General features: G+C 57.2%; 2 protein-coding genes across 2 annotated transcripts in view; one reads left to right on the top strand and one right to left on the bottom strand.

The window, feature by feature from the left end:
- Positions 1–18,066: 18,066 nt before the first annotated feature.
- On the top strand, positions 18,067–44,335 carry SCN3B (sodium voltage-gated channel beta subunit 3). Its single transcript, XM_079763245.1, has 6 exons — positions 18,067–18,315; positions 18,558–18,700; positions 25,762–25,922; positions 28,914–29,139; positions 33,830–33,968; positions 42,272–44,335. The coding sequence occupies exons 2-6, from the start codon at positions 18,646–18,648 to the stop codon at positions 42,333–42,335; spliced, it is 645 nt and encodes a 214-aa protein (XP_079619371.1). The 5' UTR covers positions 18,067–18,315; positions 18,558–18,645; the 3' UTR covers positions 42,336–44,335.
- A 6,266-nt stretch (positions 44,336–50,601) lies between these two features.
- The window catches only part of GRAMD1B (GRAM domain containing 1B), a 100,683-nt gene continuing 95,293 nt past the window's right edge, over positions 50,602–55,991 (bottom strand). The window contains exons 16-18 of the mRNA XM_079762942.1: positions 54,453–54,560; positions 54,075–54,192; positions 50,602–51,941 (exon numbers count right to left, since the gene is read on the bottom strand). Of these exons, the coding sequence (XP_079619068.1) occupies positions 51,852–51,941; positions 54,075–54,192; positions 54,453–54,560 (316 nt within the window). The 3' untranslated portion in view covers positions 50,602–51,851. The remainder of the gene's footprint in view (positions 51,942–54,074; positions 54,193–54,452; positions 54,561–55,991) is intronic.

Genomic DNA, 55,991 nt, shown 5'->3' with positions numbered 1-55,991 from the left:
TGGACAGGTGAGGCCTGGGAAACACTCAGCTTGGGCCCACGTATGCATGGCGGGGTGCAGCCTGCAGAAGGCTCTCAAAGGGACCCTTCCCCCACCCAGGGATGAAGACTGGCGAGAGAAACGCCACCCCTTAAAGGAAGGGATGTCCTGCCGGGCAGATGGTGTCAAGGGCTGAGGGGGAACATTCTCAGCTCGAGACAGGAAGCTCCTCCGTTTCCAGGGAGGCCGACACAGACGGGACGGAGCCCCGATGTTGCGCTTGGCTGGCGTGTGCTCAGATCCAGGCCGCGGCTGTGCTTTATCTCACCTGTCACCACCGCTCCCTCCCGCCATGAGACCAGGCCCCAGTGCCAGCTGTGTCCTTGGGAAGGAAGGGGATGTTGATGGAGGGCGAGGAGGCAGCCTGGGACCCTGAAGACTCCACGCTGCCAACTGCAGGAAATGACTTGACAAGGGCAGGCCGCTGGCTGTCGGCTGATGTGCCTGTGCTCTCCGTCTGCTGATCACGGGCTGAGCCCTGAGGCACCGGGAGGCTGGTCACCGCCGGCAGGTCCGCCGGCATCGAAACTGTCTGCCTTCCTTCTCGCCACCTCGCTGGGAATTTTGCTGGAGGAACAGGCACATGTCCCTCCTGAGTCCTTTGTTCCCAGCAGCGTCAGGGGCCTCTTAAGGCCGGACAGAGCTGCTGAGGTGCCAGTGGCCGAGAGGGACTGAGCCGCCCGCTTCCTCCCGGCCCGGCGAGCCCAGGCTGGTGCGCGGGTGGGCAGTGGGGTGGGCAGCGCACAGGTGGGCAGTGGGGGTGGGCAGTGCGCAGGTGGGCAGTGCGGGGGTGGGCAGCGGGGGTGGGCAGTGCGGGGGTGGGCAGCGGGGGTGGGCAGTGCGCAGGTGGGCGGTGGGGTGGGCAGCGGGGGTGGGCAGTGCGCAGGTGGGCAGCGGGGTGGGCAGCGGGGTGGGCAGTGCGCAGGTGGGCGGTGGGGTGGGCAGCGGGGGTGGGCAGTGCGCAGGTGGGCAGCGGGGGTGGGCAGCGGGGGTGGGCAGTGCGCAGGTGGGCAGCGGGGTGGGCAGCGGGGGTGGGCAGTGCGCAGGTGGGCAGCGGGGTGGGCAGTGCGCAGGTGGGCAGCGGGGTGGGCAGTGCGCAGGTGGGCAGCGCGCAGGTGGGCAGCGGGGTGGGCAGCGGGGTGGGCAGCGGGGGTGGGCAGCGGGGTGGGCAGTGCGCAGGTGGGCAGCGGGGTGGGCAGTGCGCAGGTGGGCAGCGGGGTGGGCAGCGGGGGTGGGCAGCGGGGTGGGCAGTGCGCAGGTGGGCAGTGGGGGTGGGCAGCGGGGGTGGGCAGCGGGGTGGGCAGCGGGAGCAGTGGAAGCGGCAGCCTTTCCGGAGCCGGCGCCGAGCTGCCCCGCAGAGCTGCCCGCGGAGGGCTTTGCTCCAAGAGCTGCAGCAACTGGCTCTGTGCGCCCAGCTCCACCGGCTCCCCCGTCTCCCCGGAAGGAGCAGGACCCGGAGTAAAACAGTCCCCACCGAGCTCCCAGCCGCGGGAAACAGCCCACAAAGGGCGAGAGAAGCTCTTCGAGCAAACACAGCCCCCGAAGGGGAAGCTCTTCGGAACAAGGCACGTGCCTGTCACCAAACCCCGTCCCCAGCCCTTGCTGGGAGGGACTGTCACAGGTCAGATGGTAACCCAGGTTCCCAGGTCCCCTCTGCAGCTCCCCCCCACCCCCCCAGCAAACGTTCCCTGAGAGACAGCCCCGGCGCAGGGCAGACTTGGCATCTTGAGGGTGTGCCCCGTGCCACCCACCTGGGAAAACAGGAATCTGCTTTCCTCTCCCGCAGCGCCCGACGGTCATCCTGGAACCCGGGCAAGGGCAGACGGCACCCATGCCCGCTTGTCCAGGTCACCCCCTTGTCTTGAACCAGGCGGACAAGTTGGCAAACTCCACAGATAAAACACATGACCCTCCCTCTGAAGCCCCGCGTCACCTGCCTGCACACCCCTGTCGGCCCTCACGCATGACTGCCCAGCGCCGGCCAAGCAGGGTGGGAGAAGAATGCAGGCTTTTACTGAAGCTGGTACCTTGTTGATGAGAGGTTTTTGTTTTTGCTTAATTGTGATTTTTAAAAAGACTGAAAAAAAATAAAAAACAAAATAAATAAATAAAAAGACTGTTGGAAAATATTACCTCGATGACTGGCGTTGGGGCGCTCCCACACATTCTGCACCCAAGAAAGCGCCTGGCCGGCTCACCCAGCTCAGGTCCAGCTCTCGGGACGCCAGAGATGAGCTGGTAGGGGGCATCCCATCGGGCGAACCCGCCATACTGATGGTGCCGGCCAGCTTCATGCCCGCCCCCGAGCTCCACAGACTTCATCTCCACGCCCCACAGCAACCCCGACGGAGCACTTGGAGGTGAGGAAACTGAGGCCCACAGGAACCCACTTGTCTCCAGGAGTCAGCGCCAAAACGTGGGCCAGGATGTGGCCTTGTGACTCCCAGCCCCGTGCTCCTGTCCGCCCCGCCGCCGCCTGACAGTCATTTTAATCACGGCCGGGGCCGCGAGAACAGTGTCGGGCACTAATAGATTCTGCTGTCGCATTTCTCAACCTACTTCCCTTCACTGATATATCAAGGCTATTGTTAATGCGCATTTCTCACCGAGCAATTCCCAGCCCGAACTTGTAACACATCCCAATGACAAACGTCCCCGTTCTGAGTCCCCTCAGCAGCAATGTCACCCTCGCCTCCTCCCCAGCACCTTCCTCCTGCAGCCCATGCAGGCGTGTGGTTGCTGGTCCCAGTTTTCACTACTGAACCTTTAAGAATCCAGATGCATTTCAAGTTTAATTGCATGAAATTCTTGGTGTAATAAATTCTGCGTGAATGCTCCATAAGTCAGTGCCTGGGGGAGGGGGGGGGTTGTGGCCCACCCCTCCCTTCAGACCGGCCCGGGAATCTCCCTGGCAATACGGGACCCAGGCGGGTCTGATCTTCATCGAGGGGACCGCATTCACCTTTGCAGCCCAGCTGGGGTGCAGCTTTCATCCGCCTCGGCCTGTTGCTTTTCTTCTCTGGGAGCCCCTCACGGAAGACGGTGCTTGAGCCCAGGCAGAGGCAGGGAATGGGCAGGTTGGGGACACCCAGGAACTTTGGGGGTGTCCTGAGACGGCACGGGATCTCATCATGCTACTAGAATGATGCACAATTTAAAATGTATGGATTATACCTGGAATTTTCCATTTACTATTTTTGGGCCATGGGTAACAAACCATGGAAAGCAAAACTGCGGATACAGGGGGGGTGGGGGGGTGGGCGCTGCTACAATATCTACCTGACAGGACCACTGGAGAGTTTAATGAGGTGACACCTAAAAGGACTGAGCACCCCGGCATGTGTGAGCTGCCGTTATTGTCATCATTATACTATCGGAATTCAAGTTCTGGCCTGACACTTCTCTGCTGAGTCACCCTGAGTGAACTGTCTCACCACTCAGCCCCAATCCTCGCCTTTGGTAACGGGATGATTCCGGCTTCCAGGGTTCAGGGAATACGTCCAGAGGCCTGGCACAGGTAGCAGCTAAAAAAAAAAAAAGTAGCTATTAATGTTGAATCACATTTTATCCTTTCCAAAGCGCTTTCTAACAGCTCAGGCCCGGCGAAGCCCGGGGGCCGCTGAGCAGCGTCGCTGGTGTGGTTAGACTTGCTGAGGGCAGGGCGACAGGTGGCCTCCCGGGGGTCTGGTCCCGTCAGACAGGGGACTGGCTCTAGAACACCAGGCCCAAGTGAAAGGGAGGGGATGGTCACAGAGCAATGACGGCCGGAAGGGATTTCAGAGATCAGTGCCTCATTTTACAGGTGAGGGAACTGAGGCCGAGAGAGGAGGATCTGGTAAGTAAATATTAATAATGGCCCCAATTTGACCACTGCTTGTGTCCAGGCATGTTGCTAAGCAGCTTACACGCCACAGTAGTTCATTTTCCTCTTTCACGAGCCCATGGAGGCGGTACTATTATCATCGTCCCTAACTCACAGATGAGGAGGCTGAGGCCCAGAGAAGCCAAAGGACTTTCTCAGGTCCCACACCGCTAGGAGGGGAGCTAGGTTTTAAATCGGGCTCTACGCCTCCAAACCGTGTGACCAGCATTTACTCAACACTTAGCTATACGCTTAACTGCACCCCAATGCGGGGTTTTATGTCTTCTTAGTTCTCAGGACCCTATGCAGTATGTGTGGCTACTCTCCCCATTTCACAGGTGAAGAAACTGAGGTTCGGAGGGGTGAAGCCACTTGCTCAGAATCACGCGGTGCCCTCTGGGACGGTGACGATGCTGCTGCTTATAATAATGTAAATAACAAACAGCCGACATTTATTGAACTCTACGTACAGAGCTCTTTACACTATCACCATGGCGACATGAGGGCAGCCTCCAGGGGCACTTAGCATTGATCCCACAGCAGCCCCCCCCCCCCCCCCGGTGGGTATTAGAATCTTTGTTTCAGATACAGAAACGGTTGTTCAGGGAGACGGCACCTTGGCCAGTGTCACACAGCAGGTAAGAGGCCAAACTAGGATTTGAACTTGGATCTGTCTGCCTCCAGCACGCTCAGCTCTCCACAGTGACGCGGACTGCTCGAGGTCTCCCGTGGGCAGCCGCAGAGCCAGGACAAGGACCCCAGTCCTCAGGTGGGGGGCATGTTGGGACAGTGGTGATGAGGACGTGACAGACCATTAGGTGGGGCAGGGGAGGAGAAGAGAGTATCATGGACTACAAGCGGCCTCTCGGAGGAAGGGGGGAAGCGGGCACCAGCTGAGGGGACACAGGGGTGTAGGCAGCCTGGGGAACCGGTTAAACGGCAGGAAGGCATCCAGCGGACCCAGGGGTGGGAGTGGCTGGGGGCCCCCCTCCCCACACCGGATGCTCCCGAGGCCCGAATCCTGGGCGAGCAGGTGCCTCTACTCACGATCACCTTGGAAGGGTCGAGCAGACATCCGAGACATATGTTGCTGAGGGTCTTCTATTCTTGTTTATAAAATTTATGGCTTCCCCTCGATTCCACACTGTCAAACCGGGAAGGATTGGCCCCAGAGTCTCTCCGCATGACTGCCTCAGACGTGCGTACATCTGTTAACTCTGTGGGAGCTGTAGCGGGAAATGAGGTTGACGATAACTCACAAGCTCGCTGTCCCGCACCGGTGTGGGCGCCAGGCCTCGGGAACAGATGCCTGCGTGGGGAGGTTAGGGTCCGGCCGTGGCCGCGCCAGGCGGCATCGGTGTCCTGCCCCCGCCTGCAAACGGCCTGCCAGGGCCTCGGGCCGGGGAGGGGGAGAGGAGGGCTTGATTCTGATGGCCCCGGGTCCCGCCGCAGGACCTGTCCGCTGTGGGGGACTGGACACAGGTACGACTTTCAGGAAGGCAACGTGGCAATGCTGACGAAAGTCCTAGAATGTGCACCCAGGGCCCACAATTCCACGCTGAGAATGTCTTGGAGGAAACAGGTCAGGGGAGCCATTAGGATTTTTTTTTCCAGTTCAGTGCTGCTCCTTGCAGTGGACATTGGGAAGCTAACGCCCACAATAGGGAGCTAATTGTTCAGTATTTGAAATATCTAACAATAAGGGATTATACGAAATGTCATAAAGCTATTAAATGATGGCGAATACAGATTGACTCCTATGGAAAATGGTTCACAATATACAAAGTAAAAAAACAAACACCAAGTTATAAAATGGTACACACTGGATCCAAATCCTACAAAAAATGTACGTGTGAGTGTGTGCACCACAGAAATGTGCAGCAGCTGTTCTGTGTGTTAATAGTGTCTCTGCGTCATGGGGTTCGGGGTGTTTAGCTTTCATTTTTGTTTGGATTTTCCTTTTTTTTTTTTTTAACAACAAGTTTGGGCTGCATTGACAAAGGCTCACGTACGTAATCAACACGCGTGGCACAGAGAAGGACCCGGCGGGCCGGCAGTGCCCTCGGCGTCCCGGGGGCTGTCTCTTGCTTCAACCGTGTTTGGACCGACCAGACCCAGGGACACCCCTTCTTCCAGCCTCTGAGCACCCTCCGACCTCTTCCCGTCATCTGCTTCGGAACCACCTCGCCATCTTCAGCTCCGAGACCAGCCAACACTGTTTTGCTGTGTTTTCACCTTAATTCCTTACTGCGGAACAGCCAGAGCTCCAGACCCAGCGGACTCGTTCCTCCGGAGGGAGGTCGTCACCCGGGGCCGGCCCCCTCGGCGGCCTCCACACCGGCCTCGCTCCGGGCTTCTGCTGGGACCGCAGCCGTGGGGCTCCTCCCCCCCCCCCCCCCCCCCAGAGGAGCGGGCGACACCAGGGCCCATGGAAGCTGCCGGCCTCGGAGAGGAACCGGAACAGGCCCTGCTGGAGCTGCCGCCCTGGGTCCCACGCAGGCGCTCAGCCCTGTGCTTCCTGCAGACGCGCTTCTGGGTGAGGAGCTGAAGCGCATCCAGAAGGGCCGCCCCGGCTCACTGCAGGCGAGGGCCTTAGCGCCTAAAGGGGCCCGGCCCGTGGCTGAGCTTCCACCACAACCAGGAGGTCATGGTTCGATTCCCAGCTGCGGCCATGGCTCTCATCACTGATGTTTCTAGCTCCCGCTCCCTCTCCCTCTCCCTCTCCCTCTCCCTCTCCCTCTCCCTCTCCCTCTCCCTCTCCCTCTCCCTCTCCCTCTCCCTCTCCCTCTCCCTCTCCCTCTCCCTCTCCCTCTCCCTCTCCCTCCTGTCTGAAATAAATAAACATATTTTTGTAAGAAATGCTGCAGGGCCTTATTGGCAAAGTGGGTGCAGTGTTGGCTGCCCCCGGCGGCCGTAGGGGGCGATGGCGGGTGAGCAGCGCGCACAGCGACTGGACAAGCGCAGACCAGCTGGGGCTTTGCTCAGGTTTGGCCCCTTTGCCAGCAAGTCCTCCCAGGCTCTCCTGCCGCCGGGCGGAGGCTCTGGATAGACCGGGTGCGCCTCTCTGCCCTCCGCGTGCTGACTCTGGGCCTTGGACAAGGGCTTCCCGGCCGGACTGCAGCTTTCCCAGCTGGGAAGCGGGTCCCTAACTGTCACCAGGCCCGGGGGGCGGGGGGGGGGGGAGGAGGCGGTCAGTATGCGAGCGAGCATCTCGTTGAGTATCCCCCCCCCCCCCCCCCGCCCTGCACACAGTGAGCTCTCGAGGGGCAGGCGGCTTGCACCTTCTTCCCGCCCGGCGCGGCCGGAGCAGAGGCGGCCTGGCGTCTGCTGGGTGGACAGACGGACGGAGCCTCCCCTCCCTGGCAGTCGGCTTCCCGGGCCAGCTCCTGCTGGGACACCTGCCAGCTGCCGGGCCCATTGGGCACCATCCGGCTGCGGCGGACCCACAGGGCCTCACAGTGATGGTCCCTTCCCTGGACAGGCCCTGGGAGGGCCTCAGCCGGCCGGGGAGTTAGTGGCAGTCCCCGTGGGAAGGATGGTCCGGGCTGGGCCTGCCTACGCTCCGGCCGGACTGGCTGCTGGGAACAGGCCCCCCGCGCCAGGCCCGCAGCATCGGTGAGGACTTGCCGAGGACCCAGGCACTTGTCTCTGTGAGCCCTGGCGAACCGAGGTGACACTCCGCATGACAGCACGGGCCCGCTGTAAAGCTAAAAGGGAGAGTAGGATTGGGGTGTGTGTGTTGGGGGCGGGGGGGGGGGGGTACCTGAGCCAAAGGTGACCTGCTCTGCTTTCTCATCCTCCCGTCCTGTCGGAGCTCCCAGGGGAGGGAGGCTGCAGGGGTTTCCGCATCAGTAATAACAGCACCTGTCCCATCGCCCAGAGCTCCGGGCCGAGGGGGACGCGGGCTGCGGGTCAGACAGACCAGGTACCACGCCCAGCCCGGCCCTCACTGGCTGCCAGGGCTTCGGCCACTCTCCCTGCCTCCCTCTCACCCGAGCAGTGGGCGTGAGGCACTCGTTAAAGCACCTCCGTGGTGATGGGACCAGGAGTGCCTGGGGTCAGAGAAGCGGGTGCCCTCGGTTAGGGAGAGAGGGGCCGAAGGCCGTGCTCTTTCCCGTCCACCTGGAGGTGGGAGGGAGGCCTGGGGCAGAGGGAGCAGCGGATCCAGGTGTGGAGTGGAGGTGGGACTAGGACACATCAGCCACGGGCAGGATGGGGCGCCGGCCTAAATGTAAAGCCAGGAGCCGCCGCGCCCTGGCCTGCGCTCAGCCCTCGCACAGTGGTGGATTTAAGCCGCCGGGGACCCCGGGTACTGGGGGGGAGGGAGCGGGGGTAGCTGGTTCATCCTGCAGACAAGGACACAGAGGCTCAGAGAGGTGGATTCACTCCCACGAGAGACCACAGGGCTCGAAGTGCCTGCCCGGGATTAGGCCTGGGTCTGTGTGACTCCCACTCTGAGCTCTGTTAGCTTTGTGGCCATGGGGAGGGTGTGTGCTTTGTGGCCATGGGGAGGGTGTGTGCTTTGTGGCCACGGGGAGGGTGTGTGCTTTGTGGCCATGGGGAGGGTGTGTGCTTTGTGGCCATGGGGAGGGTGTGTGCTTTGTGGCCATGGGGAGGGTGTGTGCTGGGTGTCTGCTTGGTGGGAAGGGCTGGCAGTCATTTGGGTACCAATACAGACCAAGGGGGCGGCTGCAGGAGGGCCCCAGGGGAGGTGGGGACAGAGAGACGGCGCAGAGACATGGTGCCGGTCCTCTGCACAGGGCTGCCCGCTCTGGGCACCTCACCGACATCGGGTGGCGAGTGTGGCTCCAGCTGTCAGACAGGCCTGCCAGGCTTTGCCACGTCTCTCCTGGGGCCCTGGGGCAGCAGGCCCGTGCCCGGCTCTGACCTCAGGCCCCGGCCAGCGGAGGCAGCGAGGACGTGCGGAGGAGGGGACGAGGCCCCAAGCCGGAGTGGGGAAATCGGGCGGGTTCCAGATGGGTTCTGCCGAGTGTGGAGCGGGCTTGTTGGCCAGGATGGGACCAGGCTGTGCCCTGCACGTCCGACCCACACTCAACGGACGAGCCGAGTGTTTCCCGACGGAGCTGCAGAATTTCGCTCCCCACACGCGTGCAGCGTCTGGGTTCTTTCCTACGAGCACCTCGCTCCGCACAGGTCTGTCGGACCTGCATTCGGGTGGTTCCTCGGGGAGGTGGGAAGGGGGAGAGGGCCCGGGTACAGGGGGCACAGGAGGTGACGTTTGCTTTAATGGCCCATGGTCCGCCGCTATGAACTCTGGGCAGGGGGAGGCTCAGCCGCCTGTCATCCTGGGGTCTCCCGTGCTCCCACCCGGCTGCTCCCCCGAGCTGCCAGGCACGTGTGGGAAAGCGCCCCTCTCCTGCAGATAAAGCCCCATGGGCCGAGGCCCACATTTCACACCGCCTTCGATCACGTTTAAATCTACACGTTACCTGTGAACACAGAAGAGCCCACACCTTTTCCTTTCATTGTTTACTTACTCACCTGTGTGTTTTTAAAACCCACAAACGTGGGGGCAGCAGAGATGACGTTCACGCTGTGAGCCCCAGCGGGGTCTGCAGCCCCTGCCGGCCGGAGGCAGGCGCTCACTGCTCCCCGTCTCCCCTCCGCCCAGCCCAGGCGCGCCCCGAAAGTCCTCCTCACAGCCTGCATTGCGTGGCACCTTTGGATTTAGTTTCTAAATGTCCACATCTATGGCCTCATGCCCTTTGGTGAGGTGGTCAGGGAACGTGGCTGTTAGGAGAGTTAAGAAATGCGAGGTTGCACGGACCCGTGTGGATAGGATGTGACATGTCAGGTCGCGGCTGTGACAACTCTGACACACGAATCGTGTTCGCTGTCCTCCTGCGGACCACGCCCACGCCCGCCCTCAGACCCTTCTGCCGGACGGTGCACAGGGCGTGAGAGAGCCACCAGCAACTCCAGCCTCGTGGGACGATGTCTGCTTTCCAAGGAGCCACAAGGTACAGGAAAAGCCTCAGTCCCTTGTCCGTGGGTTTACTTTTCTTAAGAAAGGGAAGGAAACGTGGGCGTTCACCCTGACTGGTTTTATGTCTTCAGGTAATCCCTCAGTGTAAGTCATATGTGGGTCCTGGATTAATCAGAATTTATTTTTATCTCTAACCTTCTAGTTGAAGCTTAGAGCACTGTTCTTTGCCCGCTGGGTGAGGTTGCCATAGCAACCCCTTCTGGGGCCGCTGCTCGCTCCTCTCTTTCTAACGTGACTGCAAACAGGGACTGAAGTGGGCCAGCCCTCCTGCAGAGAAGAGAGGACTCGCACGCGCCCACCTCCTCTCCCCCGTGGGTCCCTGGGCCCTGCGATGGGCAGGGCCTCCCAGCAGCTCGGTCCCAGCTCCCTAAAGGGGATGTCTTGGCCGCTGCACCCTGGCCTTGCTCAGCCTCCTGGGAGGACAGCGGCCGGGTTAGAGAGGGAGCAGGCACACGGCGCTGGCATTCTTCCCAAGCCCGTGTTCAGAGGCGCCCCAGCGGGCGCTGAAAACGAGCGCTGGAGGGGGATTCACTCTCCGGAAGCAGCAAATCCTTCGGAGGGGGCGTCTCAGTGTCTCATCAGCTCGCTGAACTCCGAGAAGGCCACTATCTGATATCGGCCCCCTCCCTCTCCACGTAAACGTCACAAGTGTGGAATGCTGTGTTAAGTGCTAAGCAGGGTATTCGTTTATAAAAATGCTAATATATTAGGGGTTTACTGACAGGTGTGAAACATTTACCGGATCAAAGCTGCCTACCGGGTCCCTGATGACACGTTTATTTGCTCCCGGAAAGAAGGCTCATCTGAAGCAGCAGCTGCAGCAGAACCCCCACTGATCAGGTTTCCCTGGTCCGCGATCACCCCTGCCGCCCGCCCGGCCTCCGGGCAGGTTAAAAAGTCAACCATCCTCACTGGCTGTGGGAGCCACCCCCAGGCATTCAAGCTGAAACATCAAATGCATCCTCTCTGGTTAGTAACCAGGTCAATACTCACCCGATCGGCCAGTCTCACATGTACTCATCAGGTTTGGGTTTTGTGTTTCCTTCCAATAAAAGTTGTCAAAATCCTGTGACTTTGGGTTGGGTCACACCCTGGTGCCTGCCAGAACGCGTGTTTAAATTTCTAAACACAGAGATCAGCAGCACGAGCGGGTTAAAGCGAGTGTCCGGGGGTCGGGTCTCCCCTGCAGTCTCTCCTTCGCACGGGGAGTCCGTCCGTGAGTCTGTCCGTTTCTCCGACGGGGGAGGGAAGGCTGCTTCTGAGCTTTCTTCCGTCTCATCAGACCTGCCCACCTGCTCCCTCACCTGACCCGCAGGGTCCCTGGTCTTCCCTACCGAGGCCTGACTTTACCGAGAGGGCTCTGCCAAGCTGTGACTTCAACTTGTTTTGTGATTAGCCTTTGAAGAATTGAATTTTACACGTGACTTTCAGAGACCTCAACTTTTAGGCTACAGGAGGCAAAGGTTAGCTCAGGGAAGCTGCAGGAGCTCTCTGGTTTTTGTCTGTCCTGGAGCTGAAAATGTAAGCCCTGGTCTGATTTCCTTTTCCCAAGCTCTCCAGTGGACTTGGAGGAAACCAAACACCATTGCAGTCCTTTACTGACATTCACTAGGTGTACCGGTTAATAATGCGGATTTTTTTCAATAGATGGAGTTATGCATATGTTGATGTGTATGCTATTTTGTTGTATTGACAGCAAGCTTCAAAACTTCATATGTCAAATTTGCTGAAGGTGTTAACATCATAGATATTTTTATGCTTTAAAATGTCAAATTTCATGCCATAAAAAGAGCATTTGCGGGAAGTTTTAATTCATTACTTTATATTTTGGAAAAAAATTATCGTATACTTCGGGAAGCTTCTGGTGAACATGCTCCATCTCAAGATACTTGTGAACGCTGGTTCAAACGCTTTAAAAGTGATGATTTTGATGTGAAAGACAAAGAACGTTCAGGTCAACCGAAAAAGTTGGAAGACCAACAATTACAAGCATTATTGGATGAAGATGCGTGTCAAACTCAAACACAACTTGCAGAAAGATTAAACGTTGCTCAGCAAACAATTTCCAATCGTTTACAAGCAATGGGAAAGATTTTAAAGGAAGGAAAATGGGTGCCACATCAATTGAACGAAAAACAAATGGAAAACCGAAAAGTCATCAGTAAAATGTTGCTTCAACAGCATGAAAGAAAGTCATTTTTGCATTGAATTGTGACTGGTGATGAAAGTGGATTTATTTTGAGAATCCCAAATGCACAAAATCATGGGTTGATCCAGGTCAACCATCAACATCGACTACAAGGCCAAATCGCTTCGGAAAGAAGACAATGCTCTGCGTTAGGTGGGATCAGGAAGGTGTGGTGTATTATGAGCTTCTAAAACTGGGTGAAACCGTTAATACTGATCGCTACTGACAACAAATAATCAATTTGAACCACGCTTTGATCGTGAAATGACCAGAATGTTCCAGAAGACACAGCAAAGTAATTTTGCTTCATGATGACGCACCATCACACACTTCAAAACCAGTTAAAGACAGGTTAAAAGATCTTGCCTGGGAAGTATTAACCCACCAGCTGTATTCACCAGACCTTGCTCCTTCAGATTACCACTTGTTCCGATCGATGGCACATGCACTTTCTGAGCAGCACTTCAAAACGTACGAAGAAGTGGAAAATGGGGTCTCTGAATGGTCTGCCTCAAAACAAGAAGTTCTATTGGGATGGTACCCACAAGTTACCTGAAAGATGGGGGAAATGTGTAGCTAGCGATGGACATCACTTTGAATAAAGCACTTTTGATGTTTCTCTTGAAATTATTGTGTTTTCTTTGATTACAAAATCTGCCATTATTAACCGGTACACCTAGTATATGTTCTATAGTGACATCTTGGTCATCAAGAACCTCATCTCTATAACCCCTCACTCCAGGTAACTACAGGTGATAATGAAATCATTGTTTTGCTATTATATGTCCTTGACTGTTAGTAGCCTATTTTCCAGTGGCAACATAATTGATGGCTTTAACCTTTTGCACTCGGATGTCGAGTGTGACTTGACACGGTTAGCATCCGTAGCAGGAATCGAGAAAAAAGCAAGCGAGTGCAAAGGGTTAAATGTAGCCAGATCTGAGAAGCAGCTCACATTTTCATCCTTCAGGGTCTCTTCCTTTGGGTCTACATTTGGTCCCAATAAAGCATCAGTCAGAGAAGGAGAACCTCTGTGAGTGTTATGGATATAAGATATTTATTATTATAAGACTAGAGGCCTGGTGCATGAAATTTGTGCACTTGGGGCGGGGGGTGGGTGTCCTTCAGCCCGGATTGTGAGAAGGCGCAGGCCAGGCTGAGGGACCCCAGAGGTTGGGCAGCCAGGGAGGGACCGAAGGAGGGCTCCAGGGTATGTCAGGCCCATCTCGCTCATTCCTGATCAGCCGGACCCCAGCAGCAAGCTAACCAACCTGTCGGAGCATCTGCCCCCTGGTGGTCAGTGCATGTCATAGTGAGCAGTTGAGCAGCCTTAGCATATCATTAGCATATTACACTTTGATTGGTTAAATGGCTGACCTGGACGACCGAACACTTACTGGTAGTTTATTAGGCTTTTATTATATAGGATTAGACCTCTTTTAGACCTTACACTTTGTATAAGGAGCTAAGCAAATGAAGGTATAGAAGAGGAAGTTAGAGAATGGTGGCGGGTAGTGGGTAGTATCGCATCCGTCTTCCTAAAATGCCTCAGGGTGGACAGGTCAGGGCCGCAGGGGACTCTGAGATGCAATCACCATGCTGAGCTGCTAAGTGGGACACAGGCGGAGGGCCTGTGGAGAGGCCTGCGGGAAGCGGTTGCCGTGAGCCGGCAGTGCCCGGGCGGGTGCGTGGCCAGCCTGGCTGCGGCTGGGAACCAGGGCCAGATGTCTGGATGGCAGGCTGGACACCGAGCTGAGAAGATCAAGAACAACCTGGGACCCGCAAGACACCTGTCTGTCTGACTGTCACAAACTTCTGAGGGTAACGGCTGCTGCTGCACTTTGACCTTCCGAACCTCACGCAAGTTCTCCTTTGGGTAGACTCTCAGCGAGAACCACAGGGAGCAGGACACCCTGAGAAACACGGTTCTCGGTTGGCGAAGCTCACACGGTGCACCCCAGCACAGTCCCCCAGGAGGGCGCCGGCGGCAGCACCTGACATGAAGGACAACCCGGAGGAGAATGTGAAGCCCAGCCTGCCGAGGGCAGGAGCAGAGCTGTGCGGGCAGCCGCTGCAGCGGTCAGCTTCTCCCTGCGGGTATGGCGCCGGGAAAAGCCGGGAGGTGAGAAGGAGAGAACTTCCCTTCGCTCTTTCCCTTTGACAGACTATTAAAACACATTGCAGACGGATCACGAGAATCCTCGCTTCATATTACACAGTATTTTACAAAGTATCATACTTTAAAAAGAGATTAGTGCCCTAACCGGTTTGGCTCAGTGGATAGAGCGTCGGTCTGCGGACTGAAAGGTCCCAGGTTCAATTCCGGTCAAGGGCATGTACCTTGGCTGCGGGCACATCCCCAGTAGGAGGTGTGCAGGAGGCAGCTGATCGATGTTTCTCTTTCATCGATGTTTCTAACTATCCCTCTCCCTTCCTCTCTGTAAAAAAATCAATAAAATATATTTAAAGAAAGACATTAGCTTGTAAGAACATGTAATAAATAACTTCAAAATGCAATGGGTATTTAATTTTAAAGCGTGCCTTTAACATTTATGTAAAACGTTTTTTTGTACTCGTTCAATAGAAACTTACCTGGCCACTGGGTAAAGCTCGCAATAAAACCACGGGTCCGCACTGTGTGAAGATGGGTGCTGCCCTGCTCCACCTGTTAAATGCGTACTAATCACAAAGCAAGGTGCATGGAAAGTTACAACTTAGCCAACCCTCCAAAGAGTCTACTCTCGGGGGATACATTTACTCTACATTGTCATTCTGACAGTTGGTTATAAAATTCCATAGTTCTTCTTATTGTAAAGATGTTTAGTATTAAGAGATTTTCTTGCCCTGGCTGGTTTGGCTCAGTGGATAGAGTGGCAGCCTGCAGACTGAAGGGTCCCGGGTTCGATTCTGGTCAGCACACATGCCCAGACTGTGGGCTCGATCCCCAGTAGGGGGCGTGCAGGAGGCTGCTGATTAATGATTCTCATCATTGATGTTTCTATCTGCCCCTTTCCCTTCCTCTCGGAAATCAATAAAAATATATATATTTTTTACATACTTTATTGAAGTGCTGTCCTAAAGCTTCCTTTCTGAGTTGGCTTCAGTAAATCTTCCTGGAATTATGGAAGTTGGTCAATGAACTAAATTATCTGTCATTGTCCCTTCCTTCCCTCATTCTATAATTCTAAGTACACCCTGAAACTCTTTTATTGATATTAATATTATTTCCTAATACGTGCATACAGGGCGATTTTAGGTGATATCTGGAAAGACAGACAGGGCTGTAACAATCAGAGTGCATAAGGAACTGTGAAATTTGTCAGGTACTTTCAATGTTTTCATAGTTGAGTCTGAATGATCCAGTGAAGGGAGCGGGCAGAGGCCAGATCACCACGTGGGTAGGTGTGGAAACGTGGCCTTTAAACAGCTTGCTGTTCCCAGAGGCCTTTCAGCCCATCACTGCTGGTGTGGCCCGGTGGCTGGGTCAGGCGCCTGCCCCCCGAGGGACAGAGGCTCCCGCACCCGGGCGTCCCCGCTGGGAAGTGGGATGAACCCACACACTGTGAGGGAGCGCTGAAAAGAGCATGTGCTTTGGTTGAAAAAAGAGAAAGACCTGGGCTGATAGCTTTGTGGGTTGATGGCTTTGTGGCGATGGGCAGCTTCTTAATTTCTCCGAGCTTCACTTTTAAAAACTGGGATGATTTTGCAAGTTTGTAACAATTACATTCTGTAACGACATAGTTGCATTAGCACAATGCCAGGCACACGGCAGGCCGTCACCCTCTCTGGCACTGATGTCTCTGTTCGTTATCACCCTTCGCCTGACTCTCAAGTCTTTTCCTCCGAGTTAACTTTTAAGTCTTTGCTTATATGACCTTCCCTGAGCACCTACTCATTCTAAGGTCTCCTCTCATCACTTTCCTACCCCTTTTATTCCACTAGCAAATGTTTTGAAAGTGTAATCAAGCCAATCCCCTCCTTTGGTTTTGCACCAACACTTCTTAACTTTTTCCATTACGGAATGCCCCATCTCTTCCCTCTACTGAAACTCCTCTTACAGTTAATAATGTGGATAGAGCGCCGGCCTGCAGACTGAGGGGTCCCAGGTTCGATTCTGGTCAAGGGCACATGCCCGAGTTGCAGGTTCGATCCCCAGTGGGAGGCGTGCAGGAGGCAGCCAATCAATGATTCCCTCTCATCATTGATGTTTCTATCTCTCACTCCCTCTCCCTTCCTCTCTGAAATTAATAAAAATATTAAAAAAATACTCAGGGGTTTTAATTGACCATAATCTCCTTGTGAGTGAGATGTGGCGGTAAACACACTAGAAGAGACATACCTTCTGAAGCAAATGTACCATAACTCCCCTGGGTTTATGCTGGTCACCACATGGACAGCGGTCAGCTCCTGTCCTGGATGTCATGTTGAGAATTATGCTGACAAATGGAAAATCTCCCGGGGAAAATGATCTGGGTGGGTAAGGTGGGAAACCACTAGGAAGTACTGGGAAGAAACTTACAAAGTTCAGCCCTAAACAAAAAAGCCTGGGGTGGAGGTGGGGAAGATAGCTCTTTTAAGGAAAACAGATTGAGGACCACTTAATGGAGTTTGTGAAGAGACGGGTGCACAGAATTGAACTGAATATAAAGAAGAACTTCCTTAAACAACAGAGGGACTGACTTAAAAGCAGAAAGCGCTCATCGCTGAGCAAGGTCCAGCTTGTTCATTAGGAATGTTTCGGGGGGATCCCTGAATTGGAAAAAAATGGCTGAACTAAATCCACTTGAACTTCTCATCCAAGTCTAGCACATTGCGCTTCAAGGGCTGATCTTGAAAACAACACAGCCGTGGCCTGCTGGCCGGCCCGGCCGCGGATTCTCTCTTGGGCACATGCTGCCGGCTGGGACAGTTCCTGCCCCGGCTCGCTGACAGGCAGCTGTTGCTCGCCCTCTTTTTTTGGAACATCAGCGCTAAGCTTCCGCGTTTGGACAGGGAGAGGAGGGGAGGAGAAGGGAGAGGTTCTTGAATGAACCTTCCTCTTCAGTTCCAGGCATTCCTAACCCGCTGCGTCAGCTGGGGTTTAGAACTGAAGGGGAGGCTCACGTTCTCCTCCCACAGGCAGAGGCGCCGGGACAGCTGCGAGGACAAGGGCGTGGCTCACAGTCGGAAGAAGCCAAACCACAGTCTATCCACTTTTTAAACTGAATGAATGAATGAATGGATGGATGAATGAATGAATGAAAAGTGACGAGGCACGGGGAGTTGCCCAGCCTCATAACCTCTCTCACCGACACTGGACGCCGCACCAGGTGGGAGGGGACCGGGACAGGTGGCTCCTCTCCACCCACCCCTAAGCGGCATTACCTCGCTGCGCCCAGTGCCCCGGGGCCTGTGAATCCGGCTGCACAAAGGGTAGAAGGGAAGGACCAGGGGGGTGGGTGGGGTCGGAGGGAGGAGCAGGGAGCGGTGTGAGGGGTACTGGCGGGTGACGTCATTGCCCGAGAGAGAGCTGGCCCGCCCCTCCGGGCGCCGCGGGCAGACGTCTGTGGGGCAGGAGTGGGGTTGCCTGTAGGGTGTGATCGGGGAGGAGGGGCGGCGCTGGGGGAGGTGTGGGGTGTGAACGGGAGACCGGGGACGGCCGGCCGGCGGAGCAGCCGGGGCTGGACGTGTTTGCGCCGCTCTGGCTCCGCCCTCCTCGGCGCAGCCTCTGCCCGGGGAGGGGCACGCCTGCGTGGGGGTGGGGAGTGTGTGCACCACGGGGTGGGTCCTCGGTGGCGGTGGGGTGGAGAGCCGCCTGCGCATGTCAGGACTGACAGCGCACACGGTCAGGGGGCCCTGGAGAAGGGTAGCTGGTCACCCGCCGCCCGGGGTCCGGGCCCGGCAAGATCCAGGGCGAGCTTCGGAAGGGGCCACCTCCCCTCACCCCCACCCCATCTCTGAGGTCGCCGGCGAACAGCAGCTGCCACCTGCCCCCTGTCCTCCCAGGCCTCCCCGGAGAGCAAGGGCGGGTGTGGGGGGGCACGGAAGAGGGACGAATTTTGCAGCTCAGACGGCCTGGCGGCTGCGGGTGCGGGGCACGCCCAGCTGGAGAAGCGGGTCCGGGCGGATGAAGCTGGAGACCCCGGTCTTGGTGGATCCTGTTCCGAGCGCAGCTGCTCCGAAGGGAGGTGAGAGGTGGCTCGGCACGGCCCCCTCGGACAGCCCGGCCGCCTAGACCAGGTGCGAACCCGCACGCCCCGCGGCCGGAATCCCAGGTCCGGGCGCGCGGGAGGCGCTGTCCGTGGTGCTGGGCGCGCTCCCAGCCACGCGCTCGGCCGGCGCGCGGGGCGGGACCCTCAGCCCGGAGAGGAGGCGGCCGCGCGGGCAGGTCCAGCGGAAACCGCGGCCCGCTCGGTCCCGCGGGGCCTCCCGTCACGGACGCCTGGCCCTCGTTCAGCCAGAACGTCGCCCTCTTGGGGCAGTTCGTCCCACAGGGTTTCCTCGAAAGTATCTGCGCGGGCGCCGTGGTTGAGGGAAGCGCGGTGTGGCCCGGAGCGACCACCTACGAAGATGCCTGCCCCCGGAGGAGCGCTCCCCCTGGCTGCCTTCGCGCTCGCCTTCTGGGGTGAGTACCAGCGCCCCGCCGTGCGGAGTGCGCTGACCGTAATAACGCCAACAGCAAAAGGAGCCCCGTGGGCTCCCCTCGGGGTGTCTGCCATCGTGGGTCCAGGAGGGTTGCAGGGGAGCTGGGCTGAGATTGGATAAACGCCTCCCACCCCCTGTTGCTTTATTCCTGAACCAGCCTCGGTGGTTCCTCCACCGCCTCCCATTTGCTATCATTGCAAGGCATGCTTTCCCCATAAACATTTCAGTGCAGTTAATGCTTCTCAGTGAGGAGTGACTTGGAAACCTTATTGCGTCTTCGAGTGAATTTCTACACATTAAAAATAGCTGGGCGCATGCATTTGGAGACAGAACATACTTTCGTTGTTGACCCATCTGATAAATCTTACCAGGAATGGGAGGAAAACAGGCTCCGTCATTTGCGAGAGGTGTTAGGTAGATTGGCACCTGAGAACTGCATCTTTTTTTTTTTTTCATGAACAGGGGAGCTAAGGTGCTGTGGTGTGTGGGGAGCGGGGGTTTTGCCTTCAAAGGTTCATACACTCTTCGCTTGTCGCTGGGACTTTCTCCTTCCAATCAGGGAGCTTGCCCTACAGCGGTGAGGCTGAGCAGCGATGTCACAGAGGACTCGGGGTGGGGGCCTGTGTGTGGGCAGAGGGAGTTAGCGAGGCTACATGATAATACCTGAACATGTAGTTGAGAGCATGCTTTACTGCGCATCAGTGTGAGCCTCGGTGGGTGAATGTGTGCGCCAGTGTGTGTCTGAGCCTCTTCGTATGGATATCTGAATGGCTTGGTGAGGACGGAGCGGGTGCACATGTGTGTCCGTGTGAGGTAGTTGTATAGTTCTGGGTACCTCTGCCTTGGTTCTCTAATTAGATCCTGAGGGGAAAAGAGATGTTTTTTAGATGATATATTGTTTGTACATGATCTTAGTTACCTTCTTCATGCCATAATAACCAGTGTAATTAGAAGGGATTGTGCCCATCTGCCTTAGTGAAACTACGCACTTGGAGCTCTAGCCAGTTTGGCTCAGTGGATAGAGGGTCGGCTTGTGGACTGAATGGTCCTGGGTTCAATTCCGGTCCAGGGCACATGCCCGGGTTGTGGGCTCGATCTCTAGTGGGGGGCGTGCAGGAGGCAGCCAATCAATGATTCTTTCTCATCATTGATGTTTCTATCTCTTGCTCCCTCTCCCTTTCTCTCTGAAATCAATAAAAATATATTTTAAAAGATATGAACACAAAGAATCTTTCCATTCTTTTACATTCTGCATATTTTGGAAAATGTTCCCTTATTTTTTAAATAATGTATATAATTACAACAACAACAACCCTACACTTGTCTGGGGCTTTATAGTTTACAAAGCACCATTACTTTTAAAAAAATATCTTTTTATTGATTCCAGAGATGAAGGGAGAGAGAAAGAGAGAGAGAGATCAATGATGAGAGAGAATCATTGATTGGCTGCTTCCTGCGAGATGGAGCCTGCAACCCGGGCATGTGCCCTGACCTGGAATCGAACCATGACCTCCTGGTGCATAGGTCGATGCTCAACCGCTGAGCCACGGCAGCCGGGCTACCATTACGGTTTAGTCCATTCCTTCTTTTGGCCCCATATCAACCCTAAGGGGTGGTGTCACTTCTAATTTGGAGACGAGGAAAGGAGCTCGGGGGGAAGACTTGCTAGGGAATCTGGCCTCCAGATTTGAGGCTTCCAAGTGCTTGGCCTAGCGCTTCTGTGAACACGTGGCTGCCGTGCAGGGTGCCGGGGGGACATCCAGCCTGCGTCTGTTCTCCGAGACACCTTCCTTCTTCCCTCCCCATGCCATGGCATTGCCTTTTTAAAAAATGTATTGACTTTTAGAGAGAGAAAGGAAGAGAGAGAGAGAGAGAGAGAGAGAGAGAGAGAGAGAGAGAAGAGAGAGAGGGGAACATCGACTTGTTGTTCCACTTATTTATGCATTCATTGGTGGATTCTTGTAAGTGCCCTGACTGGGGATCGAACCCACAATCTTGGCAGATTGGGACGCTGCTCTAACTAACTGAGCTACCTGGCCAGGGCACCATTGCCTTTTGCAGAGCTTCACTCATCCTCAGCTTCTGGTGCCCTCTGTACACTTCCTCTGCAGGTCTACTGTCCAGATGTCCTCTCTTCCCCAGTAGCCCTTCTTGCATGCTCTCCTTTACAGGCTCTGCTAAGTGACTGGCCAAGCTGATAGACCAAGTCATTACAGGGCACGCATATCTGCAAGTAACTCCGCTTAGTAAGCTTTTGGGGAAGTACTTCCATTCCAGCCAAAGCATTTATTATCTTACTAGAGGCCCGATGCACTAAATTGTGCAAGAGTAGGCCTTCCTTCCCCCGGCTGCCGGCACAGGCTTCCCTCTGGCACCCGGGACCCGGGCTTCCCTCGCAGCCCCGGCTTCATCCGGAAGGTCGTCCGGTCCAATTAGCATATTACGCTTTTATTATTATAGATTGCGAAGGAAAGCAGTCTAGACCAAGCTCCGGAGGAGCAATATAGCGATGCCCAAAGAAGAGAAAGATTTGGGGGTATTAGAGGAGTTTGCTCAATATACATTACTACCCACCTCATAATACATTGATGCTATTCCTTAATTAAATATGATCATCATTAATATGTCAGATTCTTCCTTCTCATACGTTATCACCATGAAAATTAAGAAGGAGGCCACAGGTGAAATGATTTATGCAGAGTATCCCAGGAGTTACTGCCTACAGTCAGCGACATGGCTGTGCGTCTGCCGTTCCTCCGCTGTTCCACGCGCAGCCTGTTCGTGATACTGAGAGGGTTTCAGAAGCAGCGGTGCTCTGGCGACCCGCGGGCTGGGGAACCAGACTTCCCCCGAGGGGAGGACAGCCGGTCACCGTGCGTAGGGCAAGCAGAGGGGAGAGGACGTGGAGGCCACTTGCAGGGCACTGTCCGGGCCCTCGGGCGTGTCTCCCTGCCTTCAGCTGGACTTTGACTGGAGAAGGGGATCAACGGGCCTGCTCTCTGAAGACACCTGGGTTATTGTCATCTCAGGGGCAGCGTAGGAGAACGAGGCTGCCACCCCACATTCACCAGCCCGACGGCATATAGTCTGCCCTCCCTCCTCCAACTGTAAACGAATGAACGGGGCTCCTGTCTAAGGCCGTCTGATCTACTTTTTCGTTGGAGCACATCACCTCTCACCTATTCCAGGATAGTCATCCCCTTCTCACCCCACAGGACAGCTCAGCCTGATCACTCTGTCAGTGCTTGCCTGTTACCTTTGCTCCACCCTTGTGCTTCCTCGCCTCTTTAGTTTATTCTCAGCATAGCGGTCATGTCGTGCAGTTTCATGTAAGTCAGCTCGTGCCATTCCTCCATGCAGAACCCCATGTCACTCTAAGCACAGGCCAACGTTCCAATCACAGCTTAGGAGACCAGCCACGACCTGGCCCTGGCTTCCCTCCCCTCCCCTGTCTCCTGTCCTCACTTTCTCCCTCGACTTTATTGTGCTCTTTGCTTTCGACAAGCGCACTCCCACCCCCGGCCCTTGAGTTGCTCTTCCCTCTGTTTGGCGCCTTCACACAACTCGCGCCCTCATCTCTCTCCTTCAGCGCCCCCTCCTCGGGGGGCTGTCCCCAGTGAGCACACGCACTGTCTCCTCTCTCCTCTCTTATTCTGCCTCATAGCACTTGTGGCAATTTAGAGCTGCTTATTTTCTCTCTCTCTCTCTCTCTCCCCGCCCTAACGCAGGCGCCATGAGGGCAGAGATGGCTTCTGGGAGGTTCCCTGTTGGACTCTCAGTGCCGGGCACACAGCAAGCAGAAAAGTGAACACTTAAATGAAGCACAAAAGGACATTAGCAAGTGATGTTTGTACAAAGCACACTTGTGTCAATTATTCCAGAGGGTTTTCATGGAAAATATATTAGATAAATATTATTTTCAGCACTTTTATTGATGCATAAATGGGTCTCAGAGAGGTTAAATAGTAAATCAAACACCAGCAGTTGCCAAATGCCATCTTCATCCTGCCTCTATCATGGTGACTGCCCAGTCCTCGGTGCATTTTCTGTTCTGCTTTTGGAGCATCCGAACTGCACTCACTCACCTTTACCGCATCTCGTTAAATATGAGCGCACACTCTCCACTCTCCTCCACTCCGACTCGTGTGGAGACCACACCTCTTCCTTCCTTTCTGCTTTTAACCAGGCCTGTAATCAAGACTTCAAACCCATCGCAGACCGGGTCTCCCAAATGTGCACCCGCTGGCGTGTGACCCGCGCAGAAGCAGGTCGCCCCTGCAGGCCCCGACAGGACCAGCCCCGCTTGCTTGAGTTTTAAACCAGTTACATTTATTGCCCCTTATTATCTTACACTTCACTCAGCGCCACTAGGATTGAGGCTGCGTTTAAAATGAAAGGTGTTGCCTTCCAAGTCAGTCAAATACAAAATTTCATTTTTTACTCAAAATTAATTGGCAGCCTGACTTCAAGCTCTAAATAAAGCTCTCCTCCGCTTTTGGAAAGGACTGCCTGCCAGTGCAGGAACAGACTGACCCTTCAGAGGACTAGTTATCAATGGGTAGTGTTTTATATTTTTCGGGGTTCTGTTTTTATTATTAATTCATTAAAAGGTAGCATCAGCCCTGGCCGGTTTGGCTCAGTGGATAGAGCATTAGCCAGCAGACAGAAAGGTCCCGGGTTTGATTCCGGTCCAGGGCACATGCCCAGGTTGGGGGCTGGATCCCCAGTACTGGGTGTGCAGGAGGCAGCCCATCAATGAGTCTCTCTCATCATTGATGTTTCTCTCTCTCCCTCTCCCTTTCTCTTTGAAATCAATCTATAAAGAGGAAAGACTAAGCGACCGACCGGCTGATTGGTGGCTATGACGTGCATTGACCAATAGGGGGCAGACGCTCAACACAGGAGCTGCTGAGCTGTGGTGACTTGGCAGCTGAGGTTCTCGGGTGACACACCCAGCACTAGAGAGGAGGGAGCCCAATTCCGGGGTGCATCACCCGAGAACCGCCCTCTCGCAATCTGGGACCCCTTGGGGGATGTTGGAGAGCCTTTTTCGGCCCGATCCCCACAGGTGCACGAATCCATGCACTGGGCCGGGCCTCTAGCCCATTGGCTCCCCACTTTGGGTCTGGCTCCCCACCAGGCCTCTAGCCCATTGCAGAGGTTGTGGGTCTGGTCCTTACAGAAACTTTCGACTCGATTAGCTAATGATGGGACGTGCAGGACCTACTGGCTGTGGCCCCGACATCTGGCGCCCGCCCATCCACTTAATGTCGATTTCCAGTGGAGGCAGCGAGTTTTCCCGCTACCACACGGGGCTGGAAAACCGGCCGCGGCTTCCCTCCTCCTGGGCGGACAGGAGCACCAGTGGGCAACCTCCGGGGAGGGGAGGAGGTGAAGGAGCAGCTCAGGTGGGAGAAGGAGGTTCCCGCCTGGGCGGAAGGGCTGGGCGGGAGCCTCCAATGAGCAGGGTCCTGCCCCAGGCCGACTAGGTTCCAGGCGAAGTAAATCCTGTTTGCTAAATAATTGCATTTTGCAGCCAAATGCCCACAAGTCGTCAGTTACTGCCAACTTAGGGTAAAGTGAGATGAATGAAGCGAGACAGATACAGAGAGAAAGTGACATACTATTGGGAGAAGAGGGGAGGGAGCCAGATTCTGGGGCGCGTCACCGAGAACCGCCCTCTTGCAACCCAGGACCCTTCGGGGGGATCAGAGAGCGGTTTCGGCCCAATGCCCGCAGGCCAGGCCGAGGGACCCACCGGTGCACGATTCCTCTAGTATGAATATATATTTTTCAAAAAGTAGCATCAGAAGGATTCCTGACACACGAGTCCTCGTGGTCACTGCACTTCAGAACCTTCCCTGCGTGACGTGCACGCTCTCTTGCCAAACGCTGTTCTGCGTTTGTGAACAGCTGCCGCGCCAGAAAATTATTTTTTAAAACATTGAGCTACACTCAATTTCTTGTAACTTTTGGACAGAATCTATTTTACCTTTCACAGACCAGCCTTCAAACATTGGAGGACAGATAGGTTCTGTGTGTGCCTCCGTGTCCCCCACAGAATTCTCCCGCCCACCTCGCTCCCTCTGGGCATGCGCTCATGGAACATGCTCTTTTTGTAGAATCTGACCCCTGAACCGATGACCACGGCCCGGACTAGTTCTGAGCAGGCAGAGGGCTGTTTTCCCGCTTTCTGCGCATTACGCGTCTGTTAACGCCGCCCGCGTGTGCCTGTTGGCAGCCACCGCCCTCTTTGGACTCGTTCTAATTTGCATTCAGATCCCCTTGCCTTTTGTCATGGGCCACGAGTGTTCAGAGGGCGGGGACTGTAAGGATCCCACAGTCTGACCCCTCATCTCTCTACTTCTCCCCGTAAAGCACTGCTTGGCCTCCTGGGCCGTCACTCACTCCCCCCCTTGCTGCTCCAGCCGCAACCATGCATAGGAATTACCTGCCCTCTCCTTAAAACACAGATCTAATCACACCTCTCACGGCTTTGAAACCTCTGGCCCCTCAGTGTGAAGGACACCGGGGTCTTCACCAGGTGGGTCCTGTCTGTCTGTCTGCCTCACGGCTCACCACCCTGGGCGTGCTCCCAGCCGCCAGGACGGTCCCCTCGCTGGGAGCAGAGCAGGCCTGGTCTGTGCTCACCGGGCCTGGGTCAGGGTGCGGGAGTGTGTGCTCCCTGCGGGGCATGCGTCTTCAGGGCAGGTTGGGGTTCTTTCACTTTTGCATCTCAGCCTCGCATGGGCCTGGCCTCGGCGATGCCGGCTGAATGAGGGGGTGCTGGGTGTGCGCCCGCCACATCCCACTGCCACATCAGGGGTGAAATATTTCGGGAGCCGCTCAGTCGCTTCTGGGCCACCACGCCTCCTCGATGCCCCTCCGAACCTGCTGGAGCATGCATGCTCCGGAGCACAGGTGCAGTATACATACATGTACATGGTATTTTCAAACTTAGCTCACGATCCTTCCTTCTCTGTGTCTTCTCCCTCCCTCCTGGCTCTCCCATGCCCCTCCCCGGCCCGGTCCGCCTCTCAGGCGTCTGCTCCCCGGTGTGCGTGGAGGTGCCCTCGGAGACGGAGGCCGTCCAGGGCAACGCCATGAAGCTGCGCTGCATCTCCTGCATGAAGAGGGAGGAGGTGGAGGCCACCACGGTGGTGGAATGGTTCTACAGGCCCGAGGGCGGTAAAGATTTCCTTGTATGTTGACTGCTGACTCCGCCTTCCCCTCGTGGGCCTCTGTGCTGTGCGCCTGACCCCTGGGGGCCGGGGTGGCGGGGGGGGGGTGGGCAGGATAGTCTGACAGACACTGGCTCCTTCTCTCCGAAGCGCTGCCGGCTCCTCCACAGAGACCGGCCGGCCTCAGTTTACCCAGGCTCTGGGCAGGAAGGGCCCTGGGCCAGCCACAGGCATTCCTGGTCACCGAAGAAGGAGAGATAACTGGTGTTGAAAGCCTACTGAGTGCTAGTCACCTGACAGGCACTTTGTAGGTGTTTGCATTTACCCTTCTACACCCTCCTAGTAGGTGGATTGAATTAGTAGAACAACCGAATCCTGGGGCCCCCTCCTGCGGGCTGGCCACGTCCTCTCAGAGGGAGCAGCTCAGAGTGTCGAGTCTGAGGCCCGGGCTTTCCGATGCCTCCACACTAACAAAACTTCCTTTCTTGGTCTCTGCACCAAGCATCATTATGTAAGACTAGAGGCCTGGTGCACGAAATGTGTGCACTTGGCTGGGGGGTCCCTCAGCCCGGCCTATGCCCTCTCGCAGTCCAGGAGCCCTTGGGGGATGTCCGACTGACAGCTTAGGTCAGCTCCCTGGGAGAAGTGGGCCTAAGCCGGCAGTCGGACATCCTTAGTGCTGCCACAGAGGCCAGAGAGGCTACCACCACTGCCGCTGCGCTCAGCTGCTGGCTGAGCAGTGCTTGGGAGCACACTGACCACCAGGGGGAAGCTCCTGCGTTGAACGTCTGCCCCTGGTGGTCAGTACACGTCGTAGCGACTGGTCATTCCACTGTTCTGTCGATTTACATATTAGCCTTTTATTATATAGGATAACGTCGATGAGGCAGGTGTATTAGTCATGAGGCATTGCAAAGCCAGGGCCTCGGGCTCCACACGGAGCTGCTCCACTGGGCGATGCGGGCAGTCTGGCCGGGCCAAGGAGGGGCCTGGGAGGCTAAAATGTCACCGGGAAGCAGGGAGCTGCCAGCTGCTGTGCACACACCAGGCTTTCTGCTTCGGGCTGAATTATGGCTGCAATATGGTCTTGGAGCTCCTAGTAACATCGTCTCTCCCTTTAACTCACGATCCCAGTGAACTAGGAATTACAGGGATGACCCAGGCTGCAGTCCCGGGTAGCCCAGTGCAGCCACATGAGGGGTGAAGTATGTCAGTGGTTCCACACTGTGCCAGACCTCCCAGGACCGAGCCTGAAGCACCGTGCCCGGCGGAGCAGGAGCCTGGGCGGCTGCTCCTGCGCATGGCAGTGCCGTTCTGGTTGGCTGGCGCCGGCGCCGAAGCGGTTGTCATAGACTTTGAATACCACCTTGGGGAGGACCAGCGGTCACACTCACGGTGCCTGGAGCCAGGCGGCCTGCATTTGAGTCCTGACTGCAACTTCTTAGCTTCGTGTGTCCTGGGACACATTGTTTACCCTCTCTGTGACTCAGTTTACTCCTCCTTAAAATGGGGCATAAACCAGCGCTACCAGTTGTTACCAGGAATCATGAGCTTTCATTTTTAATGCATTTAGGATAGTTCTAGAAGATAGGAAGCACTCTATAAGAGTTTGCTAAAGAAAGAATCATATACACATAGCAATGAGGCAACCGGGGCTCAAAAAAGTTAAGGCAGCAGAAGAGCTTCTATTTGGCCCAGGACCCCCGACCGCAGCTACGAACCCCTTTACTGGGCCTCGTGTCCTGGGCACGCTTCTCCACAGCCTGGAGATGGCGACGGCGCGGGGCGCGGCCGTCTCCCCTGCTCTCCGCCTGGCTCTCCAGGGCCGACCTCACTTCCAACTCCAGGCCGCACGGGCCAGTCTAATGGAGGTTTGTCCCGCCAGGTGCCTGAAGTGGGACCAGCAGGCCTCCCAGCGCTGGGCTCGGGGCCGGCCATGACGGAGGCCACTCCGGGTCCAAGAACCTGGATGCCTTGGCCGGGTGCCAAGGCCCCCGGCACTCAGGCCTGGTCCCGTGCCAGCTGCCCACTCGGCTGCCAGGCCTGACCGAACCAAAGAGAATGAGGCTCAGAAGGAGGAAAGGGAACGTTAAAAACTGTGCTGCGAACCCAGAGCCATGCGGATAGACACCTTGTGAGGGGGCAGGGCTCCGGACGCCTCTGCCGGTCGCCGGCCGCGTGTGCTAGGGAGCCCTTGGAGTGCGGACAGTGCCACGAGGCACCGGCCCTGACTGTTATTCGCTCTCCAGTGACTGGAGTGAAGGTCAGTGACTGGAGTGAAGGTCAGTGACTGGAGTGAAGGTCAGTGGCTGGAGTGAAGGTCAGTGACTGGAGTGAAGGTCAGTGACTGGAGTGAAGGTCAGTGGCTGCAGTGGCCCGTGGGGCGTAGACTGGATAGCACAGCCGCACAGAGAAGAAGGTGTGTCCGAGGGGGTGTCTGAGAGGAGGGCTCAGAGACCATATTGCAGCCATAATCCAGCCCAAAGCAGAAAGCCCGGCGTGTGCACAGCAGCTGGCAGCTCTCTGCTCCCGCCCCTCCGTGGCCGGCCGGACTGCCCGCATCGCCGTGGGAGCAGCTCCGGGTCGAGCCCGAGGCCCGGGCTTTGCGATGCCTCATGACCTCTACCCCCGCCTCCCCTCCGCGGCTCCCGTGCTCTCGCTGGCTGCCCAGGACACACCGCACTCTTTCCTGTTCTTTCTGCTCCTTCCCGGCCTCGGCTCCTCCCAGCGCCCTCCTGGTCCCGGGGCTGCATCACCCCTTTGCCTGCTGTGTCCAGACGTCCTGGTAGCTGTCTGCCTTGGCCCACCTCCCACCTTCCCGCCGCTCTCCCGCCCCTTCCTCTGACACCCCCCCCCCATCCGGAGCCCCGAGTGGCACTGTCTCCTCCCTCCTGCGCCTGCAGCTACGTTCTCCTCTCTGCCCGCCCCTCGCCCCACCTCAGCCCTCCCCTCCCCACCTCAGCCCTCCTGCCCTGGCCCTCTCGGGCCTACCCTCTGCCTCTCCTCCGGCAGATCTATGAGTATCGGAACGGCCACCAGGAGGTGGAGAGCCCCTTCCAGGGGCGCCTGCAGTGGGATGGCAGCAAGGACCTGCAGGACGTATCCATCACGGTGCTCAACGTCACCCTCAATGACTCCGGTCTCTACACCTGCAACGTGTCCCGGGAGTTTGAGTTCGAGGCTCACCGCCCCTTCGTGAAGACCACGCGGCTGATCCCCCTCCGCGTCACCGAGGAGGGTGAGGCCGGCTCCTGGCTCTGGGCCCCTTCCCGCGGGAGGGAGGAGAGGGGGCTTGCGCACACAGGCACTGTGGAGCGGTGACAGCTGACCGTGTCACCACGGGCTGGCTTCCTTTGGCGGCCCGTCTCCTGCGCACGGCCAGCCAGCTCACCTCCGCCTTTCCTCTCGGCAGGGGGCGTGGAGGTGAGCGTGGAAAGTGGAGGTGAGCGTGGAAAGTGGAGGTGAGCGTGGAAAGTGGAGGTGAGCGTGGAAAGTGGAGGTGGGAGTGGAAAGTGGAGGTGAGCGTGGAAAGTGGAGGTGAGCGTGGAAAGTGGAGGTGAGAATGGAAAGTGGAGGTGGGAGTGGAAAGTGGAGGTGAGCGTGGAAAGTGGAGGTGAGCGTGGAAAGTGGAGGTGGGAGTGGAAAGTGGAGGTGAGCGTGGAAAGTGGAGGTGGGAGTGGAAAGTGGAGGTGAGCGTGGAAAGTGGAGGTGGGAGTGGAAAGTGGAGGTGAGCGTGGAAAGTGGAGGTGAGCGTGGAAAGTGGAGGTGAGAATGGAAAGTGGAGGTGGGAGTGGAAAGTGGAGGTGAGCGTGGAAAGTGGAGGTGAGCGTGGAAAGTGGAGGTGGGAGTGGCAAGTGGAGGTGGGAGTGGCAAGTGGAGGTGAGAGTGGAAAGTGGAGGTGAGCGTGGAAAGTGGAGGTGAGAGTGGAAAGTGGAGGTGAGCGTGGAAAGTGGAGGTGAGAGTGGAAAGTCGTCTTCCTAGTCCCTGACTCTCATCCCAAGGGAAAGGAGACGGCCTCCGAGAGACGCACGCTGCCCACTGAGCAGCACCCCCCCTCCCCTGTGCTGGACCCTGCCTCAGTGGCTCGAGAAAGTCACCCTGCAAACCGGGAGCGCTCAGCCCCAGGGAGCCCAGCACCCCTGCAGGACCCCAGCCCAGCCTTCTGCCAGGGGTGGCGCTGTGCTCTCGATGGCGCACACGCCGGGAGGGCTGCTGCGGGGACAGGGCTCAGACCCGCGGCCCTGACAGCCTGACCGCCGCGGTCTTCCGTCCTCCGGCACCATAACCGCGCAGGCACCCTCCCCTCCGGCAGCTCTCATTGCAGAGCCCGCTCTCCGCTGGGAGAAGGGGAAACGTCGATAGCTCTCGAGTTTTCATGTAAAACCTTCAGATTTCCTACAGCTGGCTCCTCGTTGGGGCGGGGGGGGGGGGGGGGGTCCTTTTGCCAATCTGACTCGATGCCTGTTGCAATCCGTCCAGCGTCCGGATGAGTTTCTCCTGAGTGGTTTGCATCCTGCTGCCAGCGCCTGGGCCCTGGCTGCGGCCCTGCCCTGCCCTGCCCTGCCCTGCTCTGCCCTGCCCTGCCCTGCTCTGCCCTGCCCTGCCCTGCCCTGCCCTGCCCTGCTCTGCCCCGCCCTGCCCTGCCCTGCCCTGCCCCGCCCCGCCCTGCCCCGCCCCGCCCTGCCCGCCCTGCCCCGCCCTGCCCGCCCTGCCCCGCCCTGCCCCGCCCTGCCCCGCCCTGTTCTGCCCCGCCCCGCCCCGCCCTGCCCGCCCCGCCCCGCCCCGCCCCGCCCCGCCCTGCCCCGCCCTGCCCTGCCCTGCCCTGCCCTGCCCTGTTCTGCCCCGCCCCGCCCCGCCCCACCCCGCCCTGCCCCGCCCTGCCCTGCCCTGCCCTGTTCTGCCCCGCCCCGCCCCGCCCCGCCCCGCCCCGCCCTGCCCCGCCCTGCCCTGCCCTGCCCTGCCCTGTTCTGCCCCGCCCCGCCCCGCCCCGCCCTGCCCTGCCCTGCCCTCAGGAGAGCGGTGTGTACGCTCCCTCCCGTTGTGTTTTCTCCCCCAGGCTCCGGGCGACCCGGTTCGCTCAGCCTCTCTCAGCCCCTCTCCCACCACAGCCTCAGCATTACTGCTGCCCCAACGCGCAGTTTGGGGGCCAGGCCAGAGGATGGGCATGCACGGGAGAAGGGGTCAGATGAAAGACAGGCCTCTCCGAGCACAGCCGGGCTCCAGCTTCCAGGCCACACACTGAGTTTTCTGTCACGTTTTGGGATAAAGCGTAGGAAGCAAGCTGGAATGCGAAGGACAGATGCCATTGTTTAGACAGCAGTCGCCGACCTTTCGGACCTCACGGACAATCAGTGGTCCCCGGACCCCGATTGGCGTGACCGCTGGTTTAGACAATGTGACGGAAACGAAAGGCAGTCAGATCCGACAGTGCAGAGGGGCCTGGGCCACCTGGATCTAGACGCCAGGAGCCCGCGCCCCCCAGCCTGCGCCCCCCCAGCCCGCGCCCCCCCAGCCCGCGCCCCCCCAGCCCGCGCCCCTCCCAGCCCGTGCGCCCCCCCAGCCCGCGCCCCCCCAGCCCGCGCCCCCCCAGCCCGCGCCCCTCCCAGCCCGTGCGCCCCCCCAGCCCGCGCCCCTCCCAGCCCGTGCGCCCCCCCAGCCCGCGCCCCTGTGTGAAATGCAGGTTGGATGGGAGCTCTCGGGGGTGTTCTGTTCAGGTCCGTTATCCTCTGCTGTACACACCTGTCCTCCCTGGGGGCGGCCCGGCGCCCTCACCGTCCGCCCCTGGGCATGTTGCCTGGTGACCGCCCGACGCCGGGAACTGGGCCTCTGTGTCTCCGCCTTCTGCTCTCCCGGCTTTGGCCTCCGGAGACCCTGGCAGCCAGTGGAAACCATGGCAGCGCCGGGCCAGTGCCCGCCAGGCGCCAGAGCAAGGCCTGAGCAGGAACAGGAGGAAAACAAGCTTGCTGTCAGCCAGGGTGCCTCTCGGGATGCTAGGCCGCCGGGCTTTCTCCCTGTACCCCTGCTGCGGGGGGTGCAGCCTGGCCTTGGGGGCTGAGCGACTCCTCCGCCTCCGCTGATGGAGGGGCAGCTGGGAGAACAGCGCTCGGCGCCGGGAGCCAATTAGCACCGGAAGCAGGGCAGCCGCCCAGCCTGTGCCTGGCAGGCGGCTCCGTTTCCAGGGCATCTTTCTCCCACCGCCCCCCCACTTCCTGCCACTGCTTCTTTCTTATCCTCGGTGACCCCGTGGCCGGCAGCCTCCCTCCCCCCCCGGACACGCACGCTCTCTCGGATTGCCCAGAGCCCCTCACTCTGCCACGGGCACCCCCACTTCTCCGTTCCTGGGCCCCAGAGACGCTTCCTCTTTCTCTGTTCACTCTGGACTTCCTCTGGGCGCCACCTCTGGGCGCTGGGACAGATCCGAGGCCTTCGCGGACGGAACACGGGACAGCTGTCTGCTGCTCCCGGGCAGCATTTAAAGGAGACGCGTGCTTTCGGCCGCGCACACTGCAAAGGGGCACGGCAAGCCTCTGAGAGCCTCCCGCAGCTCCTGGCCTCGGCTGCACCCAGGCAGGACCCGGGTGCCCGGGAGCCCGGCCCGCTCCTCGGAGCTCAGGTCCTGGTGGGCTCTGCTGGGCGTGTGATGAGCAGGGCCTGGAGGGTGACGGAGCCTCATGAGCTGGTGGGAGCTGGCGAGGAAACGGCTGCGACCTTCCTTCCCACCAGGAAGGAATGTGTATCAGGACTCTGGCCCTGTATTAAGCTTTAATTCTCATTGTTATTGGTCTCGAAACAAAGAAGACCAATATTTACATTCATTCAACAAATACTTAGGGAGTATTTTGAATGTTCTAGGATTAGATACCAGCTGCGGGTTCAGGAATAACTAGGACCTGTGTGCAGTCAGCAGTCAGAGAGCAGAGAGACAAATGCACCGCATACAAGGGAGAAGAGTTACAGGGACGGAGGGACACAGCCCCGAGGGGGAGGTGAATGACTGCGGAGAAGCCGAGGGCTTCACGAAGGAGGGACCCCCGGGGAGTCCGGAAGGATGGCCGGGACTGGACTGCAGAGGGAACCTGGGACGGAGGCAGCAGTGGGATGTGAGACAATCTAGGAAGCGGGAAGAGAAGAAGAAATGTCCACAGACTCCAAAGGACCACGGCGTCTGAGAAGGGAGCTTTGGCGAGGAGAAGGCTGGGCTGTGCGTGGCCTTGCAAGTGCTGTGAATAGAAGCTGGGCTCCATCCTGAGGGCGGCATGGGGCGCGGGAAGGGTCTAAACGGGGAATGTCAGGCTCAGTCTGTGCCTGAGAAGCAGAGCTTTGAGGACGTGTGGTTAATACACAGAACCCTCCAATACTCATTTCTGATGAGCGGGACAGGCCCGTAGAGAACACGCCCTATCCCGGGCGGGCTGGCTGCCCTGGCCTCCCGTGCCTCCTGACCTCTCTCCCTAGAGGCACCACCCCCCCTCCAACCTCCGAGGCATGAGGCTGAGCTCAGACAGATCACTTACATCGGCAGACGTTTAAATGTCACAGATGTTCTTAAATGCATTAGGTAAAGTAATCATGTAGTCATTACCATCACTTTGCAGATTAAGAGACTGAGTCTCAAATACGGGAGATGACTGTTCACACAGCAGCAAGTAGCAAAGCCAGGACCTCACTACGTGTATGCCGCTCGATCCCAGGACTCCTCCCCTCTCTTCTCCTTCTGCCTCCCCCCTCCTCCCTCCCCCCTCCCTCCAGAGAGCTGATGAAAGCCAGTCAGGAAGCGGACAGACAGGACAGACCTTTGACATCTTGTTGAGTTCCTTGAGACCCAGTGCTTGTGAGCCACACTCAAACCAGGCTTCTTATACCCCGGGCCCGACGGCAGGGCTGGGTTTGCTGACATGCGCGCTCTGAGCCTTACTCTCCTCTTGCAGCTGGAGAGGACTTCACCTCTGTCGTCTCAGAGATCATGATGTACATCCTGCTGGTCTTCCTCACCCTGTGGCTGCTCATCGAGATGATCTACTGCTACCGGAAGGTCTCCAAGGCTGAAGAGGCCGCCCAAGAGAACGCGTAAGCCCCGAGGTGCCACGTAGTGCTGGGCAGCGCCTGCCGAGGGCTCGCTCTCCCAGGCGAAATGCTGAGCAAGCGACATAGTCGCCTGCTTTTCTCACAGCAGCCTCTGAGGTGTCAGCATCAGTGTGTTCATTTTACAGATGAGGACACAGGCTGGAGAGTTTGCCCAAGGGAAAGCAAGGCTTGGGTTCAGGCCTGCTACCTCTGGCCTGTACTCTTCCCCGCTAATGGGAAGCTCACCAGCCGCCCCCTCAGGCCCAGGAATTAGCATTATTATGCCCATTTCACAGATGCTGGAACGGGCACACAGAAGGTAAGCGGCTCGCGGGACCACGCAGACAGCAGAGGAGAGCTGGGTTCGGGGCCTGAGCCTCTCCATTCGTAATGGCCCGGCTCTTCCCGTCAGCTGTTTGCTCACCGGGCGCCTGGGCACGGCGCTCGCTCCAAGCAGCATGCTCCTCCCCTCAGCGGGGAGCGGTTAGAACCGGAGCAGGGCCCTCGTTCTCCAAGGCCAGCCTAGGCCTGGGCCCTGTTTGCCCAGCACCGAGGAGTGAGCACAGCGGGAAATGCTGGGCTAGGGGTGAGGAGACCGTGCTGGCCTGTTATTGGGGCTGGCAATGCTGAGGCAGTCGCCTGGAAACGCCGGCCACCGCCGCCGGGAAATGTTTACTAAAAGGAAGCATCGTTTGCATGATAGCTATGACCTCAGTGGGGGAAAATGTCACCTGGCCCGATGTGGGATAGACAGAACGGCCGCGCGGGGAGGCCGACATGCCTGGCGACGTGGGGGCTCGCATGCAGCGCTCGCACAGGCGGTGCCGAGACCTGGGCAGGAGGCTCCCTGCGCGGGCAGCAGGCCCACCATGAGGCCCCGGGAGAGCTGGGACCCGCAGGGAGCCCGCGCTGCACACACGGCAGGCCCGAAATCATCAGGCCACAGCCCGGGAGAGCCCACCAAGCACATCCACCCTGGCCTGACTCCAAGGAGGAAGACATCAAAGATTCTTGAGAATTAGTAGCCACAAGCCTGTTCTCACACTGTATGGGAGTTAAACTTACACTACCCACGTGATCCAGGAGCCGCTATGCTGAGAAGCTCCATAATGAGCAACTACCGAAAGCAGCCCGCCGGTGAGCCCGAGCCGCAGCGGTGAAGACCTCCCGCAGGGAGCGCCCTGGCTGCGGCTCATCAGCTTTCCCCGGAGAAGGCAATGCCAACCGAGGAGCTTCAGACACAGCGAGGACCTAGGAGACTATGGAAATGGGTCTGTTTAAAAGAGCTGGAGCAATAAAGGAAGGAGCCCAAAGCATAAGAATAGAGTAAGTTGCTAAGAAAAAGAAGAGCAGGCAGATTTGAAGAGGAATTTTAAAAGTTGGAAACGAAAAACACGGTCCGAGGTGCAAGGCGGCGTGTGGAGGAGGCAGCATAGGACGACACAGAACTCGCCCTCCCACGAGCAAACCAAGATACTCACACTCACAGAGACAAGCGAGGGCCGAATGGGTGGCTTCTGAACAGCAGCCGCGAGCAAGAGGCCCAGGAGCGGAGGCTGGGGGACCGGGGAGTCCGAGGAGCCGTGTGAGTGCCACAGTTTACACTGCGCTCCGCTTCCTTCGGGGCGGGAGCGCCATGGGTGCTGTGGTCCGCCTGCGAGGTCAGCTGCCTCTGGGCGGAGGAGCAGCAGGAACTACGGGGCTTCCTCACAGCACCTGCCGCCACAGGGAGCCGCCCCAGCTCAGCAAGCGGTGTCCGGGCAGCTGAAGCCCTGCCGGGCCCCAGCTGGCTCCCCGAACCCCGGGCACATGGAGCCGAGAGAGAGGTGGCTTCTACACAGAACCACCTTCTGTGCAACAAACACGGGAGGGGCTGCGCAGAGCCGCCTGGGAGCGCGGGAGCTGCTGGGACTGTGGGGGTTCAGGTCAGAGGTGCCTGTGCTTACACCCCTCTACCTCTACCTGTGTGGGCAAGGGCATGTCCAGGTCTGGCCCGCCTGCAAGGTCGCTGCAGTGCATCCTGGGACATATCACTGGAGCCCATTTAGGCCCTGAACAGAGAAAGCAAGTAGGACCAACAAGGCCTTACACGCACCTGGCCTCCGCACCACGAGCCACTCTGGCTCAGCAAGACCAGTGCCCGGATGCTTCACGCCCCCGATTGGTTTCTACCTGCCTGGCAAAACCACCTGGCACACACAGGCTGACCAGAGGCCGATTTCTCTATAAGCTTGCTTTTCAAGACCGGGAGAGAGAGCGATTTTGTCTAATTCGTATAAACAAACATAGAAAGTCAAACAAAATGACAGAAGAATACTACATCTCTCAAATGAAGGAACAAGAAACATTCCCAGAAAGAAACCCTAAGGAAGCAGAGATAAGTCCTCTGATAAAGAATTCAAAGAAACTTGACAGTGGACTAGAACAGTGATGGGCAAACTCATTAGTCAACAGAGCCAAATATCAACAGTACAACGATTGAAATTTCTTTTGAGAGCCAAATTTTTTAAACTTAAACTTCTTCTAACGCCACTTCTTCAAAATAGACTCACCCAGGCCGTGGTATTTTGTGGAAGAGCCACACTCAAGGGGCCAAAGAGCCGCATGTGGCTCGCGAGCCGCAGTTTGCCGACCACGGGACTAGAAGAACTAAGGGGGAACTTCAACCAGGAGTTAGAAAGTATAATAAAGATCCAAGCAGAGCTGAATGGGAGAAGATGTTCACCAATGATACAGCCAATAAGGAATTAATGTCTAAAATACAGACATAAAGAACTCAGACAACTTAACACCAAAAAAAGAAACAATTCAATTAAAAAATGAACAGAGGACATGGATAGACACTTCTCCAAAGAGGACATTCATATGAAAAGATGCTCAATGCCACTAATCATCGGAGAGATGCCCTTTAAAATCACAGTGACACATCACCGCACACCTGTCAGAGTAGCTGTCAGTAATTCAATCAATCACAAGTGCTGGTGAGGATGTGGACAAAGGGACCCTTGTGTACTGCTGGGATCGTAGAGTATTGCAGCCACAATAGAGATTCTTCAAAAAAGGTAAAAATTAGGCGGAGAGCAGTGCTTCGGGAAGATTTATTTTTGAGTGACGAGAGCCCAGCGGTGGCCCTGTGCGTCACGCTCCTGTCATACACTCCGTGCCAACGTGGGTGAGCACTTTGCTTCGTGTGCGGCTTCTCTAAGTGACGTTGGAACCCGGTAATGTGTGGGCTCTGTAACTAAGACCTTTCCTTTCATGTGTAGGAAAATGCCCGTTCCTGTGATGGTATGTGGTAATTTATTGGGGAAATAATTTTTTTCCATTGCCCACTACTTCTTTTTTTCATCAAAACAAAGTAAGTTGTTTTTAAAAAAATTAAAACTCAGAGATGCCTTACAACCCAGCAATTCCACATCTGGGTATTTATCAAAACACAAAACACTGATTCTACAAGATAGATGCCTCCTATGTTCATTGCAGCATTACTACTAATAGCCAAGCTACGGAAGCAACCTGGATACCCATCAGTAGATGAATGGATAAAGAAGCTGTGGTGTACATATGTACAATGAAATACTGTTCAGCAGTAAAACAGGATTAAATCTTGCCATTTGTGACAACATGGGTGGACCTAGAGAGTATTATATTAAGTGAAATAAATCAGACAACGAAGAAACAAAACAGAAAAGATGTATAGATATAGAAATACATAGATATATAGATTGCCAAAGGGAAGGGTGGGGGGAATGGGAATAAAAAGCCTATATAATAAAAGCTTAGTATGCAAATTGTCCCCTCTACCGGAAGTTTGACCAGGGGGCAGGGCTGGCCAGGGGAAGGGAGGGAGGCCCCGGCTGGCAGCTGGTAGCCACTAGGGGCACTACCAGTGCATGAATTTTGTGCACTGGGCCTTTAGTGAATATATAAAAGCCCTGGCTGATTTGGCTCAGCATTACAGCATCAGCCTGCAGACTGAAGGGTCGCAGGTTCGATTCCCATCAAGGGCATGTACCTTGGTTGCAGGTTCCATTCCCAGCCAAGGTAGGGGCTCATGTGGGAGGCAACCAATCAATGTGTCTCTCTTTCTCTCCCCCTCTTCCCTCCCTCCTATTCTTTCTAAAAATCAATGGGAAAAATCATCAGCTGAGGATTAAAACAAACAAACAAACAAACAAATAAATAAAAAATAAATAGTGACACCATCAAATGCTGGCAAGAAAAGAAAAGGAGCGGAGAGGAGAGAGAGCAGTTGAAGTAGGTAAGGGTAAGTGACATTGCCAAGGTCACTGTGGATGGCAGGGTCCATCTCCTGGGCAGGTTCTTCTGGCTCCACCGGCCCCTCCAGGGGATTTAAAGCCACAGCTTTTCCTGGGTAACATTAAGTTATGTTGGTGGCTCATTAGCATACGAAACCCTCAGACCTGGCCTTTCCCTGTCCTTCCTCTCTAAATCAAACCCAGCCCTGGAGCCTCTTCTAACCTCTTTCCTGCTTCACCTGCTCTCACCTATCAAGCTACCTGGAATCCCCAACCTTTGAAAAAAGAAGCACTCATTTTGTTTGAATCACCTCAGAGGCCTCCTTTAAAAAAATTCTTTGTTTACACCAAGTTCCCCGGAGATTGGGAGGTGGTGTCTCATTGCTCCCCCAGTGACCGCACAGCGATGCTCAGTAAGAGTCTGTGTTGGGAGGATGGAGGGAAAGGTGGAAGCCAGACGCTATGCAGCCTGGGAGCCAGGAGGGTGGTGAGTTTTGTTTGTGAGTCTTCTCAGGAAAGCCCTGGACCTCATGGTGTGGCAAAAAGTACAAAAAGAAAAAGGGGGTGGGGAAGGAAAACGCAGTCAATACAATTTAAGACCCCATGGATTGGCACCTCATACTGGTAACCAGAAGATAAGTATAACGATGTTACACAGAATGGAGATATAATAAGATGAAATATCACAAAAAAACATGAAGAAAAAAATGAGAAGATCCCTTAAAACAGAAAACGGGGAGAAGAAACAATGAAACCAATTGGTTGACAAAACTACTGAAAGACTTGAGAAAAGGCTTAAATGGAGAATTCAGATACAGTGGCTAAGGAAGGCAGGACGCTTCATATTTAGGAAGCACAATATATCCTGAGCAGGATAAATCCATGTAAATCTACACCCACACAGCAAGCATCTCTAAACTGACCAATGGCAGCTACTAAGATAACCTACAGCAAATGTCACCTGGGGGTCCCAACTTTAGAAGAATTGTCTATACTAGTAATATTAAAAGCATGTCAAGGATATGACCTCTCCCTGCTTCTCTTCAATATTATATTGGAGATCCTAGATAGTGGACGAAGCACATACAAAGAAAAAAGAGTAAGACTTGGAAAGAAACAAACTAAATTATACTTTTTCATACCCACTATGATTACGTGCATAGAAAATCTAAGGGAATCTAGAGTGAGCAAACTATTAGAATTAATAGGAGCATTCCACAGGTTTGTTGCCATAAATAAAAATATAAAAATACAGAAATCACTATATTCCAGCCACTAAAATTTAGAAAAGCATTGAAATATTTTCAATTATAATAGCAACAAATACTCTCCGGTACCCAGAAATAAATTTGATAAAAATGTAGAAGACCTTTAAGGATAAAATTACAAAACTACTGAAAGACTTCAGAAAGACTTAACCGGAGAATAAAACCTTACTGTTACAAACATGGCAGTTCTCTCCAAAAGTAATGTGCAAATTTAATTACATTCCAATCAAAATATTTATTGGATTGTTCAAGGAACTATAAGCTGATCTTAAAAGTCACACGGAAGGACCCAAACTAGCTAAACCGAAGGATGGCCAGATAGCAAATATTTTAGGCTTTGCCGGGGACACGGGGTCTCTCCGAACAGTGTTTTTTGTTTTGTTTCTTTGCTTGCAGCCCTTTAAACAAGTAACCACCTTTCTGAGCCGCTGGGCCATAGTTTGCTGATTTCAAAGGAAGAACAGTAGGTTGGGGGAGGTGGCTGGCAGGACTTCCGCTGCCAGATGTGAGGCTTGCTTAGAACACTGTCAGAGCAAGGGTCTGACACTGCCCTAGGCACCCACGTGGAGAGCAGGACAAAGCGAGAGCCCCGTGCATTACTCTGCATACAAACCGCACGTGGCAGAGGCAATGCAGCCACCGAAGGAGGAACGGGCTGTCCGGTCGGTGGATGGGGACAAGTCCTTGTCCATACAGAAAAGAACAAAAGAGATTCTCCATCTCCACATTAACCAAAAATAAACTGTGAGTGGATTTAAAGACAAGGTAAAATACAAAACGTGAAAATTCTATTAAGGGCATTTAAAAAAATATCTTTATGCCTGGCTGGTTTGGCTCAGTGGATAGAGCGTCAATCTGCGGAATGAAGGGTCCCGGGTTCGATTCCAGTCAAGGGCACATGCCCAGGTTGTGGACTTGATCCTCAATGGGGGGACAACTTCAAGCGTACCAACATCTGAATTATGGGGGTTCCAGAAGAAGAGAGAGAGCAAGATACTGAAAACCTATTTGAAGAAATAATGACTGAAAACTTCCCCCACCTGGTGAAAGAAATAGACTTACAAGTCCAGGAAACGCAGAGAACCCCAAACAAAAGGAATCCAAAGAGGACCACACCAAGACACATCATAATTAAAATGCCAAGAGCAAAAGACAAAGAGAGAATATTAAAAGCAGCAAGAGAAAAACAGTTAGTTACCTACAAGGGAGTGCCCATACGATTGTCAGCTGATTTCTCAACAGAAACTATGCAGGCCAGAAGGGAGTGGCAAGAAATATTCAAAGTGATGAATAGCAAGAACCTACAACCAAGATTACTCTACCCAGCAAAGCTATCATTCAGAATTGAAGGTCAGATAAAGAGCTTCACAGATAAGAAAAAGCTAAAGGAGTTCATCACCACCAAACCAGTATTATATGAAATGCTAAAAGGTATTCTTTAAGAAGAGGAGGAAGAAGGAAAAGGTAAAGATAAAAATTATGAACAACAAATACATATCTATCAACAAGTGAATCTAAAATCAAGTGAATAAAAAAATCTGATGAACAGAATAAACTGGTGAATATAATAGAATCAGGGGCATAGAAAGGGAGTGGACTGGCAATTCTCGGGGGGAAAGAGGTGTGGGGGGTGCGGAAAGAGACTGGACAAAAATCGTACACCTATGGATGAGGACAGTGGTGGTGGTGGGGGGTAAGGGCAGAGGGTGGGGTGGGAACCGGGTGGAGGGGAGCTATGGGGGAAAAAAGAGGAACAATTGTAATAATCTGAATAAAGATTTATTAAAAAAATAATAAAAAATACAATAATTTAATAAATAAATAATAATACAAGAATGAACTCTGTTTTGCGTACTCACAATTGTAAGCCTACTTTTGCCCACCCCTGTATTTCAACATTAATTTTTCATTATAAGAATCCAAAAGCAAAGTTTGGAGACAAACAGACTGGAAGAATCTAATTTCAAGATATGAAATCAATGAGAAAAAGACAAGTATCTCAGAAGAAAAATGAGCAAAGCAAATGAACAAATTACAGAAGTAGAAACCAAAAGTGCCTGTAAACTTATGAAAAGACTAGAGGCCTGGTGCATGAAAATTCGTGCACTGGGTGGGGGGTGTCCCTCAGCCCAACCTGTGCCCTCTTGCAGTCTGGGAGCCCTTGGGGGATGTCCAACTGATGGTTTAGGCCCGCTCCCCACGCCAGCGGGCTGATCCGGGGAGGGGACGGTGCTGGCTGGTGAACAGCTGGCTCCGCCCCCCGATTGCCCCTCTGCTGCTGCTGGTCCCGGCTGCCTCCCGATCACCGTCCTCTCCCTCTGCCTGCTGGCACCCGCCGTGGTTGGCCTGGCACCACCCGCTTGCTGGCCCTTGCCACTCCCGCCCCCCCCCCCAACAGTCATTCTGCCATTTAGTTGATTTGCATATTAGGCTTTTATATAGGATGCTCCACTTTGCCAGTGATCAAGGAAGTGAAAATTAAAGCAACTCTAAGATACAATTTCACACCCATCAGTTCTGCCAACATTTTAATCTAACAATACTAAGTCCTGAGAGCAGTGGGGGTGAATGAGAAGATTGCTGGGAGAGCAGACAAACAAACAAACAAACACTGCTGCTGTTCCAGTCCCCTGGAGGGGCCATTCTGGGTTCCTGTTGGGAAACACAGCAGAGGACACGCAGAGCGGTTGTGCAGGCATCCTGGCGCCTTCCCTTTTCTTGCTTTCTCACCTCTGGGTACAAAAATGCTGATTCTCTTCCCCCATTTGTCCTCCTACAGGTCCGACTACCTTGCCATCCCATCAGAGAACAAGGAGAACTCGGTGGTGCCAGTAGAGGAATAGAAGGGCCGTGGCTCGAGGTGACGTATAGGAAACAGGAGGGGAAGGTGGATAAGGATGGCAGATTGTACAGTGACTTTACACTTGGGCCCTTGGATTAATCTGTGCCCTACCCAAGTCCCGCCCTCAGGACACTGCTTTAAGGTGATGCCCAGCTCACAAAGCTCTGTGTGATGTCAAACCCTTCAGAAGGAAATGGCTTTGGCTGGGTGTTGGGGCACCTTGAGCTCCTTCCCCGCAGTGACGAAGGCATAGTGATTCTCCCACCCGCTCCTTGTGAGGATTGTGCATTTGGTCAGCGTCCGTGCCTGGCTGGAGTGAGTTGTGCTGCCATTGACAGGTGACCTGAACACGAGGGGCTGGTGGCCCTGGTTCAGTGATGTCACAGCATCGGGAGGGTGCCCAGCGGCCGGCCGCACCGCTCCCCTCCCCTCTGGCCCCCGAACTCCATCCGACCTCTACACACCATCAGACTTTGCCAGAGCTGAGGAGCCAGCATCTCCGACTCAACCTCACCCCAGCCTAGCGTTCACGCAGCAGCAGCCATGCCTGCTGGACTTCTCCGCTGGGCGCCAAACGGCTCTGAACAAGTGCTGGAGGCAGCACAGCCCTCCGCCCTGACGGGGGAGCGGGCGCACAGGGCAGGGCTGTCTCCGGGGAAGGAAGCACGGTGACAGCTGAGGAAAGCCAACGGGTGTCACGGGGTGGAGTTCCTGAAGCCAGCTTTCCCAAGGTCCTGGCCCCTTGACCAGAGCATCAGAGCAAAGCGTGCTTTTCTGGGTTCCCCAGCGACAGGAAGTCCCTTAGCGAGGACGAGGATGTTCCCCGGGGCTCGGCACTCCAGGGCCAGAACCCTTAGGTCTCTAAGGCCCGGCTTGGTCTCAGTCCTTCGAGAAGCCAAGGACAAGAGACTTGGGAGAGACTCAGCAATTTAAATGGCTTTTAAAGGTCACACAAAACGTTCATGATCCTATTGGTCCATATGCCCTCTGCCTCATGCTACCACGCCCCCACACCCCCCTCCCCGCCCCCACGCCCAGCAAGCACACACCAGAGACAGCTGGAGAGTATCATTTTCCTGTGGGCGATGGAACTGAAACCCCGAAGTCCTTCCTCTCCAAATGCTTGTGGACCAGTATTACTCACACTATGGAGGCAGCTGAGACTCAGACAGGGCTCAGCTCAACTTGACTTCAGAGGACACCCGGGGCGTTGTCAGCCGTAGGCCCTGCCCAGCTCAGCTTCCCAAGATGGGCACCTTGTCCTTGAGAAGACTTTGACACTGAGATTGGTTACGACCATGATTCTCACAAGCACCGACGGTGGGCTGCCTGACGGAGGGTAACTGATCTGGCAGCCAGACGTTGTCGGAGAAGGCAGAGAGAAAGGCAGGAACAGAGCGCAGAATTTCCTTCTGGAAAGGGAAGCGAGTGTGACTCTGAGCCTCGTGCAGCAGAATGCCTCCGGGGATGATCCCTGAGAAACATGGACCATAAGCAGAGGAGTGAGGGGACGGGTGGGATGGGGGGAGGGGGGGCGGCTCCAAATATTTCACCTGGGAATGCAGAATGTCCAGGGTTTCCCCTGGATTTTGGGAGCGCAGATGAACACTGGCTGCATTGTAGTCCAAATCTCATGTTGCATCTTAATGGAGGGATTGGTCCAAGTGTGAAGTCCCTCAGCACACAGTGAGGAGCGGGAGGATGCTTTGTGAGATAGAAGAACGTGGCTGGGACTTGATGGATGAGATGGCTCTTGGATCCGGAGGGATTTATGGGGAAAGATCAGACTCCACTGGCTTTGGGCCTCACCCGACAAATTCATTTTTTTTTTCATTTCTTCCATCCCGGGGAAGTGCTGACCATAAGTCCTTGTTCACGTCCTGAAGAAAATACTTTCAATAAATTCAAGGCGCTTCTCACTGGCAGCTGCCCACAGTCTCTCTGGAAGGTAGATTTTTCTTACTTTACAGGGAGGAGCGCGGGCCTGGGGGCGGAGGCCTTCGCAGCCGCGCGGCCGGGCGTGAAGCCAGCTCCTCACCGCGACCCGGCCCTCCTCGGTCCCCGCAGCCCTGCATCTAACTTCCAACCGAGGAACACGCATGGCTGCCACTTTTTCCTCTTCAAAAACAAGCTCCCTGTTTGCGGAGTGGTTTTTCACGGAGCTGAATAATACCTCCTGTGTTTTTTCTTACGTACCCTTTTTAAGTAATCCTCCCGGTTTTGTTTTCTAACTTCTCAACCTTCCTTAGAGCATTTTCATTTCGGTTATCCTGCTCCTTCTCCACAACTAGCCCTGCGAGGTAGATGTCACTAACGCGCCTGTTGTAAGTGAAGCCACGGAGGCCGACGCCGAGGCGCCATCACACCAGCTCACACAGCTGGTGAGCGGCCGGCAACCCAGTTCTCTCCGCTGAGCTCGCAGCTGCTTCCTCCTCTCATCTGTTAACTTCCAGGCTCATCTGGCTGCTCCTGCTGCCCCCTCACCCTCAACCCCGACGGCTCCTCCTCCACTTAGCTCCCGGCAGATGCGTGAAGAGCCCCTCACTCTGGTTTTACCTTTCTAGCCGGTGTGCATGTCACTGTTTCTCCTGAACTGCAGTTCGCCTCCTCCCTGGGAGACCTGAGCTGACTATAAACCTGCAGGCCCTGTGATCACCAGCCTCCTTCAGGTCCCGCCACCGCCTCTCCCCACGTCCCCACAGGGACCCAGCGGAGTGGGCGTCGCTCTGGAGCTTACGTGCAATGGGCTCCTGCTAAAGGGCTCGGGGATGCTGTCAAGGGCTATTCCACCTCAGGAGCCCAGCCGGCAGCCTTGGTGCTGGGTATCTCCCATGACTGGTCCTCAACAACGCAACTCACTCAAGGCCGGGTCTCATGTTCCCTTTCCTGCTGCTTAACAGCCATGAACTTGATTTGACCCACTGACCTTGACCTTTACTGTTGGCTCTGTCCTGTGCATCACAGCCCAGCTCCTGTGTGGAAGGACTTCCCAGTCAGTGCCTGTCCCTACACAGCCTTCATGTCCAGTCTGCTTAAAAGCACCATTCTTTATCCTCTTTCTATCCCTAAGCATTTACACACCCGGACTTCTGATTCTCTGACTTCCTGACTTCCTTAGATGCCAAACTAGAAATGTTAGTAGGAAAGGAATTTTTCTTTAAAAAATTTTAAAATTGATTTCAGAGAGGAGGGGAGAGGGAGATAGAAACATCAATGATGGGAATCATTGATCGGCTGCCTCCTGCATGCCCCACACTGGGGATCGAACCTGCAACCTGGGCATGTGCCCTGACTGGGAATCAAACCGTGACCTCCTGGTTGATAGGCCAACGCTCAACCACTGAGCCATGCTGGCCGGGCAGAAAGGGATTTTTCAAAGCAGGAATATGCTGGAAATATGTTCAGAGCAGTGAATGGCTACGAGACATAGTTCCTCCCCCAACGCTACGAGACCAAAAGGGGAAATCCAGCCATCTCGCCATCTGTGAGGTCACCTGAGTGAAGCAGAGGGCAAGGCTAGGTCACTGCTTCTTTGCAGAAACAGCAGCAAGAGCTAGACCCATTTCAGATACTCTATCTCGTTCCCCTTCCTCAAGTTCACACAGAAATGGAAAAAAGAGAAAATCAAAAAAGCCTCCTTTCCCACCTTTTGTAAAGGAGAGATCCCTAACGCAGTGAATTCAGCCGGTCACCGCAGACCTACGGGAACAGCATTCGGTGTGCTCATTGCTCCGCTCATCCATCCATTCTACACCTTGGCACCTACCGTGTCTAGCACCCACCACGTCTAGCACCAGTCTAGACCCTCACTGTGCCCCATGGTCTTAGGTCCGAAAAAGTTCTCATCCAAGACTTTGCTAATCTCTCAAACTCCACGGTGGTAGGAACTTGTGCTCAGCTCCCCCCTTACCTGAGTTCACAGCAGGACCCCGTAGACAAGCGCCTCAGCAATCTGTCTTGTAGATGAGACTCGGCCCCTCCCACAGGCCAGCGAAGGCTGAGCCAGCAATACTCTCTCGTCCTCCCGCCCACCGTGTGGCAAGCGCTGCACCGCTGGGCAGCGCGCACGATGGGGCGCTGCAGACGGGTGCTCGGTTCGTGAAACACCGTCAAACAGTTAGCAAACCACGTGCTGCAACTGATGGAACTCTGCACACGGTCACCTTCACGTTGCTGCTTCTTGATTCCCCACAGCTGATGTTTTCCTGAACCTTAGGAATGTTGTTCCTGACCACCACGCTTTCCACACCTCATGGCTGTTCTGTAGCGTTTCCCAGTGAACTCCCTGTTCATGTCAATAAAGTGGCTGTGGACACTGCCGGCCTGGTTTCACTCTGTGAGTGAGCACGACAGATGTGTGTGTGAAGCATCCCCTGGGTTCCGCAGACCCCCCAGCCTGCGCCATTCCTTACCTCACCACCGTGGCCATGGCCCACAGAACAGGAAGTGCAGCAGGCCAGAGTTAGACACCTGGTGATGTGGGACCTAGCCTCCTTCCCTTCCTTCCCCACCCAAGCGCAAAGGAACCCAAGCCACGCGTGTCCTCACCTGCCGGACGTCAAATAGGTTTCCTACCCGGTGGCAAAGGGCCAAGTGCGAGGAGGACCCCGTGAGGGAGCGAGGCTGCAGCGAGCAGCCGCCTCCCAGCGCCCATCTTCCTGGGGGTGCCCAGGCCCCAAAAGGGAGACGCTCCGGAAACTGTCACCAGGACTCAGTCGACCACATTCTCCTACAATCTCAAAAGCACCGAGCAACAGGGAAATGTTGGTGTATGGCATCGGCCCCTACACACACACACACACACACACACACACACTGTATATTCTCTCTAAAACCCGAGGCTTGGCGTGATGACGGGCCCAGGGTCACACAGCTGGCAAGCAGGGAGAATGCCATTTGCACTCAGGTCTGACTCCCCACCTTCCTGCCTATTCCACTTCATCAGGCGCCTCCCGACCCGGGGGAGAGTCCCAGGTGCCGGGGGTTAGGCTGCCTGTGTCAGTGTGATGTGTGTGTGCCCACACATGTGCTTCCAGATCTGGCCTGACCACCGCTGGGAAGACCAAAACCATGTGGGACGTTGAGCGCCAGTGAAGCAAGCAATAATCACACACGGCGTTTGGTGTTTGCAGCTCAATACTTCTTTAATCCATAAGCACTTCCCTGGCTCTCGCTACTTTACAGTAAGGTTTGGCTGGAAGCCCCGTATGTGTCCGGGTACGAGCAGTGGGTTTTCAGACCTTGCGCACAGCGCCAGGCAAAGCAGTCACAGATCCCCACACCGGCGGCCAGACAGCTCGCTGCACGCGCCCTGGCCTTCCCCAACCGGGCCCAGCGTGGTGCTGGCTCCTCCCTCTACCTCCCCCCACTCCCCCCCCCCCCCCCCCCCGCGTCAGCACGCTCCAGGGCCACAGCCTCTGCCCCTCCCTCCCGCCTTGGAATCTAGGCTGAGTGGGGTCCTGGAAGCTGGGGGCGGGGGGGTTGGGGGGAAGCACCATGGGTTTGGGAAGATGACCGGGTCCCTGCAGAGCAGCTGGCTCTGGAGTGTGGGAAGAAAACGTGTGGAGCCACACACCACTGTTGGCAAAAGCAGTTGCTCTTACTACGCAGCCTCAGCATGTGGCACCACACCAGGGCCACTCCCGACACAGCGCGGTCCTGCCTGGAGCAGTGGCCGCCAGCTGGCTTCTGCAGGGTCTCCCCGTGCTGGGCGGCGAGGAGGCCCAGGGCAGACAGCCATGCTCCCTGTGCCTCCGCGTCGGCCCATCATCTGGCATCAGCTCCTCTGGGCAGGCAAGGCGCTTCTCGCCAGCAGCCACGCTCCCTCCGCCCCCAGGCCTGCCGAGGCCTCAGGTCACACAGAGGCAGTGCCCACGCCCCGAGCTGTCCCTCAGAACACCCACCGGGGAGCCGCGGCCCTCAGCCACGGGGGCAGCAGTGAGGTAAGGAGGCTGGGCAGAGGCGGAGGGGGCGGGCTACGTCTGTGCCAAGGCCCGCTCCCTCCGGGAGAGCAGGGGCGGGAGATGGCCTTCCAGAGGAACGCCCCTTGGACCCAGGCGCATCTTCCGGAAGAAATCAGGAGTGGAGCGTGGGACCAGCCTGTGGCGGGTTGGGAATGAGGTCAAAGATGTCACGTGGTGGATGGCATGATGGTCCCACAGCCTAGAGGCGAGGGGCGGGGAGGAGGCTGGGAAGAGAGGTGCCCAGGTTCTGAGCTGGCGCGGGCAGGGAGGGGCAGAGGTCAGGGGGGCGGGGAGCCAGACCACGGCCCTGCGGCCTGGGGGACCAGAGAAGGCGGCTCTTTCTTCGGGGAGAGGGGCTGTTTGCTGCCCTGCAGAGCTCCAGCAGCAGCCTGGCACGGCACAGAAAGAATCATTCTGAGACCACACCGGCCCAGACTCCTCCCCTCGTCTTCCTCCAAGGTTTCAGCCTCGGGGGGCTGCCAGCGAGCGCACCAGACCTGGTCTAAGCTCGGGCCGGGGCTGGGACTGGAGAGATCCGCTTCTGGCAAAGCACCGCTCCAGGTCCCTCGGCCCCCTGCCGGCTCCCAGTGCCTCGTGCCAGGACCTAGGGCAGCCCATGGGTCTTCGCCAAGCCTCACACTCAGTCCGCCCGGCAGGACTTGGGGAGAGCCGAGGGAAGGGCAAGAACCAGGAGTGGCTTCTCTCCGCTGCGGCTCCGGTGGCGAGGAAGGTGGCCGACAAAGGAGGCAACACCACTTCGGGTAACACAGCAGCCTCCGCGCTCTGCCTCCCTGCCATTACCCCCCCCTCCCCCACCCCAAGTCTCCCTAACCCTCCTAGCTCATCAGAAAGGAAGCTCAGCTAGCCTGCATTTCCCAGAACCCAGGCACTGCCCTGCCGCTCACCTGAACCAGGGGAGCTCTAGCCCGAAGGGACCCCTCCAAGTCCAAGGACGCCCAGCCTCGCCAGCCTCCGATGGCCCTCCAGACAGGCCAAGGCGGAGCGCAGTCTAGGCCAGCCCTGTCCTGTTGCCGACGAGGACCCCGAAGCTCAGAGAGGCGGAGCGGCTTGTCTGAGAGCCGAGCCAGGGCTCAGGCCGCCCCCGGCTCTCAGCTCAGTGCGCCCTCAGAGAGCTCCACGCCGCCCTTTCACTGGCCCGGGAGGGCGGCCCTTTCCAGGCGCAGGCGGGGAAGGCGAAGAGCTGCAGACAGGGCTGGCTTCTCCGAGGCATCTGGGAGTTCCTCCACGTAAGCTGAGTGAGGTGCGGACTCTACAACCGTCGCAAAACCTCGGACAATGAGCGCAGCTCTCGGATGGTCGCCGCGTGGACCCGAGCAGGAAGATGGACCGTGCGGCCGGCGTGGCCGGGAGAGAGGACGCGCGGGGAGCTGGTTCCACGGTGCCCCTCAGGCTCCGAGCCGGGCCGCAGGCCGCGGTGCCGGAGCCGCTGCGTTCTCGCCCAGATGCCCGCACGGTGGTGCCCTCCCCTCCCCGGTTACCGAACCAGACTGGGCAGAGCTGTTGGTTTCCTCGTGGTTTAAAATCAGGACATCGTTAGAACAGAGAGCACCCACAATCGGTGCCGTGTACGCACTGCCTGCGGGTCCCAGTCCCCAGCAGGCCTCCTCCCTCCGCCAGCTGCCTTCCCTGGGACGGGCCTGAGAGGCCGGAGCGCACGGCGCTGGGTAGCCAGGCCCTGGAGCACCGGCCCGGCCGAGACCCCGCGGTGTCCCACGCAAGGGCCTCAGGAACCCTCACAACGGCACGGCTCAAAGACAAACCAGACGTGTGGAACGAACCAGAGATTCACCAGCTTCGCTTTAAGTTTCTGAGATGACGACCTCCGGCCGCCCCTGTGGGCAGTTCCCCGCAGTCACACGGCTCAGGGCGCGGAGCCCGGCCCGCACAGGCCTCCGTTCAGTCCTGGGCAAGAGCGGCCAGGGGCCCCTGGCCCGTGACCCTCCACTGACACCCAAGGGAGGCGGGTCCCACGCCGCCTTCTCCTGCTCCTCGGGGTGCCGGGTGACCCGGGCACGCACAGCTCCGTCTTCCCATCCTGCCGCGCGTGATGGCGAGGCTACGGCCTCAGGCCGAAACACCAACAGCCTTCCATCGTCAGGCGAGGAGCTCAGGCCGTTGCGGGAGGGACACGGCCGCCTCCTGGGCGGATGGGGACAGCCTTCCTGCCTCGGCCCTGCACGCGGGCGCCTCGCAGAGCCCCTGGCGAGCCCTCCTTGCCCAACTGCGGCCCATGCGCTGCGCCTCCCTGGGCTGGCGGGGCCCTTGTTGGGTGGAGAAGTAGCAGTTGGTGCACGAAGGGCGACAGGCGTGCCCAGGAGGGTCCCACAGTCAGACAAGTGCACGGGTCCTGGCAGCCAGCCCGGAAAGGCCCGGAGCACGGACGGTCCTGACCCGCGGCCTCCTCTCCACTCCCTCTGGGACATCACAGGGAAGGAGAAGGGGCCCGTGGGGCGGCCCGTGGGCAGCGAGACTCCCTCAGGCTTTTTCACGCTCAGATGCACGCGCCTCTGCCAAACCAGCCCCTCCAGGGCGTCTGTTCCTGCGCCAGGCGCCTCGGATGCTGTCTCCCTGAGCAAGCGGGTTGTCCCGGGCAGCCGCTGCGCTGGCATTGTGCTCTCCATCACACGGCATCCTCCGGTGAGGCCGGCAGCCTGCACGGCCGCGCACGCGTCCCTCACCCCCGGAGGTCCAACAACACCCTGACTCTCCCGGACAGAAAACGGACAGCGTGGAGGGGAGGACCGGAGCCACAGACCTGCCGTGCTGGAACCATGAACACAGACTTGACAAGCTCAGACCACGCCGCCCGACCAGGGGCGATGTGCTGGGCAGAGAAAAACGGGGTTTTAGGCACTAAACGGGGACACTCCGCCCAGACCCAGCCTGGGGGAAGCGCGGGAGAAGGGCGGGCGGGGGGGTGGGGTGGGGTGGGCGCTCCCAGCCCTTGTTGGGTGCACCCTGCACCGCTGGAGGCAGCGCGGGTGGAGGAGGAGCATCCTTCAGAACCCGAGGCCTCCGGAGCCCGCGGCCCCGCGCTCCGGCCACGGCACGGCCTGCAGTCCACACGGGGCTCACGGAGCGCTTGGGTGGCGCTGCTGTCTGATGCTTCCTCGTCCCCGAGAGAACGCGTGCGGAAGCGCGGGGTAGGGAAGAAGAGCCCCTTTTATTTTGGGAACAAATCAGAAGGGGTGAGGGAATGAAGCACCGTAAGCCAGGCCCTTGAGACTCCTCTTCACAGGCTTAACTTTGGCTCAACAACGCTTCCCTCCTGGAGCCGGGACGGCCGGCGAGGGCGCGGGCGGCTGGAGGGCGGAGGGCGGGAGCGTCCGGGTGGTGGAGGTGGTCCCTGCCCCTCGGCCCCCACCGGCCACGCAGGAGACGGGCCAGCTCCTCCCTGGTACGTAGGCGGTGTCTCTTTAAAATCTGTATATAATATATATTTGTACTCTGTATGTATATATATATATATGTATATATTTATAGGTCTATGTACACGTATTGCACACGCCTCCGGCAGCCCTGCTCCTGCCTGGTCAGTGGTAGCGGCTCCTCTTGTCTTCGCTCTCGGAGGAGTAGTCTCGGGACCTGATGCCGTTCTGCAGGTTGACGAGGGAGTCCTTCATCTGCAAGACAGCGCCCCCCAGCCGGGGGGTGCCCTCAGCGGGGTCCCCTGCAGCGCCTGCCACGCCTGCGGGGACCCCACCACGCCCGGGAGCGGCAGGGAGCGGGGCTCCTAAGTCAGGGGCAGCCTCAGGCAGACAGGGCGCAGCCGATCGGCACGGTGACCGCCACGCACCTCCCTTGCCCGTGTCTTCGTGACGTGAGGCCCGCATCACTGAATTTTAAGAACTCGCTCAAAGCATCCAGCCCCTTAGCCGCCACTTCTGTGGCCTCTGACCCCTCCCACTGGGCGTCCCCACTCGCCCTGACTGTGCGGCATCCTCGCAGCGTTCCCCCACCGGCGCTCTCCCTACTCGCCCGCCCAGGCTCTCCCATGGGGCGGGCCCAGAACAAAGCCAGACCTCCTCTGGCTCAGTCCTCTTCCCGGGCCCTCACCCCGCTCACTGGCCGGGGCTGCAGCCTCCTTCGCTGGCTTGGTGTCCTGGGTGCTGGGGTGCCACGTCCCTTATCCTTATCCCCGGGCCACCCAGAGCAGAGGCGGCTCCGGGCTGTATCCATGCCGCTGACCTGACCTTCACGGAACCCCTAGCCCCCTTAGGGACACAGACACGCTAACGCTGCTGGGCTGTGACTCAGTCTAACGGGGCGGTTCCAGCGGCAGAGCCTTAAAGCGGCCTTCACACCGCAACTCGCTCACGTTCTCCCCACAAGCGGCTCCGGCACAGCACTGCGGAGTTCGCCGCTCCTGGCGAATGGCTCTAGAGTGTGAGACCTGTGGCTTCTCTGCTTAAGGGACCATGTTCTTCTCTGGTTCTCTGTGTCCCTGCTCCACAGAACTGAGGGCCCATTACTATCCCGAGTTACCTTTAAAGGTAACGAAACAAAACACCTGTCCTAACACAGTCCACCATGCTTTATGACTGCTCCACGCTCCAACGTAAGGGGACCCACCCTGAAATAGAATTCTAGGGTTGGAAGAGAATGGGGTCACCCCCCGCCATAGCTATAATAATAAAAGCATAATATGCAAATTGACCAAACGGCTGGGCAGCAGAACGACCATCCTGAGGACCACGCTATGACACACACTGGTGCCAGGCCAGCCAAGGCGGGTGCGATGCGATTGGGCAGGGGGCCCGCCATCGCCCCAGGATCGCCCCACAGAGGGAGGCCCAGGCCACCGGCCAGCGGCGCTGCAGCAGGTGGTGGGGCCTCCCCCCTGCAGGGCGATCGATCGCGGGGCTCCCGGACTGCGCAGGCCACCCTGAGTGCACCGGGCCTCTAGTAATTCAGAAGGTCCTACCCAGCACCCCCTCCCCCCCCAACAGCCCTTCCAGGTGGAGGAATCTCAGTCCAGAGCAGCCATTCCCTCGCCGAGCAGCTCATCACGAGCAGTGTGCTTCTGTAACTCAAAGAGCCAGTGCCCGCCGACCTCCAGCCCGGGCCAGGCCTGGGAGCGCACAGCAGGCCACCCTGTTGGCCTCGGCACCTGAGGACTGCCCTGCTCTCACCGTCTTCCCCTGTCCTGAGCGTGTCTTCAACCCCATCAGCCCTTCCTGACACGACGGGGCTGCCGGACTCCTCCTGCGCTGTTTACCCTCTTCTGGTTAAAAAATTCCCCGTAAACGTGGCTCCAACACGGACCACGGTCCTCTAAACACACTAGATGCAGCTAAAGGTGAGAAGGAATTCCGCAGCTGTACTGGGAAGATGTCTGGAGAGAAGACACGGAACAGCCCTCATCCCAGACGGTCAGGGCCGCCTCGGCAGATGCCCTGGAGGCCGTGTCTGTGTGCGTGTCCTGGGAGTGCGGGGGGGGGGGGGGCACCCCTCAAGGAGAGCTAGGAAGACACACTCGCCGGGAAGACAACTCTGTGCAGGGGGGTTATCAGATGGCAACGGGTGGCCACGAAACAAAGTCTCCTTTCACCCGACCTACAGCTTCCTGTGGCAAATCCGGGTGCTTATTACCCGGGGGACGCCGGTGCCTCCACCAGCTCGCAGAGACGGCTTTAGCGTTAGGACAAGGACGGCCCACGAAAGGAATGAACGGGAGGACGAGGCCGTGGGTGGTGACGGAGATGGCGACTTCCTCAGGACACGGGAGACGAGGGCAAGGAGGGGCGGGCTCTCACCTGGTCGAGAAGCATCACCGAGGACTTGATGATCTCTCTCCACTTCTGGAGCTCGGTATCGTGGTACTTTTGTTGGGACTCTAAGAGCTGGGCCCACTCTGTCTGAGACTGGGGTAACCTGTGGGGTGGAAGAAGGGGTCCCCCAGCAGCTGGAGTTATGCTCAGTGGACTGTCCTGTGCTCCCAGACCCCTAGAGGACAAAGAGTCACATCAGAGCGCCCTGCCCTCCGCTCCTCGCCCCCGGGCCCGTGCCCCGAATCAGAGCTTATGGACCCCGGGCCAAGGGCAGGGCGGGCCAGGGCAGGGCGGTTCCCAAGGGGACGGAGGCAGGAGCGGGGCAGGGTCCGGGGCAGGTGCGGGGCGGCGAGGGAGGATTACCTTTCCTGGAGCCGCAGGCCCTGCCAGGCGGTGAGGGTCTGGGTGGTGTACTCCAGCGTCCAGAGCTTGTAGAAAAGCATCACGTTAAGGAGGACCAGCAGCACCAGGCTAGGACAGAGACGGGGAGCAGCACGGCCATGAGCGGTAACCTGAGGGAGACGCTCCCCGCTCCCCGAGAGCGGGGACCCCACCCAGAGGCTGCGGTCCCCTGCCAGCGGATCGCCTGAAACCCTGCAGCGAGTAAGCGAGCAGCAGAGGGATGCAGTGAGGAGCGGGGGAGGGGTGCGGGGGGGGGGGGCGTTCTAACCTGGAAAGGTGTGGGGTGAGGGCACTGGGAGGACAGAGGGTCAGATGGAGAGGAAAGCGATGAGAGGGTGAAGGAAGCCGCCAGAGCCAGCACCTGAAGCGGACCCTAATGGGAGCAGGGAGGAAAGGGGGGAGCAGGCCGGCTAAGAGACCTGTGTGGGGAGGACAGACCGCGCTCACGCTGAGGCAGGGGGCCTGCGAGGAGCCTGGGAGCGAGGCGTCTGAGCACCGGAGGAGGGTGCAGGGAGCGCCTGCAGGCAGCCTGGGATTTCCAGGGCGATAAGGGGGCTGAGATCCCTTCAGCAGCCACGTCAGCACCACGAAGGCGAGCCGCAGGAGGAGTTCAGGGGGCTCCTGGCTCTGCCCCGGGGCCTCCTGACTGGCCTGAGGGCAGTCTGCCCCCTGCACCTGCCACAGGCCCGCGCGGCCCCCAGGGCCTTCTCGGGTCCCCGGGGAGGGTGAGCGCCAGGCTGCAGGGAGAGGGGGTGGCAGGACAACCCTGGAGTCGGAGGGCCAGCGGGGAGGGAGTCACCAGGAGATAAACTCCTCTTGGGCCTCAGTGGCTGCCTGGAGGCCCTTCTGTGCCGGCTCCCGGGACAGGAGACGAAGACTCAGGCGAAGAGGGGCCAGAGGCACAGAGGCGGCGGCACACCCTGGCTCGCCACCTCACAGGTCAACGCTGACCCCGTCTGCCCGCTGCTCAGAGAGCCAGCTTGCTCCGCGGGCCAAGGACGCCTACGCTGCCGGCTGCTGTGGATCAGAGGGCGGCGCGGGAGCACCCTGCACATGGGAGCCCCCACCAGGCGGCGCCTTCATTAGAGGAGGAGGAGCAGGCGCACGCAGGGAAGAGGTGGGAGGTGGGACAATAAAGGAACAGTCGGACAAGACCACAACGACAGGAAGCCTGTGCTGTGCCTTCGACCGTACAAACTACGAGTGTGCGTGCGTGTGTACATGTGTTCGTGTGTGTGTACATGTCAGTTGCTGAACTTCTCACCCGTGCTTCCCACTGGCACCTGCCAATCCCTGAGGCTACTCAGGGGAGTTCTCAGGCTCCCAGTCCCCACAGACCCCCGATTCCTGCCGCATGTCAGCGGCCGGCCTGCACCGGCCCTTCCTGGCGGGAGCTGCACACCAGCTGGGCAGCTGCTCCGGGTCTTGCTCAGCGAGGGCCCGGGGCGCCTGCAGTGAGCGCAGGCTCAGGAGTGCTCTCAGCAGACAGGAAGGTGGATG

This window comes from Cnephaeus nilssonii (genome assembly GCF_951640355.1).
Source record: "Cnephaeus nilssonii genome assembly, chromosome: 22".
Taxonomy (NCBI): Eukaryota; Metazoa; Chordata; class Mammalia; order Chiroptera; family Vespertilionidae; genus Cnephaeus; species Cnephaeus nilssonii.
The sequence above is the reverse complement of the archived record's forward strand: the minus strand, read 5'-3'. Positions and strand labels throughout refer to the sequence as shown.

Excerpts from the sequence above, each read along its gene's own strand:
- SCN3B (XM_079763245.1), top strand. The coding sequence starts at position 18,646 with ATGCCTGCCCCCGGAGGAGCGCTCCCCCTGGCTGCCTTCGCGCTCGCC. Across the intron at positions 25,923-28,913 it reads AGGGCGGTAAAGATTTCCTT|ATCTATGAGTATCGGAACGG; the intron begins GTATGTTGACTG and ends CTCCTCCGGCAG. Across the intron at positions 33,969-42,271 it reads GAGGCCGCCCAAGAGAACGC|GTCCGACTACCTTGCCATCC; the intron begins GTAAGCCCCGAG and ends GTCCTCCTACAG.